General features: G+C 44.7%; 5 protein-coding genes across 6 annotated transcripts; 3 read left to right on the forward strand and 2 right to left on the reverse strand.

The window, feature by feature from the left end:
• Window positions 1–9,143: 9,143 nt before the first annotated feature.
• LOC308143350 (pro-opiomelanocortin-like) lies at window positions 9,144–14,098 on the forward strand (the record flags this gene model as incomplete). Its single annotated transcript, XM_080514099.1, has 3 exons — window positions 9,144–9,214; window positions 12,128–12,305; window positions 13,427–14,098. Exons 2-3 carry the CDS (start codon window positions 12,186–12,188, stop codon window positions 14,096–14,098), a joined length of 792 nt encoding a protein of 263 aa, XP_080370225.1. The 5' UTR covers window positions 9,144–9,214; window positions 12,128–12,185.
• A 2,565-nt stretch (window positions 14,099–16,663) lies between these two features.
• LOC308143519 (protein EFR3 homolog B) lies at window positions 16,664–43,787 on the reverse strand. 2 transcript variants are annotated; one of them, XM_080514354.1, is made up of 24 exons: window positions 43,676–43,787; window positions 43,113–43,256; window positions 32,903–32,979; window positions 30,863–30,990; window positions 30,258–30,408; window positions 27,901–28,022; window positions 27,415–27,564; window positions 24,675–24,809; window positions 23,675–23,753; window positions 23,253–23,388; window positions 23,005–23,166; window positions 22,735–22,846; window positions 22,544–22,595; window positions 21,625–21,797; window positions 21,458–21,533; window positions 21,164–21,325; window positions 20,717–20,848; window positions 20,537–20,604; window positions 20,285–20,412; window positions 20,092–20,183; window positions 19,489–19,537; window positions 19,194–19,300; window positions 19,039–19,088; window positions 16,664–18,949 (listed from the first exon to the last, which is right to left on the reverse strand). In XM_080514354.1, exons 2-24 carry the CDS (start codon window positions 43,117–43,119, stop codon window positions 18,844–18,846), a joined length of 2,454 nt encoding a protein of 817 aa, XP_080370480.1. In that variant the 5' UTR covers window positions 43,120–43,256; window positions 43,676–43,787; the 3' UTR covers window positions 16,664–18,843. The 2 variants fall into 2 exon arrangements, with proteins under 2 accessions (XP_080370480.1, XP_080370481.1); XM_080514355.1 differs by lacking the exons at window positions 43,113–43,256; window positions 43,676–43,787 and adding an exon at window positions 40,028–40,073.
• A 6,049-nt stretch (window positions 43,788–49,836) lies between these two features.
• On the forward strand, window positions 49,837–56,740 carry LOC308142969 (adenylate cyclase type 8; the record flags this gene model as incomplete). The annotated part of the gene is made up of 20 exons (XM_080513600.1): window positions 49,837–49,992; window positions 50,150–50,893; window positions 51,000–51,149; window positions 51,420–51,550; window positions 51,834–51,945; window positions 52,080–52,207; window positions 52,367–52,525; window positions 52,669–52,903; window positions 52,996–53,166; window positions 53,287–53,387; window positions 53,688–53,889; window positions 54,603–54,689; window positions 54,785–54,945; window positions 55,094–55,175; window positions 55,305–55,463; window positions 55,582–55,728; window positions 55,825–55,917; window positions 56,014–56,128; window positions 56,227–56,429; window positions 56,528–56,740. 20 exons carry the CDS (start codon window positions 49,837–49,839, stop codon window positions 56,738–56,740), a joined length of 3,549 nt encoding a protein of 1,182 aa, XP_080369726.1.
• A 2,634-nt stretch (window positions 56,741–59,374) lies between these two features.
• On the forward strand, window positions 59,375–70,288 carry parp1 (poly (ADP-ribose) polymerase 1). Its single transcript, XM_080514542.1, has 23 exons — window positions 59,375–59,549; window positions 60,628–60,790; window positions 61,232–61,350; window positions 61,473–61,687; window positions 63,172–63,262; window positions 63,373–63,489; window positions 63,854–64,030; window positions 64,133–64,295; window positions 65,301–65,441; window positions 65,524–65,763; window positions 65,880–65,945; window positions 66,029–66,161; window positions 66,309–66,504; window positions 66,608–66,736; window positions 66,873–66,956; window positions 67,294–67,416; window positions 67,541–67,669; window positions 67,762–67,860; window positions 67,957–68,109; window positions 68,348–68,475; window positions 68,563–68,624; window positions 68,766–68,880; window positions 69,575–70,288. Exons 1-23 carry the CDS (start codon window positions 59,427–59,429, stop codon window positions 69,654–69,656), a joined length of 3,048 nt encoding a protein of 1,015 aa, XP_080370668.1. The 5' UTR covers window positions 59,375–59,426; the 3' UTR covers window positions 69,657–70,288.
• Window positions 61,737–62,774, reverse strand: adorb1a (adenosine receptor B1a; the record flags this gene model as incomplete). Its single annotated transcript, XM_080513922.1, has 1 exon — window positions 61,737–62,774. One exon carries the CDS (start codon window positions 62,772–62,774, stop codon window positions 61,737–61,739), a length of 1,038 nt encoding a protein of 345 aa, XP_080370048.1.
• Window positions 70,289–70,466: the final 178 nt, after the last annotated feature.

Below are 70,466 nucleotides of genomic sequence, written 5' to 3' on the forward strand. Positions count from 1 at the left end.
GTGCTTGTAGATCATGTGGTGCTCCTTTTATTTATAATCTAAACAATAGAGCAAGTGTTTCTGCATGTGACTTCTGAGATGCTCTTTGCTCTACGTATCCCCGCATCTGCTAAATCATTTCTGTGGCAGAGGCTGATCAATATACTTCTACTGAACAATCAACACCCTTTTCCCTCACATACCAGACCCCAAAATAAAGATATTGTGTAATTATAAAGCGGGCTCCACATGGCCAAGGAAAGCCACTACATTACCTCTGAAGTCAGTCTCCTCACATACCTTGTGTAAAGTTAAACAATAATTTATGGATGCTGCATGCTAGACTTCCATTATTTTCATAATAGAACATGTGGTAACAGCATGCAAGAGGCTTTCAATGTCAAATATATCACCGGAAATTGTGCTGAAAAATATGATGTAACTATAATTTATCTCCATTGAATGTTCATTACATTGATTTAAAAAATTTGTGTTTTTATAATAAATACAACTCATGTTCATCTTGATTTCTTCTAAATAAAAAATTTTAAAAAAAGATGAAATGGAGAGCATCATGGGAAAACATCCTTACTTCTTGTTTTGTAGTAGATGATCTTCTCATTAGTATCAAACTGTGATCAGTCAACTAAACTCCGAGGGGAAGGTTCACGTTGCAAAGATGCATCATGTTTTAGAGCAAAGTACTGGAGATGTTCTTAATATAAACTGTGTGTTGGACAAGATTTATACGCTCAACAGGAATTAACAGGAAAAGGTTGTACAGTAACAATTGAAGGAGGCTGGCTGAATTTAGCTGGGAGTGAGCGGCCGAATGACAAAGACTTAGTCAACTGCAGAAAGTACAACAGTCATTTATGAGTCAAGGCATCATAACAATTTTCTAATGAGTAATTAAGGTGTTAACTTGAGCTGAACATAAAAAAACAAAAACAAGCGGCTCCTCTCTGAGGACTCGGTTCTCAGAGACACCAGATAGCTCTGCGGTACGAACCGAAAACAAACGCACACAATCTCCTGATCTCCCAACAAAGCCTTCGCCTGCTGTGGGATGAACCAGGGTCCATCGGTATACCGGAGGCAGCCTCACGTCTGGCTTCGAGCCAGAGTAGTTTTTTGTAGGTTTTTTTTCGCAAGAGCAAATGTTTGGGGATTGTAAAATAGAAGTTCAAGCCAGGACGCAGGACCTCGTGGGCGTTTTGTTGAGCCTGTATAGCATATATTGGCTTTAGGCTTTATCCTGCGCGCTTTAGTTTGCCCTGACAAGAGCAGGTTATTTGTCTCCCTCCACCAGCAGAGGCCAAGGCTCCTATGAATGGATACTTTGAAAAACACATCTTTTTATTCGTTTAGTGTGTTCCTGCCGCACCGAGTCCATCTTTCCCACCCACAAAGCCAAAATGGGTCTTCCAGGCGACGACCTGAGAGATGCACTCAGAACGGTCAGGGGGAAAAAATGGAGCTTTACAAATAGTGTGACACTTTATAACCTTTTGCAGCACGGAAATACACGTCCTCACTTCCTTTTAATTGAATCACTTCTTTCTAACACCAGCCTTGTCCTCCTACGTTGCAGGGAACGAATCAGAGCAGCTCACATTTGCCAAGCGGGACATCCCTGCTCACTCCGGGGTGACGTCAGCCGAGTCATGACGCACGGCCGCCGACACAACACTGAGCTGTGATGGATGGCCGTGCACAAGAACGATTTAAAAAAAAAAAAAAATTTTAAACAACGCACTGGTTATTAAAAGTTCACAGGTAAAATTAGAGTCTTTTTCCATCTCCACAAGTGTCCTGAATGATCTGCACCTGGTGCATTTCGAAGGTGATAATGTGACCGAGCAATGAGAAAGAAATGAGTCCTCGACTGGAGATTATTACCACTGTTCTTTGATGTGAAAACCATCACGAGGAGATGAAAAGATGTTGATTCCTTTCACTGTTGTCACAGTGATCATCATGCAGCATATATATATATGTATATATATATATATATATGTGTGTGTGTGAAACTGTATCCATCCATAATCCACAGTGATAAATAAAAGCCAAGATGTCTTGGAAGAACTCAAGATGTCTCATTTGTAACTGCATTTGCTTCGTTTAAATTGCATTGATTCATGAATTTGTTTGAAAGGGACAGTGCACATTAATGAACCGACAACCAGTCCTGTAAATATGGCAGATTGAGCTCAGAGCTCATTTCCTTCTGTCGTCCCATGGGCTAAAACCCCCAAGCACAAACATACATATGTACTATACCACTTGTAAGACATGCCACATATTAGAAAACACTTGAATGAGACATCGGTGGGGCTTTCTCCAATGGTCGCTGGTGGAATGTTCCAACTCGAACATTCCTTGATTGAAAGTACATTATTATTCCGAAACTGCATTTCACACCGGATCCAGTACTCGTCACACTGTTCCTTTTGTTTAATGAATTCATTAAGAGGTGGTGGGGCCAGGCCATTCAACACTCTGTACATAAGGCAATGATTTATAAACATTTTTAGATTTTCAAAAATTTTAAAAATAAAAAAAAAAATTCTATCAAGGCACATATTTTTCATACAGCTGTTCAATTGGCTTCAGCGCAGTGACGACCACATTGTGAAGCAGTCGTCCATGTCGGAGAATATCATGCAGTGGAGGGACAACTTTGCTGCCTCTATAAGAAGATTAGAAGTTACATTTAATTGTATTCCTGACTTTTTGAATGTGAGGTTAGCGTCCAGCACGACCCCGAGATATTTGAACTGGGTTACCAACTCCAATTCTTCACTTTCCACTAACAATATGTATTGTAATATTTGTTTTACAGTTTGTTTTGCTGAACATAATGCATCAATACATTGATATGTTAAGCTCATTTATTTTCTAAGTTAATTATTAGCTTTATAGAGATTTTCAATTTGCCTTGGATTCACATTTATAAGCAAAACAACACTTCGAGAGGAAACTCGAGATACAAGAAACTCTGATTTAGGCCCGTCTATAATATACCTGTAAGTCATAAATGTCATTGACTTTAAAGCTTCACACCTCGTCAAACTCATATTTCAGTGCAAGAGACGATCATCATTGGTTTCCCTCCTCTTGGCCAAATGTCTTGTCAATCACACGATCAATACATTCCAGGCAAAGACCAAAAGAAAAATGAAAACTATAACATAAGAATGCAACAGGGGCGCCAAGGTTAAAAAGGCTTTGTGAAGAGACGCGGGTGAAAGCAGGACCTTGAAAGTGAAAGAAAGCTGGCGTGCATTAGTATTGGCCTTGCTGATAATGCGGCGAAACAGAAATAACATGATACACAAGCAGAATGGTTGTCCAACTCGTCTATGAGAGACCCTTTCGGCAACTCACTCCCGCTGATACTTTTCTTTTAGTGAGTATTAGTACAGCACGGCAATAAAATAGATGTTGTACAATACTTATAACTGTACCTCACCCTCAAGGGAAAAAAAACAAGATAATAATAAATCCATCTACCGTCTATTACTGTACCTACTTTAAAAGAACCATTCTGCCTCCCTCCACATTAATACATGTCTTTAAAGTGTTTAACCTTCAAGCTTTTGATCCACTGACATCTTATGAGGGTTCTCTTTTTTGTCATTGTTTTTTTTTTCTTTGCTTTTTAACTCTTTCAGCATTCCTTTTTGTCTCGTTTATCTTCCACATGAGACATACGGGTTTGCTGGGAGGGATTATTTGTCAGTGTGAGTTACAAGTCCATAAAGTATTTATCTTTCAGAAATCTGCAGGAAGTCATTATATTCAGGTGGGCCCCAATGCCCAGCTGCTCAGGTTGCATCAGTCACAGCCAGGATCGTGTTTTATTACCAGGTGTAGTTCAATTTTGCACAATATGAGGATTTTGTTTTGATGAGATTGGTGCAACACAGTAGAACAGTAAACAAGGTAAAACAAAAAGTGTAACAAGAAGAGAAAAAAAAAAACAGTGCAAGAAGATTATGCGGTGTAAACATTGTGTCGGATCAAACATGTGGTTCGCCTCATCCACCGTGGCGAAGTCGGCGGGAGCGAGCAGCAACAGGGAGCCATTACAGTGCCGCCAGCTCCAGATGAACAATTTGCAGATCTCTGGACTGCGATCAGAGGAAGCTGAACTCTTCACACTCCAGCCCGGTTCCAGTCGAGAACACTTAAAATCATCCTGCGTGCTTCATAGATCTCACTTTGCCCACGGTAGATGTCTTATTTTGAAACGCTCCCTATTGTTCGGGGACGTGAATACATTTACTTCCCCCTGGTTTCTCACTCTGAGCAATGTTCAGAGTGAGAAACACAAATCCAGAGGCCTTGATTATGGGTCTTGTTGGCCCATGTGATGTTTGCAAATGTCAAAATCTGGCTTACGAAGTCGTGCCCCTCCTTCATTTGGAAGCAGCGGTTTGTTAGCGACCAGCTGGAAATCCGTGGAGACCGTCCTGCTTTCATAATCAGCAACACGTATCGGTCGGGTGATGCTGAACTAAACATTATCATAAACCATATGAGGTGTTCGGGTAGCCCTATGTATTAATGACAGTGATACTGGAGTGGAAGGTTCATTATCGTCCATGCGACGACACTCCTCATGTCAGACTGGCAGCTGAGGAAAGAAGGAAGGTTTCTGTGTCGTCATCCTACGATTTACTGGAAATACTTCCAAGTGGAATTAGTTATCTGCGACGTTCCGAGCAGCGGAGGAGAGGTGATTTCTTTCGGGCCGTTGTGCTTCCCCTCACTTGTTCGTTGCCGGTCAGTCCTTAGAAGGGTCTTTGTACTGAACTCTGGTCATATGAGTTTCACTCAAAGCGTGGGTGGAGTTTCTCCAACACACAACTCCAAAAGCAATTTCTTCTGTGGACTCTGGACTCGGTGATGTTTTCATATATGAAAGCCGTCCGTTTATCAACCTGATAAATGAAATCCCTTATTCTCTTGGCGCTCAAGTGTCACAGACTCGGTAAATACTTCTGCAGCGACAGTGAGCGCTTTTCTTCACTTTGTGCTCGTGTGAAATTATTGAGACATCTTTCAAATGAGCTTTCCTTTTGTTTTGCTCGGCGTTGTAGTGGTTGGCGCATTCCTTTCATATTTGAATATGGAATATTATGAATGTCTCCTCCGAGAGTTCACAAACATGCGTTTGAGGTGAATTGATGACTTCTTTTTCTTTTTCTTTTTTTAACTTTCTGCAAAAACAGGAAACTGAGGCTACGGTTCACACAGGCTGTTTAGAATTGCACAATCAGGGATTGGAGGAACGTTGGTGGCCTGTTGAGTCTGGATTTCAGCTGCAACCTTTGATTTTAAGGTCAGAATTTGGCTTATACGGTATCTACAGTATCTTCTAATTGGCTCCTTCTAGCAGGACAGCACGCCGTGTTGCAAAGGACAAATAATCTGAAACAGGTTCCTCCAACATGCCTACGAGCTCCAGGCAACAAATCAGCTCCATCTGCATCAAAATAAGACTTGAAGAGTCAAACGGAACCTTCAAGTTGGTTCTAAAAAAAACCTGGGATTCCCAAATGTTTTGTGAAAGTAGGATCATTGCGACGCCCAAAAGCACGGAAGCGGTGAGTTTGTGTATCATTACAGTTTTAAAAGAAGGTTCTTCAAAGGAAACCAATACTATTCCCTGCTGACAACGCTTCTGTACTAACCTGTACCATACGGAATCAAGAGGGCGCCATCATAGACGAGACACTGGGAAGCTGGTTTTCCTTTGGAAGGCACACGGGAAAGAGAAAATGAAATATTGGATATCTGAGCAGTTTTTGGGTTGTTTTTTGGTGTTTGTAGAAGAGCAGAAGGTGTCAGTCATGGTAGTGCAGGTGTCAATCCCCGCGCTCGCTTAAACATCTGGATTAATCAGCTTGAAAAGATGGCACGGTGCCAGGAATGACAACCGGAGCAGATGTGGAAAGTGTTTGCTGTGATAGCAAGCAGCTGCAGGGCATTGGAGAGACGATCCTGCAAGATTCTCACTGTCGCTTGAGAGCTGTCTGTCCAGGAACAGTCGGGGGAAACCCGGCAAGCCGTCCTTTATAGGCGTGTTGTGCTGCAAAACCATTTTTCATGTGGAGAGATAGAAGGCTGTCATTTGCAACTGGAATAAAGCGTCCTATAAGTTTGTAGAATGTCTGCGGACTGGTGAAATTAAAAACAAACAAAAAAACATCTTGTATATGCAATCTGATCACGTTATTATAAGACAGTGATTCACACTGCGGAGGGAGGAGGGAGGAGGGAGGAGGGGGGGGGGAGGGCTGTGTTGTGAAGTCATGGAAATAATCATCAATAGGGAGATTAAATACTCTCCTAAGTCCTGTTAAAATGCATCATCTCTCCTTTGCCCTTATTGTTTTACGGGTCCACATTGATTGAAAGTCACAAGCAGAAGTGGTCCAGAAGAAGAAGAAAAATGAAAACGCCCCCGAGATGTGGACGGCTGCACAGTCTTGGTCAGATTCCAGGAATGTCATACTATACTTTTGTTATCATTATCTCAGAATAGTGTGAAAGGCTGTCTTCCTCACCCTTGATTGATGTGATGACTGCTATTGGTGTTGTAACCAAAGAATGAAAAATGTTCCCACAAAGACCTCATCTAAACTTAATGCACTCGAATGACTAAACTAACCTGCTGCCTGTGGGGACGTACAGACCTCAGGACACTCAAAACTCTCTACATCATTACTACAATACTCTATGCAGTAGGTCACTTTTTACAGGATTGTGTAGAATACTTTATCCAATTTCAGAATATGGAAAAGATGAAACAGCAGGGGTAAGAGGAAAAAAAAACCAAAACCATCAGAAGTAAACAAAACATGAAAGAGTTCACCTGTCATCATGACTTTTGCTTTGAGTTTCTACAGAGGTGCTGAGAAACCCTTTCTGCTTTCTCAGCACCCGACTGAATGCGTCTGTGGGGGGGCGGGGTTTGTGTAGCTCTCTGTAACTGGACCAGCTGATTTTGAAGCACGGATCAGGCCGACAGAAAGTGAGCTCACGATCAAAAGATCAATGCAGCAATCTTGCGCACCCAGGGACAGAAAAGGCGAATTCGAACGTTTTACAATTGGCTAAATAAAGGTTACAAAGACTCCAGCCTGTCATATAGAGCTGGCAAACTATTTCTTATAAAGGTTTGGCATCAATGTGCAGCAGTGGGGAAAAACTGGATGCATGTCGATGTGTGTGTGTGTGTTTTTTTAAACACATCTTTTTGACTAAATCGTGAGGAGAGACAAGGCCCCCTGGCAGGTTTTATTAGAATGTGGTAACACGACGCAGGATCAACAGAGAGTCTGGAGACGTTCCTGAAATATGCAAGTGTAAACATTCCTGACATGATAAGAACCTCTGCAGAGCAGAAAGAATCCACAGTGGAAGACAATATGTAACATTCGTTCAAACACATCCGCAAACTGTCCTCAACTGTGTGTCATCAAACAGAAGAAGTTGCAAAACAAATCCAATTTTTTATTTTTCGCTTTACGGTCATAATTGTAATAAAATGGTTAAGCAGATATTATCATTCGTAATAAAAAATTGAAAAAAAGTGGTCTTAAGACAAGAAGAAATGTGATGAGAAGAAGTGGTTTCACACTTTTAAAGGATACCCACGTTGTTTGTGTTCTATTTTTCCTCACTTTCTGGGAAATTCACATAAAGTCCATCTTTCCTCCTGCAAAAAATGGAAACGCATGCGAATGTCATCACAAAGACATTAAAGCCCTCACAGGGGCATTTGAATGCACATGTATAGGTGTTCAGACTGCAGTTTCATTCATACCACGGTTAATCCTTCCAGGGACAATATAAAAATCACATAGGGACTTATACTGTCCACAGTTGAGCATTGAACTTATTCAACAGTTATTCCTCATGCCACTGCATCAGTTTACAGGTTTGCTAAATTCAACAGGTGGCTTCTGCCTCAACTTTCCAGTAGCTTCTTTTGCTAAGATTCGAGATAAAGGGACAGAAAGAAGTATTTCTGGTTTTAAAGACACGAACATGTGTTCAAAGCAGTGATCGGCGAACAAACCTCGGGGCACACGTATTATGAAAATCGATGGTTCAGTTGTTGTTTCTGACAAGTGGCGTGTGCTCTCCTGTTACACTCCAGCCGCCACGCTCCTGCTTTTCACCGCGTCTCGTCCTTGTGCGGTATTGGAAAATACTGAAGCCTGGAGGAAGCCGCATGTGTACCATACTGACATTGAAGAGGTAAAAGGAAAGAGCTTTTCTTTTCTTTCCCCAGTGTGTGTGTGTGTGTGTGTGTGTGTGTGTGTGTGTGTGTGTGTGTGTGTGTGTGTGTGTGTGTGTGTGTGTGTGTGTGTGTGCTCGACTCGAGGTGCAGCCATGACGTCTAACCAGTGAGTCAGGTCTTCATAATGAAGCTTCCACAGCAGGATACATGCTCACCTTGGAAAACCAGAGGCGCAGAAAAACGATCCAATCAGCCAAATTGATTTGCACACTTCGCCGAGGCTCTCCATCCTCGTTGAAAAGGTGCTGGCGTTTGGGCGACACTCCGTGATCAGGCCTGACCTTTGAGGGATTTGGGGTGAGGATTAACAGACCTGCACCATCAAACACTTTGTTGTTTTATTTATTTATTTTTAAATTCTTTTATAATGTCACCACACACTCAAGGAAGTTATCCACAATCCCCCAAAACTGACCATCGTGTTTAAAAGAGTTGTTGTTTTTTTTTAGCTGCCCCTCAAGCAGTAGAAGATTAAAACAAATTGGACTTAACAAGTCCATTAAGGCTCTTTTCTTATTTAAAGAAGTGAGTTGTACTATTGATTAGGATGTATGTGTGGGTGGGTGGGTGGCCTTTCCACATACCCCCCACACACACACACACACACACACACACGCACACACACACACACACACTCCTCCCCATCCAGAGAAGGAGCAAGAGACCCCTTACCTCAATCACACCCTGAGGCCTTGAGACTCTGTGCTCTTCACTCCACGTCTCTATAAAAAGAGCTTCCCTCCTCGAAGGAAGCAACAGCAGATCCTCTCCTACTGAGCGCTTCATTACAGAGCGGAGAGCAAACGGGAGAGGAGGAGAAGGACCACGGTGGAGGAGTTTGCCAATTTGGGACGATCTGTGGACCAAAAAGGAGTGAGAAACAAACAAGAAGAGAGGAAAAGCATTTTGGAAAAGGTAGAAAACGTTTTGAATTTATATTGCATGTCAAGGGGAAAAAAATACATGTATATGTGTGATTACTTTGTTTGTTTTCTTCTGTTTCTTTTTGAGAATGGAAGAACATTGCTCCATTTATCACACACACTCATCTATACGTTGATGAATTTAACATATTACTGGCTGCACAGATGTAATCCACAATGTGCCCATAGTCATCTTAAGTAAATTTGCTTTCTTTTATTGTGAACCAATGCAAAGACAACTGTAGCTTTCCAAACCTTAAAAGAAAAAAAGAAAAACAACAATAATAATCGATTGACCAATGAAGACATACGATTTCTATCTATTTTAATTGCAGCCCTCGGTTTTCTTTTATCTCGGCATGTCTGTGGAGAGCAAAGCTCAGCTGAGTGACTCATACTGTAGGAAGAGTGGAGAAGGAGTCTCTGCCAGAGTTACAAAGACGATGGCCCACCAAGGAGTCACTCCTTAGAATAATGGGGGAGGTAGAGAGAAATAACAAGCTGTAATTTTCCCAACAAAGTAGAAGGAAATGAACTCTTCTGCCGTTAACAATTTAATGCACTGAGATAAAAAGTTATAAAAAAAAAAAAAAGAAACAGGGTAAAGGGAGGCAGAATTTTATGAATGAGCAAAGGGTTGTCTGTGAAACAGATGTCCAGCCATAAAGCGACATTTACCAAACGCTCGTGAAGATCTTCTAAGGTGTGATTAAACATTAAAAAAAAAATTAAAAATGAAGGCAATTAAAGGAATTCCCCTCTGGAATTATATATATATTTTTATATTTAAAAAAAAGTATTTCCATTCTAGTCTTTTCTAAAGAGCTGTCATTCAGTAACTACGTGCCTTTTCCACAACGTCTGAATGAATAAGCGTACTGTGGCTGGATCTTATGGGACTGATATGAATGCTACTATGTTTGTGTTCACACATACATCCACACCAAAATAAATGACCTTTACATGCCAATTACCCCACAGACAACATCAACATCTTCTTGATTTCTCAACTCCGCTGCCATTTCAGACTTGACAAGAGAATGGAACATTTGTCATAGGCTGTGCAGTTAAATCATCGGCTCGATAAAAAACACAACGTATAGATTTTCCACTTCACCATGAGCACCCATATTCAAACGTGGCGACAATATAACACCTAAGAAAGAGGGGGGGTGGGGGGGGGGGGTGACTAGGTTGAAGATTGCAACCACCTGAACATGTCTGCACTTCAAAGCATAAAAGAGAGTCTCCATGTGGCCGTAGAGGTTGAATTGTCCACTCCAGGCTACTGTAGGAAAGAAACATGGCCAGCTTTCTGAATGGGGGGGCTCGTTTTTTTTACGTGAATGAAAACACAACCCCACTTTGTTTCCGATCATCAACTGCGAGAAAACGAGAGCTGGTGACTCATTCCTGCGACTGGACCTGCTCGAAATGTTCTGCCTGATTTGATGTGACTGGCTTGTGGTTTGATGCAGCAATCAGTCTCGGCATGGTGGCGACTTTACAAACTGGAAACCGAAGAGAGCTTGGGTTGTCCGCTGTAGATTTTTGAAGTCGATTGCTTTCAGCGGAGCCAAATTGTCATCCTATCAGGGAATGCTTTAATCCTACCAAGGCAGATTGATTTTGGATTTTCATCTCCTCACACATACTGTAATTCACATTAAGCAGATATATGAGACTTCGCCGAGCTTAAGGGATGTTTTATAGTCCTTCAAGCTCAGACAGAAAAAAAACAACACACTTTTTTTTTTTTTTGAACTTCCAGTTGAAATATTCTTTCCCTAAAAGCACTACGTGTTGTGCTAGCTGTTTCATAAGACAAAAGGAGCCTGTGTCAAGAAGAGGAAGAAGCTGCAGCAGGACATATTTGGTTGGAAGTGCTGTAACTTAATCCGTTACGACCCGAGGCAACGCTTGCATGTTTCCCTTGGAGAGATCGGTGCGTTTCTCCCCTCCAGAGCTGAATAAGACAGTGATTTCACCCTCTCCCACGCCGCGTGTTTCACAGTGTTTTTCAATGGTCAATGAGCGCCGTCGCGTCACACCGGAGACGAGAAAGGGACGAGTGTGAACGCGTCACTCCAGGTCTCATCGGGTTGATCCTGCTCAGTCACAGGAAACAATGACACTGATAGTGATAAGATTAAATCACACTGGATTACACGTAAGCCATCTTCATGATGACTCCCCCTCTTGTAAACAGAGCGAGAAAGGATGAATCCTTGCTTGATTTTCTGTGACTTTTGAGAAACCAGAATAGGAATAGGCAACATGCCATTCTTATGACACTTGTTTGCTTCGTTTTACATTTCAACTGATCTTCCTGGTGTGATTTTTTGGGGTTTTTTATAAATTAAAATTAATACAGCGTGAAATGAAAACAAGACAAACACAGGGCGCCAGTATGCATGGCCCAACACAAGCAAAATAAACAGGGTGCTTCCCCCTTTCCCCCTTTGTGATTAACTTTTAAACAAACTGTTGGGGGGGGGGGGGGGGGGTAGAGTCACATTTCCCAACATGTACATTATAAAGCGCCTTACAGTTAGATGGATGTGCCTGTGACAAACAAGACCATCTGTAACAATTCATGCACTGATGCCTGATCCAGGAATGTCGACCTGAACAGGCAGTTCATATTGAGCCGTGACACACGCAGCTGCAAATCCCCAACGGTCTCGAAAGATAACATCTGAAACGTGTGACGTCGTCTGCGAGAGGGAGCGGGGTTGCTCAATCACAATCATCGAGAGACGCCTTCTGTTTCTGCCACACGAATAGTGGCGATTCTTTCCGTCAAGGGAGGGCCGTGCGAGCGTTGAGGGTCTGCTGCGACTGTGCTTTTAATGGAGCCTTTCCCGTGCTCTGTAGAGAATTTCTCCTTTGTCGTCCCTCTCAGCTCAAAGCCCTCCCTCCCCACCCCCGCTTGTGTTTGTGACCTCGGCGCCGGGCTGAAGATGGTGTGCCAGTGTTGGCTGTTGGCGGCGGTGATGGCGTACCTGTGTGTCCCCGGCTTCGGCTCAGGGTGCCTGGAAAGCTCCATCTGCAACAACCTGAGAAACCGAGGGAGGCTACTGGTAGGTGGGAGCCGTCTCATCCATCACCGGGGATCTTGTTTAGCTTCTCGCACTCTCACACAGCCGGCAGTTGGGAAAAGGGAGTGCTGTGCGTAACATGTGAACGTAAATAAACAGCGGGAGGAAGACTGTGGCGAAAAGTCCAAGAAATTAAAACAGAACAAAAAGTTATTGTGTTCTTCTCTTGAAAGGAACAGTCAACAAGCAACTTGAACCCAAAGTCCATTTAGTCACAGTGAAAGAAATAATCTTCCCCACAGTCTTTCTTGAACAATTTGCTGCATTATGAGTCAGCCTGACAAAAAAAAATAAAAAAAAAAATAAAAAAAGAGCTCATTGAATATTTAGACCTCTATATTTGAGGGACTATGTCCATCTCTGTTCACGGGGTTAGAGCAGTATGCCAAGAATTAAATGCGTTGCGAGACTTTGCATTGAGGCAACAGCGGAAGACAGATTTGAATTACAGGAGGAAGGGATCAAGCGAAAAGAGCTTCTCATCTCGAACGGCGTTGTTTAACGGTTTGAAACATGGCCATCGTAAATGCCAACGAGCAAACCTTGATAAGTAAGATGTTTGCTTTATGACTGCGTATGAATCGGTCGTGTTACATGATTCTGCACAAGCAGTCATTTGTTTATTTGATGATCAAAGAGCTTCACGATTTCTATAGTCTGCTTATAGACTCAGTGTTTTTAATAGTTAAATTAAGGGACCGCGGGTCAGAGGCCGCGGGCCGGGAGGAGGGCTCCCGTGTGAATTGCACTCATTACTAAAGTTCTGTTTTGTTTCTTTGGATCGTAAATATCTTGGAGTCATAAAGTCAGATGAATCGTTTTCTTCGTCTATGCGACTGTACGCGAGAGCAAAGCTGTACATTACTACGTCTCTAATGTAACTTTTCACTAGAGATTGGGGGGAGCTGCACATTTTTTTTCTACAATTATTACTCTTTTTCATATTCGAGGTAGAAATTGAAGCATACTTTCGCCATATTTGCAGCATATGAATCGATTTCACCGTAAAATACCCTCAATGGCTGATTATTTTGCCGACACCATGTCTTCTGGCTCGATGGAGTAAACGATGTTTTGTTTTCTCTGTCATTTCTCCCGCAAAGGACTGTGTTTATCTCTGCCTGTCTGTGGTCCAGACCGAGGTCCCAGAGCTCCGGACGCTGGACTCCAGTGTGGATGACGACACTGACAGTGACCTCTTGCTCAGCATCATTTTGGCCAACGTGGCTCCCGATGACAGTATAGATCTGCGAGCCCGCAGCGAGGGGCGGCGCGCCTACGCCATGGAGCACTTCCGCTGGGGCAAGCCCTCGGGGGACAAGGCCCAAGAGCCCAAGCTGAGGGGCCACAGCAACGAGAGGCGCTCCTACTCCATGGAGCATTTTCGCTGGGGGAAGCCGCCCGGGCGCAAACGCCGGCCCGTCAAGGTCTTCGCCTCGTCCCTGGAGGAAGGGGGCTCGTCGGAGGTCGCCTTCCCCGTTCAGGTCCGCAGGCAGCTGAGGAGCGACGGCGGCGACGTGAATGAAGACGTGGATGGAGGGGGTCCCCAAGCGGAGGGCTCGCCGAGGTCCAGGGTGAACCCCAAGTCGCAGGTCACGCTGAACCTCCAGCAGAGGAAAGACGGGACCTACCGGATGAATCACTTCAGATGGGGCCGCCCGCCGGCGTCCAAACGGAACGGCGTCTTTATGAAGCCGTGGGAGCAGAAACCTCAGGTGCTTTCCAAGATCATCAGGAACATTATAGTCAAGGACGTACAGAGGATAATGGGCTGAACAGAAGCATGGGTGGAGGAGGAGGAGGAGGAGGAGGAGGAGGATAGGTGAAAGAATCTAACTGCCACTGCATGTTCGTACCCAAATGTCTTAATTTCAAACTGCAGAAACTTGTTGCAATCTTTAGCATGTTGCTGAATTTCTTTTTCTGGGCCAAATGTTTCTCTCATTAAAACAAACAAAAAAAAAAACAACCAAAAAAAAAACTTGAGATAAACGAAAAGGCAGAGTTATGTCAAATAAAAGCACTGATGCACCCACTGACTGCCTTCAACTTCTTGGCCTCAACTTGAAAGTCTTCGTCAGAGTCTTTCTCTCCTGGTGGCAAATGCCACCATCGATACACAGCTTTCAGTCAAAGCAACAGGAAATTAAAGATTATGTTTGATAAAGATTATTCCTGAGTTTTCGAATCGACCTAATTTCGCAAAACATTTGTACGAAGAGGAAGAGGAAAGTGAAGGAGGCTCCACATAACTGCACAAGATCACCTCAAGCAGGCAAGGCTAATAAAATATAGCATGATAACATTTTTGATTAAAAAAAAAAACCTTTTGACAATTCCAAACAATTTCCTCTATTTTAGTACAAAGATGTGTGAACACATGATGAAAAGTTTCACATTCAAAAGCTGAATTTTTTTTTTTACATTTTAAAGAAAAACAAAGGCAAATTCAACATGATGCTATTTTTAAACCATGTCTTCTTTTACAAAATCAAATGTCCTCAAACCATTTCCTCCATTCGTGGTATTTTGCCGCTTCAGGATAAATTCGCGAGTTGGGCTGATCACATCCGCCGAAGGGACACCGTAGCAAAATGTAAATAAAGAATACGTTAATACACGGCGTGTGATCATGAGACCCTGTGAACAACCTAGAATTCCAGAAGCACAATTTGTGTTTTGTCTTCTATTAATAAATTGATTTCAACTCTCGTGTTAAAACACACAAACGTGTATTGTTTCAAGTGGCATTACAGCCAACGACTTCAATCTACAAATACACACAGAAAAGCACCAGACACAAAGAAACCAGTTCATAATCAAGCAAAAACTAAAAAAGTTGCACTGTGATGTCTGCAATTAAGATGCAGAAGACAGAATCTGAGTGTTCGAGCTTTATGTTGGGCGCCGGCGTTTCCCAGTGAACAGCTCGGATCTCTGGCCAGTCCGACTTCCCAAACAACCACCATGTAAGTTTAGACGTCCCGGCTGAGTTGTATTCCCCCCGCAGAGAGGTAGAGCCTCTCGGCCTCCATGTTTTCATCAGCTCGCTCTCACAGTGCAGCCTGGGCGCTAATGCTTCTCTGCGGCCAGCTGGGCTCCCGGCCTCAATGTTGTTTTGTGCCTCGAACTGGAAATATTCCATCGGTGATCTTTACATCCCCGTGGACCCTTGAGCAGGACGTTTAACACTCAACACCCAATTTGATCTTAAGTCAGAGTAGAAAACATTAGCGTTATGATAGATAAATACATCTGGAGCAAAGTATTGATATGTAATTAAGACGTTCGCATTTAGTGAAATATCCTTTTTACAAGACGTGACAAACCTTGAAGTTGAATAAAAGAACTGCAATTTCAACAACACTCTGCCACGGTTCACCGTGTGCTTCACAACTTACGGATCACAGTGGGTTTTTATTACAATATTCACACCTTCAAAGACATAAATGACTTGGCAACATGAAGCTGCAACTCCAATTATAGCAGATTATCAGAATATCTTTTCTAGATCTCTACATCTGTGAAATAGTCCTGATTAATAGAATTGAGTAAATATAAAGGTGGAAAGAAAATGAGTTATACCCCTGTATATTAAACTGCAAACAATTACATAGCAGTGACCGTCTTAAATGTCACAGCGGGTCGGTTCTCGTCCAGAGGCCAAATGTTTGACACCCCTCCCTTTTTGCTGAATTCAATTCCTCTGCGTCCTGATTTAAACTTACTTTCCCGGCAAATCAGATCATAAATAAAAGTGAGTAGAAGAAGAAGACGCCTCCAGCCAGGATGTGAAGGGACACCGGGCCCCAGGACAAGCCACCAGGCCGAGACCGGACCCAAGACCAATGATGGCCATGAAGAGTTTGATCAAAGTGATGGTTTTAACAGACTGAAACACGACCCGAGGTCGAGAGCTTCCCGATCAGAAAAGTTAGTTTTCTATAACAAAAATGCCTCGAGGCCACTCCACTTCTTCTGACATGGTTTTAGGGATCGCTCCCCGTTGAAGAATGCCGTTAAGATAGATGGATAGAACCACCAAGTCAGATGACCGCCACGTCCTGCCTTACACACAATACACGCTCTGTGACGCAAGAAGTGTGCGAAAACAAGGACGCTTCACAGAGTTACCAAGTGCGAGTTTCAGTCAAATATTCCAAGTGTCCAGGTTCTTTCCCCTCACCCCAGTGATGCATAATGATGCACTTGTGCGCCTTGTGAAGACTTAAGACAGCAGCTTTGTTCCTCCGCCGTCCGAAGTCACCGGCAGTCAAAGAAAAGCAGCGACACGCGGGAGCTTTTATGGTTAGAGATGAATTTATTCTACAACACGGCAACATCACTAGCATGCAAAGTCAGGTAATGACACTCGTAAGGCATTTTCTCCAAGTCAAAGCTGCCTTTGTCACTAGGTAATCCAGTTTTTAAAGTGCAAAGTTCACAGAATGAATACATTTGACCTACAGCACTACGATGTAAACAGCTCTATTATCCGGACATGGAATGAAGAAAGTAAGTTTTCGTTTCAGGGGGGGGTGGTTATTCTTACATCGCACAATGCAATGACAACAGGCAGACACAGATTTACTTGGATCCACTTGCCGGGTCGTTGATGCTCCACAGACAACTTTACAAGGTTCAGACAGCTGCACGTTGCTTGTTATTAATTTATAGCTTGTTTGTTAGAAGCTGTGGAAAGAGTACCGGGAAACGAAAGTAGTGAAGTCTGACGAGTTTGGTCTCGGGTGACGTCGATGGAAGACACGCAAATAAGATCAAGCACACACACACTGACGGAAAGGTTGGATACACTGTGCAGACAAAACTACACACACACACACAGAAGACGGTACGCCGTAGATATACCAAAAAAAAAAGATCAACTGCTACGCACATGACGGGGACGAATCAGACGGCGACGTTAAACGTGATGGCAGGAACACAACGCGGCTCATTCACAGACGCGCCGGAGAGGAAGAGAGGAGTCTCTGGAAACGTCACAAAACCAAACCGCCAGCGGCACCACGACGACGACGACGGGAGGCAGCACTCGAAAAACCAAAAAAAAAAAAAGGATCTGCTACCGACAATTACACCGTGTTCGTTATTGCCATTATACTTTGTTTTGTTTTTTGTACCCGCCACGTCCACGTTTGTGTGCACATGCACAAAATGGCTTTCGGGCTCATCGATGTCGAGACGGGTGCGCCGCTCGGGAGCCGCCGCCGCCGCCGCGTTATGGCGTGAAGGCAGAGCGAGGGCTCGGGTTGAGGAGGAGGTCATGGCATTAATACATGTTGGGATGGCAAACTGTTGCTTCTTATGGCAATGCAATTTGTTTTTTTTTGTTTTTTTTTTTTTAAATCGCAAGGACTTCATCAAAAGGTGCCTTTTAATACTCGGTCAAGCTAATTGTAGACGACTGATCTGATTTCATGTGTTGCTGGTTATTTTAACTTCCTGGAGATTTTAATAATAGTGTCTGGATACGTGGATTTCTTCTATACAACCAGTACAGCGTCAGTCAGAATACACACACACACACACACACACACACATACATACACACACACACACACAGAAAACATCCTTACTCTGTACATCGGCGTAAAGTTTTATATATCTCTCTGTATATACACATTTATACGGGGGGGAGGGAGGAGGAGAAAAATAAAGAATTATTCTCATCGGTTTTAATCTGGTAAACGGTTCCGTAAACACTTGAGGGGTTTAGTGTGGTCAGGATAGTGAAGCAGTGCATCTCTGTGATTTTTAACTAGCAGTTACCTCTTAGTAAAACCACAGTGTAAAGAGAAAAAAAAATTATATAAAAAACACAATAATGAATAGGTGCTCGGCATGAAAGAAAAAAAAAAAAAGCACTTCTGGCGAAGTCTAAGAAGGCAAAATAATGTTTGAGAGCTGAGTAACATGGAATATGAGGAGGAATAATGAACATTTACAAAAAAAAAGAGCCATAAATAAGTTAAAATGCTTGTATTTCAAACACTTTTCTTGGTCAATAAAATTAATTAAAAAAAAAAAAGAATGTCATGAAATGTGAGATTTGTTGACTTAGTGGGTGATGAAAGGTAATATGGCACCATGAAAACAATATTCAAGACTGAAAGTGCCATTGAATATTTCAAATTTTAACTAGCGTGGAATGACTTACTTCTTTCGACAGCCAATAAAAATTTAGGGAATTTTGCTTTTCTACACTGATCCGATTGCACATTTCTACACAAAAAGTCCAATCGGCAGTTTTGTTTCTTTCCCCCCCAGACATCCAGGGAAAAGTAGTTGGTTTTACTGTTGCAGTTATTTGACAATAGTTGGCTTGTTTTGGCTGCGATCAAAGGGTTAAAGGAAATCTCAGTCAGCTCATTTCGACAACAAGTGGCTTGCTCTTCGGTTTGCAGTTTGACCCACATGCACCGTGGTCATCTTATTCCTCGTCATTTTACGGCCCGGATCCTCACGGGGATTAGAAGTTGCGCCTCGGGGACACTTTGCTTTAGTACACGCAGAGGTCGGGGAACTTCATCTCGTAAATGGGTACGGATCGGTTCTGGCTTTGGCCGTAACCCGAAGAAATGGTTCCAGACGGGCTGGGCGGGGGTCTGGAACGAAAAGGAAGAAATGGGAGTCGGGTGAGCATCGGTCACGGCCGAGCCCCTCGACCTTAAACCCTCAAGTCTCCATCTCTTACCTGATTGTAATCTCAAAGATCTGGTTCAGTTTACTCTGCAGTAGTGTGGCCTAGAAGGGACACAAGTCATTGAAAACAATTCATTAAAGACCGACTGAATGCAAACAAAGTGAAAAGGTTCAAAAACAATTAAAATGACAGTGTTGTAATTGTACCCTGGCACCGCAGTGGGCAGCTATCTCCTCGAAGGGGGCTTTCTGGAACTTCTCCACCACCTGCCTCCTGCGCTCCCTCTCCTGCTCTTCCATACCAACACTGTCCACTAGAGGGAGACACAAACAACAGAATGTGCAGTGAGCAGCTCCACAAGGCTGTGTGCGGTTAGAACCGGATGGCGCTTTGAACTTAACACTTTGATTTAAAGGTTGTTTACTTGAATGATTTATTCAAAATGGACAGATTTACAGTTACGCCAAGTGAAGCGAGAAAGACAAATGCGAGTTCACATACCGATGGCGTTTTTGAGGGTCTCAAACGTTATCTCCTCCGCTGGGGTCCGCTGCCGAGAAGAGGAGTAAATCATAAGAATGGGTTCTGCTTTGTTACACTGTTGAATTCGCTGAGTGAGACGTACAACGGCAATGGAATCCACCCGTGGCACTGCCACCGCAAAAGTTACAACGGGAATAACTGGCTTGACTTCACTAAACCTTTTGACCGTTAACGGGGAACGTCAGCCGGTTTCAGACCAGCGTTTCCTCTTACTGGGATCCAGCGCTGCAGGCGCTTTGTAAAACACCCCACTGTGGAAGCCAGAGATTTAAAACACGGTCGTCGCTCTTTGTAGAAATGTTGTTGCGTAAACAGGACTTCAGCACAACTTTCACACAAGATTCAATACTTCCTACAGGAACCAGGTTTTTAATCTCTTCCTGTTTGTCCTTTTCCCTCCCATCTCCCAACCCGAGTCTGGTTCTGCAGGTTTTCCTCTGTTAATAGTGTTTCTATTGTAGAATCGTTAATAACTGTTGTATTTGGCGTCACTGAAACAACATTGCAAACTGTAAGTTATTGCAGAAAGACAAATCCTGCTCTGATTAGTTCTTTCTTTACCTCCTCTTTTTCTGGGCTGTTTCGGGACTCGACCTCCACCTGAAGCGAGATGGTCTCTCCTATGCTCTTCCTTTTGGAAAGGCGGTCCTCATCTGGAAGCAAGAGTGATCATTTCCAACAATCAGTTGATTGTTTTGGCAAGTGACGCAACTCTTGTGTTCTTTCGCCCCGGGAGAGTTTCTGAGCTGCGCACCTGTAAACTGTGGAACATAAGGCGTCGCCAGTCTCTCCGTGTTGTAACCGCTTCCTCCCAGCACCTCAGTAATCTTGGACTGCAGGAATAAAATGTCTCCTTCCGCCTTCTCCAGTGACGAAGGCAGCCTGGAATGAACAGACAGTCCTCGTTTATGTCTGCGGCACATGAAAGCCATTCCCTGCTTCGCCTTCTGCAGAGTTGATTGAAACCCGGATGATTTGTGAGAAAGAAAATTGTAAATGTACATACTTGGGATTATCCACAAAAACATCTTCAGGCAAAAGATGAGGGCTTTCTTTCTGTCTCACCTCAATAACCTTCAGGGCAGAGAGAGCGAGGGGGGGGGGGGGGGGGGGAGAAGAAGCAGCTGTCAAGAGTCAGATTTAAAACCAGAGAAAAACAAGTGTGCAGAGAAGCGATTTCCCGCACCTCGTGTATGTGCTGGCAGAAGGCTGGAACGGTGGTGAGCTGACAGATGAGGTTGAGGTAGGCAGCAGCGAGAGCGTGAACAGCACAGCGGTTATAAACCGGCAGACCCTCGTCGGTGGATAGAGCCAGGTCCTGCAAGGGAAATGGACAGACAGCAATGTGTCAGAGGAGTGGGAGCTTTCATCCATCACAGAGAACCCAGAACCAAAGTGAAAGTCAAAAATGATCAATCAAATCTCTTGCAAAGCAGCAGAAAACTGAACAAAGTCAAACGTATTTCACTTTTTTTGTAGGTTTTATCGAGTGTCACTGTCCAACTATTATATAATGTGTCAGTTGCACTGGGATTAGAAGATGTCCTGCTCAGCAAAAGCGGGACCAGCACTACGATGTTTAGGCTATATTAAGAAAATACCACACAAATAACAAACGACTGTGCATCCCCACCTGCAAGGCGAGTGTGAGCCGGATCAGGTCCACCACCACCTCCTCGTTGGCCAGTTCGACGCTGAGGAGACCCAGCAGGGCGAAGAGGCTCTCGTAGTGCTGCCGGCCGCTGCTCTGCTCCTTGCAGCCCAGGTAGATGTGTCTGTACAGCTGCTGGCCGTGCTGCCGGAGGAAGGGTCACAGGTGACGGCCAATCAACGCCGAACTTAAAACGCGAGTGACTTTGTCCAAAACCCGTGATCGGACAACACGCACATAAATACCAATAAGCAGAGATAAGACATGAAGACTTACCTTCTTCATGAATAAGTTGTCCTGTCTGGAGCACTTGTCCACTTTGAGCTTCAGCACAGAGATGCCCGAGATGCTGCTGCAGAGCGGAAACCAACGACGTGTTAAAGAGAGAATAACTCATCAAAGTGAACCTTGAGTGTGCGTCCCTGCACACACAAACCACACACCTTATGTCGGAAAACTTGGGCCTGTTGTCGTGGCGGTCGATGAGACTGAGGAGGATCTGCAGCACCAGGAGGCGAACTTCTGGATCCTCGGTTAAAGAGAGCGACAGCAGCGGCTCCAGGAAGGAGGTGGGCAGCGCCGTCAGCATGTTGGTGGTCTGGTAGCCTGCGGTCACCTGAGAGGTCGATCATCAAATTGAGGTTTTAACTCGTTTGTCATTCTTGTGGTTTCTCCTGTTAGTTCTTAATGACTTTTCAACCCGTCTATTTTTCTTCACATTTCAAGTATTGCCCAGTTGTAGGTCAATCTTGAAGGTTTCAAAAACTGGTACCTAAAATAACTGAGCGCAATCTTTTCCCTTTACGTGACTGAGATACTTTCCACTGTATACACAACGGGTAGAGAAGCTGCCCTCCTAAAATAAAAGGAGTGATTTCAGGATCTTAGCTTGAAATCACTCCTGCTAAGATAAGGGAAGATTAATGTCTTCATGAGCTTTCTGTAAAAATTATATCACTGGGAAATTATGAGCTGCTTAAAAGACAAATAATGGGGTGGGGAAAAAAAGCAGTTTCAGGCCTGCAAAAAACACATGGTGGGCCAATATTCTTAAGTACTCAATTGTGTGTTAAACTGCTGCTGAGAAGAGCGGTTAAGGAGCGAAATGCCAGGCTAAGTGATTGTTCTGATATTACTTCCTTGCAGCTGTAGTATAACAACACTACATTTCCTCCACTGTATTAAATCACCATCTCTGGAAAATAAGACACTGCGGGATGTCGTTCCTCTCTTCTTCCATCTTGTCGACAGTGTGACAAGTCCTGATTATTTTATAATCCGGTTTGGGCTTTTCAAGAAAAACTGAAACGGGCTGTTTTTAACATCACACAAAAAAATAAAATAAAAGACAAGACAGCTTACCTGCACCAAAGACTTGAGCAACATAACTTGAATCATCCTGGTACCCTCAGCTCTGGGGATTAAAGCAGAACATGAATATTTTATTCACAACGCTACGTGACATCAGCTGGTGTGCAGCTGTTTGTGCTGTGGGGGGAAAAGGTTTTCCAAACACACTGTTGTGCATGCTGGGAGACCCGGGAGGAGCATACCCCGAGCTGGTGGAGGGGAGAGCGAGGTGAACCCCGGGGACGGAGATCTTGCCCATGATGAAGAACATGACCTCTGACCTCTGGTAGGTTGGCAGGGTGTTGGCAAATGAACCTAACAGAGAATAAAAACATGCAAACGTATTAAGATCCCTCCTTTAATCTTCGTCAGCACCATTTTATCCAGGCTTGGCTGTGGGTGGCTGGAGAGTACCGCAGTCTTTTTCCTCCCAACGACCAAAAACAAACATGCTACATTGTTCACAGGCTCACCAATAGTCCTGATCACGGCCTCCTGCAGTTGCCTCTCCTCGTGAGCTTTGATGATCTTGGTGCCGATGTTGGTGCTGCCGTCATACGAGCCGGTCAACTCGTAATCCACGCTCAGCCGGAGCTGGCGCAGCAGAGTGTTGAACACCTCCAACACTGTGGGACCTGCAAACGCGACGTTCAGTTTCAGCGCGACGTGACGCGTTGACATTTTCTGTGCGTGTGTGTGTGTGTGTGTGTGTTTAACTGACCGACAGATCCGCTAGCGGCAATGGCAGCTGCCTCCAGCAACACTTCCACAATCCCAGCCCGAACTGTCGCCGAGTTCTTGCTGTTGGCATCCAAGTGGCCAAGAAGTTGCTGGATTACCAGGTGAGAGTGTTGAGACTGGAGAGAGAGAAAGTAGAAATCAATACAAAACTACTCAGAAAAGAAAAAGTTTAATTCACTTGGCTGACTTGAATCATAAACATCTGCACTAAATCGGTGCTGTATGAATACTGGCGTATGTTTCGTGTTTCCTTGACTCGAGGATCCAATCACAAACTCACAGCAAGGAAAGAATGGAGGTGTTTAACCACACAGATTGTGTTGGCATTTCGTTTTGAAGGTCAACAGAAAGTCAGACGAGCAAAAAGGTGGAGGGGCAATATGGAGGCACCGGACTGCTCACCTGGATGGAGTACATGATGATTTTGAAGCAACGCACTGCAAAAGTCTTGCCCTCCCATAGAGAGTGGTTATCCAAGTGCCTGAGGGAAGAGACGGAGAGGAGGCTATTAAATAGGACTGATTAAAAAAAAAAAAAAAAACGAGATACAGTAAGCACCTTTTCAGTCTCTACGGGTTGGAGACATTTTCAAGATAATGGGGGGGAAAAGAAGAAGGGGGATTCTATAACTAAACATGCATGATGCTGCTTTCCTGTGTTTACAGTTCATAATGACTAATCGCTTCAGAGCTTTTAAATAATCTGAAGCTGAAGATGGGAAAAACAAATCTGTGTCCAGGACCCAGACATGATTGATGTGATTTTGACGACTGTCCAGCATTTGCTACGCAGTTAAAAGATGTCAGGGCAGGAGGAGGGTGAATTAGTAAAGCATGAGGTGGATACAAAAGAGTGACGATCCAATAAGGGCTGAGCTCATGGAGAACATGGGACACTCTGTGTAAATACATTGCGTAATTTACGATAAGAAAACGGTAGGAGGGGAGTAAGAAAAGAAAAGAAAAGAAATCCATATAAGAGCTATAGCGGCTAAACAAATCCACATGCTGTGCAAGGAAAAGTCAGAAACTGGGTATTCCTGGAGGATCAGTAAGGCTGAAGTGATTCAGGGGGGGGGGGATTAAAGAGGCAAAACAATGGACACGTTTGGACACAACAGGATTGAAAACACAACCATGAGAGACATGCCTCTCTCACGAAAGAAAAACAACCCCGATAGACGTCCCGAACAGCCATGTACAATTCTCGAATAATTACAATAATGACAACGACATAACCTTGCATTGACCTTGCCATGCCCCGTTCAGTAGGGAAGCAAGAAAGGATGCAAACGAGCTCTTTCATCAAGTCGCGTGTCGAAACGCAACAAGGGCGTCGGGAAACACTTCAAACACCGGGTAAAGCGGTTTTGTGAATAAAGGCGTTTGCGGGGTTGTCTCACATCAGCACGGGCGTGACGGCGTTCTTGATGTTGCCGTAGGCGGCGCGTCCCAGCAGCTCCCTGAAGCAGCGCTCCGTCAGCTCCACCGGGCTTTCCTTCTCCTTCTCCGACGCCTGGAGCGGAGAGGGAGAGCGGCTGGTCGGGAGGAACGAAGGTGAGGAAAGAATAGAGACGAGAGGAGAGAGGAGAGAGGGAGAGGGAGAGAGGGAGACAAATTGGGGAGGGTGCAGACAGAAAGAGCGAGGGAGAAAAACGGAGAGATGAGGCAAAGGATTGAAATCACCTTGATTCCACAACGACTCGGGTTTGTCAGACAGAAAGCATTCAGTGGGTTTTTGCTGTATCACTGCAGCCTTCGTTCCTGAAGAGACTCCGAAATTCATCCGCAGTAAAAAAAATAAATAAATAAAAAAAATCAAGTGACGGCTTCAGCTGCTGGGTGTGTACACATGTAAAAAGCATTGTGTGTCAGTTATGGGGGCACGTCTGTCAAACGTGTGTTGGTAGACGAGTGAGTGCACACTGGGTCTAAGTCTGTCTTTGTCCTCATGCATACTTAACAACATCCGCCATAACTCTGTCTTGGTCATGACTTGCCTCAGGTAGTCCAGCAATGATGGCATTATTTATTAACAGGCCAACTCTTTCATCTGCTGCTGCCGCGGTGGACGAAATGTGAATTTGGGCTTCTCCGTGGCGCTTCACATCTAGCAAATTTTTTTTTCTTTATAAAAACCTTGAATTGACAAACTTGGGTGTAACTTAGAAGTCAAATGTTGAATCATATGATAATTTCTACACAGATAAACCTTTCAAGGAGTTGAAAGTCAAGATTCTTTTTGAAAGGTGCTTTATCTTTGTTAAATTTGAATTCTAACATTTGATTTTTCCATTTGGCTGCCGTCATCTAATCGTAAATCCACATTCATTTGTCATCTCAAAGGCTCCTCCGAGTCTCTGCAAATGTTTAGAATGAAGATTATTTTGCAGAGGAAATAATTGGAAAAGAAATCACTGGAGAACTTTGTAGGACATGATGTCAAAACAACCGCATCGATTCTTTTACTATAACACGCGTTGGTGACGTTGATCGGTGTTGGGAGCAGCTGTCACAAAGTCGACTGAAGCTGGTGTTTAAATGAATTGGTACCTGTGGTATGGGAATTCGTCGTTCGGGTAATTAAAGCGTCTGCACTCACTGCTGAGGGTAATGACGAGCTGCACTCAGCGTGAGGAGGAAATGAGCATGGCACAGCAGGGGCAGGCCTCGCAACGTGCACAGTGGAGAAGCAGAGAGGGAAATTGAACCTCCCTGTTGGATTGTAGCAGCCTGCCTCCGACACTCTCCTTCAATAACGTCTCCATTTCTGGCGCTCTAATTTCTATTATCTGTCCTCCAGCCAATCTGCCGATGTTCTTCTCTCCCCCCCCCCCCCCCCCCCTTTTTTTTTGCTCCCATAACCTTCAGATCTCAGCATTGACGTCAAAGTGAATCTCAGAATATGGAACAGTGCCAGAAGAGGGAGGCTCCAGACTCTGCAGACTCATACTGGCATTCTCCCGTGTTTGCGGGCATTTATTCTCCACCCCGTTGCGCTATTTTTGTTCATGCACCCACTTTTGTTTTGCTCCTTGCTTCGCTCCTGGTTGCTCTGCTTTTGAATGCAGCTCGTGCTGGATTCCCATATGTCGAACAGAGCCGTCAGCAGGTTGGCCCCGGGGATGACGATGATGACGGGTGACAGTTGTGGTGGGTGAGAATGCCGGGACAAGTAGCACGGGCGGGCCACAACAGAAGGGGAATCTGCGCCGTGTGATCCCAGAAGTGGGTCAAACACTGAACCAGTTCACACAAACATTAGCATGAGACTTTTAAGTCACAGCAAATGAGTGTATAGTATATATCTGAAATAAAATGTATCTTTAATCCAAACAAAGATCTAAAGCAGGAGGGAGCACGTGTGAAAAACGACCTGCAGCGATGCAATTTCTATGAAGCAATATCTTTGATGCAACAGTTTCTGCTCTGAATCAGATAAGTTGTTCCATTTCTTTGCGAGTGTCGTCTAATAATAGTGATTGAAACTGTCGACTTTCAAACACAGTGAAGATATGTAAAAAGTACATCCATAGCTACGAACTCGGAAGTGAAGGTGGAAGTGAAAAGAATAAAAGAAAGATTTTTATTTCTTTTTTTTTTATCACAAGAAATAGCAGGATACATTGGATTTGTAATGTTGGTCAGAATGAGGAACTATGAGAAAGCTTGAAGAACTATGTACCTGCATTTAAGACTTTTTTTTTAAAGTTTGGAGGTCACTGCTCAAATTATTGTAATTTGACAATAAAAGGAAAACAATATTTGAAAACCATGGGATTTCTATGCAGCATAAGGAAGAAATGCCATATGTGGAAGGAAATTAATCCAAATTCAGAGCTTCTTTAACAAAATGATGTAAAACCAACCTGAAGTGGATGAAGATCCAAACGTAATTGTTCTGAAGTGGGTCTAAATCTGATCAAACGTCAATAAAAATAATAAAATCTCACATCTGGGAGGGAGTTCTCACCCAGCAAAGCTGAGAAACCAAAGCACACTGTGGCAAGAAAACGGAAATAGCACCACAACTGAAAACGAACAAAGACAACAACCCAACTCACCGTTCTTTCGTCAAAAAACCAGTCGGTTCTACTAAATTTCTAACCGGGTACGGTTCTGATGGTTCATGGCAGCTCTCACCTCTCTGTACGCTCTCCACTCTGCAGGTTGAAGAGTAGCGAGGGGACAATTTTGTCCATGTGCTGAGGGTCCCAGATGTTAGCCTGCAGCTCGTCGTTGACGGTCTTCCTGACGACCCCTTGCAGACCTTTAATACCCGCCATGCGGATTCTGGATGGGGGGGGGGGGGGATCAAAACACAGAAAGACGCGTCACATGCATTGACTATATTTAGAAAGTTATATTTTTATCTGGCTTTTAAATGTCTCGTCCTGTCATCAAGGCTGCATTTCAAAGACGCAACTTCTATTTGCAGCACATCAGATTATAAAAAGCCTCAAGATGACAAGATTTTTTTTTTTTTTAAAGGGGATTTGAAAGATTATATAATGATCAAGTGGAATACAAAAACAAACAAAAAAAAAACACCCAGTGCTCTAAACCATCTAAAATCGGCAGCTTTTCGGTAATTCTGTCTGCAGTGCAATCAAGCATCTGTCCACTCACTTTGTGCGGATGTCCGGGTCCTCGTAGCTCGAGTGGCACATCTCACTGAAGCGCGACACAAAGAAGTCATAACTGCGATGGTAGGACGCCGTGTCCTCCTCTATGTTGGCAAACTTCACGAACTGGAAGGGGAGACAGAAGACGAGAGATAAATTCATTTTCGCGTCAAACAGAAACTCCTCGGCTCAAGAGATTTGGGGTTAATCAGCCTGTTCCTCTAAAAGCCCAAGCTTATTAAAAGTTTGTTTTCTTCTGATTACACAGACCGTTATGAAATGACTGCTTTCAAAGTTAAAGTCAGGTTGCATCTCGAGGGGGGAGGGGGGCTGGTCGCCCACTGAGCCTGAAAATGTCGCCATGCTAACTGGCTGACATTCAGCTTCACTCCACTCTCCAATTAACCCGGCGTCATCGTTCCACTACCTGAAGCAGAAATTGGACCAGCGGGAGTCGGAGGAAGCACAGACGATCCCAGCAAACAAAGTCCAGTGCAAATCTAAAGGCTGCGATAAACCCGTGCCACAAAAAAAATTTACGTTTATGCTGAAAACTAATCAAATGAAACCCTCAACCCCCCCCCCCCTCCAGTGCAAAATTACCGCTTGTAGTGATTATGAAATTAAATGGAGCACCATTGAGCAAATAAATGAATCGAGAGTGTTACGGCTTCGGCGACGCTGTCAAATGCAGCAGCGGCAGCTATTTAATGCCACGGTTGATAACTGGAGGCTGTCCAACATCACTACCGGTAATTCTGAGCCGTATTGATGCATCAACCCCGAGTCTGCTGAACCCGCCTCTATATCTGATTGAAAGCTTTAGGAATCCTCTCAAAAACTGCTGGTGATGGAGAGCAGAGGTTATGCAGAATGTTGATGAGACCACAGGCTCCCACAGGAGTCGTAAGCTGGGCTCGGTTCTCCTCCATCACGGGAGTGGCAGAAGTGAGTGTGTAAGACAATTCAAGAAACCCTTATCAAGGGTAAGTCCTGATGAGAAGAAATAAGGGGATTAAAGAGTTTAAGCACTGGGTGTGGGGAGTCAGATTGTGGAGTGACTTAAGGAATAACTCAGACAAGGAAGAAAGTGCTCGGGACAAGTTCACAGTTAGATTTAATCCTTGACTGGTTGGAACCAATTTCCCTGGAAGTAAGCCTTCACTTCACTACTAATCCAAAATTTGTGCCATTGTGAGAAGTAATAAATATTTATTGCTGAACGGCATGTTTGAAAACATAGAATCTGCCTTTTTGCAGCCAGTGAAACTGATACTAGTGTCTTTAAGATCGAGTTTCGCCTCCGCTGTATGTATGGAATGAAGGACTGAAAAAATAGGCGCGCACTCTCAACGCAGAGATTTCAATGAGCAATAATATTGAAGTGCTTCAGCCTTGCGTTTGTCCTCGACACACATTCAGAAGTGAGAGACTGGCCAGAATAAGCCCGTGAGCGAGATGCTGGCACGTCTCGTCGGCCTCTACAGAAGACTGCAGAGCTCTGCGTGAAGAGTCGGCTGCTAATCTGATTTCTCTTTATGCGCCCTCTGCTAACCTGCCAGCCAATGCCGGGAGCCGCTCTCCACACCAGGAGATATCCATCACCCTCGCCCACAGCTTTATTGCTGGGCTCTGATCTTTCGGAAACACCAACACGCCGTTCCTCTCAAGGTTAACGTCTTTTACTTTGCGCCGTCTGGAAAGTAAATGTAGCCTGTCGACTTCTGATTTGATAATCCTCCCGACTCCGTCACATGGGCGACATCCGGGCATCAGTCAAGCGTCCGCGGATCACATCGCATGTTGCTCCTGATTCAGAGTCTGCTGTGCGGCAGGAGCTTAATATTACACAACGAACAGAAGACGACACCACTTTTTCAGACCCATTTCCAAGGAGAAATCCTCTTGTATTCAGAACAATATGCATTCGATCCTTCCTTGTTATTGGTAGAATATGTACACGTATCGGAAAGCTTGTGCTTCGAGTGACTGCAGAGCAGCGGGGACTTATGGGTCACAGTTGTAATCCCTCGCCGCTGAGATGTGAACCATAGACCCTTCTGGTCAAAAGCCCACTTCTCCAACCTCTATTGAATTGTCCTTACAGTGCAAAGCAAGTTGTTTAACTATGACAGACGCCCATTGTGAAGACAGATCGACCCGTTTGTTTACGTTGTCGTTGTTTGGTTAGAACCACAGTGCTCATTTTAAAATGGTTAAATAGTTCTTTCACGCAACAATTCGCAGCTAAACAATATAGAGAAAAAGAAACCATGTATGCTGTACAACTTTGCTTGTAAGATTTTCAGATTTCTTCTTTTTTTTTTCTTCCCCCACATCCACATAAAATCAGAAACTCACCGAGTTGGTTCCGAGGATCTGCAGGCTGGGTTTGTCCGATTCCAGCAGCTTTCGCACCATCTTTAAAAAGCTCTCCACGAACAGGTTGATACTCTGGCAGTGACAGGCCATCAGAAGCTGGTCCAGGGCCTCCATAGCTATACACACATACCTAAATTGGAAATGAGGGGCAGAGGCGCATAATCAACCTCGATCTGAATCTGGAGATTAAAAAAACGATGAGAATTCCATTTAACAATGGAAAAGATATCTGTACCGACTGTTTGCATTAGTGCAAACTGTAAAGACGCATTAAAGTTACCGACGCCAAAACACTGAAGCAGTTTCTAATAAAAGGATAAAATCGTGTTCATTTAATTATTCATACTGGAGTTAAAGACAATGAATAGGTTGTTTTCTTGAGATCAGTGCATTTCCTTCTAATAAAACATCAAGTTAACACTTCTTGACATTTAATAGACCACAGACTTTCTTTCCCCCCCCCCCCAGTGCTTTTGCACAGCGGAATTAAAATATCCAAAACGTGCTTGAGGCAAGTGTCATGACCGAAACAATCCGATGTTTCCAGACAGTTTGACGTTGAGCGGCGGCGGTCTGCGGCTCACCCATATCTATGCCGCGCAACGTCCCTCGACAGCCTCTCCGACAGGTAGCCTCCGATACGGTCCAGCTTCTCCGGAGCCGACAGGGCGTAGAATGTCAGCTTCTCCATGTTGGCTTTGACCAGTCCATCCTAGGTAAGTGACAAGACAGCCGGGAAACAAGAAATGTGTGGGTGTCAATCACATGCATGTTCCAAAATTTAAAAAAAAAACTTTTGCGGTTCCGAGGCACACACACCCTTGAGATCAGCATGTTTACTGATACAAGTAGTGCATCTTGGCTACAAGTACTGAGAATGTCTCCATGATTCATTAATGGCGCGTTAAAAGATTAATCTCCTATTCAATTTTTGAGATAATCCAATTACAAGTATGTTTGTTTGCACTCCTTGCCAACCCCAAGAAGTAAAAATAAAAACTAGATCATCTCCTACTTTCCCCCTTAGCCTACTTCTCGGACCTCCTGTTTCGTCAGCGAGGGGCTAAAAACAGTATCCAGTCCATGCGGAAGCCATTTACACAGAGAGAGAGAGGGAGAGAAGCGGTCAATTGAGCGTCGCTCGCACAAATGGATTTCACTTACATAACACTTTTGTCACTGCTTCAGTAGTCCTGAAGCATTTTATGTTGTCGATCACGTTCCCCCCCGTTCACACACACACCAATACATCATTCCACCAATGGTGACGACTGCCACCCAAGGTGCTCAGCCCTTATTGGAAGTACTTTGGGTTCGGTGTGTCGCTCAGCAACAGACACATTGGGCAGAAGTGGAACAAACTTTAACGGTTATATTACACATGGGGAAGTCAGCCCTCGGTACAAGGGTTTGGTCATGCTGTATGGCCATAATGGGAACATACAGACTGATTTAATTGGTTATACACACCAAGTATGATATACTATGTGTGATGCATGGGCAGTGTCTCATTCATAATTTACAGGAAAAAACCCAGCACCACACAATGTTTAATATCTATTTAAAAAAAAACACAGAAGTGAAGAAAAAACATGCTACAACCAAACACCGTGTTCTTCGTCTGCTTTAAATTGTAATGGGAGAGGATTCATTTGCTTTTAGAAACCATATTCAATTATTTCCAGCTACTCTCACCTCTGGTTTTTAGATTAGCTGCAGTGTATTCCCAGCTAATTCCAGTAACAGTCTCATGTCATACATGTGAATTCCATCCTCACAAAAACAAATTCCTACTGTTCCAATGCGACGGATCGCAATAAAAAACAATAAACCGTGGCTCAAATGCACATGATCGATCAGCCAGAATATTCAAACCACTATTCTCTCCTGTGAAAATATTCTGTGTCCTGGAGACAACGGGCAGAAAAAGCAACCCATATGTATCCATCTTCCCAGCTATTTGGAAGAAATAAGAGTAAACGTGTCCACATGCCCCCCGTGCTCACACAATTTTCATCAATGTTATCGGGGAGCGCCGTTATTCCAGAGCTCCTTTCGGGCCATTTGTTAAAGACTTGGTCATGGCAGCTCAGAAACCATTCCTCCGAGCTCAGTGTACAGGTAAATGTGAACACACACACACACACACACACACACACACACACACACACACACACACACACACACACACACACACACACACACACACACACACACACACACACACACACACACACACACACACACACACACACACACACACACACACACACACACACACACACACACACACACCAGGTTAAGAAGTGTGCCTGGATTAGCATGTCCCTGTATTGCAGATTTGGCAGCATATCTGACAGGTAAATTTGGTTACTGCAGGAATATGAAAACACTAATGAAAGGTTTTCTTCTTTCAAAAAAACAAAAACAAAATCCTCTTCTTTATCTCCATCCAAATGAATTCTCTTTATGAGTCATAGATAGCACATTTATGGAAGAGAATCAGTGCTTTAGTTCAAATTCACACTTCGTGAGCAAGCAGGCAAAATTGTGCATCGCTCTACGACACGGAACGCTGCATGACAAGGCATTACTAATGCACCGACATTGACAAATCTACTCACCTCTGGATCTTCTGGGAAGATGTTGTCCACAAGTCTCTTGTACCGAGGCCTGAGAGCCCCGCAACAACCACAAACCCCTGAGGAAAGAGGGGGAAAATAAGATGGTAATTAGGACTGTACAGCATGGCAGACAAAAGGAGAAACGTCGTCCTCCCTCTTTCTTTTTTTTTTTTTTCTGTTGCACATCTTGTGAGTCCTGCAAATAAAACAAAAACAACAAAATGCATTTTTGTAAGGCAGGACATTGGAGGACTTCCAATAAGGCTGCATACAGCTAGAAATGTTTTAAGAAAAGTCATGGCAGAGAATAAACACCCCCCCTTAACCCATAAGGCAAATTATAATAATAATAAAAAAAATAACCATGATTGGAAATGTGATTCACACCCAATACATGATCAGGGAGGGACAAACTTAACCATCAACATACACATCATTAATTGTGTAGAGTGAAACTTATTAGGCTATGAGTGACGAGGAACACATTCTAGTTTTCTATCCTTTCTTATACGAAAGATTTCAGACTTGCTTTTACATGATCAACATTAAAAAATATATAAATTCCCCCCCTCCCACTAAAAGTGAAATATCCACCAGTGTCAATACTGGCATTAAAGCCATAAAGTGCAATTATTTTCCATCAAAGCTCTCAGTTGTCATACAGCAGTGTCCCTGCACGGCTATAAAATAGCATTTGTCAAGTGCATGCTTGGGCCGAGTCCTTTTCATGTCGGCACATTTTTTGAAAAGCAAGATTTGTGCGGAATGTGATCACATGACGGTCACAGTCACGACGGCGGCCAACAGACGAGCTCAGAGGCAAACGCGCTCCCGAGTCGACGCGCAGTACGGGGAGTGATTTCTCCGCTCTGCGCTGAGGGGGAAAGCAGGCAGCCGGAGACAGCTGGAATCTGATTGGCGAAGGGGAATTCAGCAGTGATGAGTCATAAGAAGAAAACATGAAGATGAATAACACCCCCCCCCAAAAAAAAAAACAAACAAGTATTGCTATAACCCCTTGTGCAGCTGTTTGTTCCTGGTTTCAGGAAAGCTCGCCATGTAAGATCCAGACTCCCTAAAGCCGATGTAAAAAGTAGGTCGCTACGTCGTCGGCAGCACAGCTAAGTCATGACACTTCAAACGGAGCGAGACGAAATGTGATGTAGAAGAAATGAAAGCAAATTAATCTACACATAAACAGCTTTCCTTCCTCTCGGATTGCCTTCTTTGTATTTTTCTCAATGGAGGGAAAAAAATGGCGCATTATTATCCGAGCTGCTTTTTTTTTTTTCCCCACACTGACCGTGCAAACCAAGCTGCTGTGACCCGTCTAACAGGGGGGTGCAAACGCCAAATTGTTATATTGTCCAACAATGCAGCGTGACCAAACTTATAGGACACACACACACACACACACACACACACACACACACACACACACACACACACACACACACACACACACACACACACACACACACACACACACACACACACACACACACACACACACACACACACACACACACACACACACACACACACACACACACACACACACACACACACACAAAGTTTAGCTTTTTTTAATCCAGTACCAAATGTATAAGTTTCTAACCAAGGCAGCCTGCCAGTCTTTGGCGTCTTGTGATCAGCACTGCTCAGATTTGGAGACACTCCTCCAGAGACAAGACTGCCCAAACCAGCTGTCAACAAGCACGACTTGTCCCACAAAAAAAAAAAATCCTAAATCTGACTTCATATGCTAGGAGTGAAAACAAAGAGACAACAGCACATTTCCACACAGATCTTTGAGATATTCTTCATTTAACCGAATGATTTACATGAAGGCTTTCAGTAAAATTTGCCTTTCAGTAAACAATGGGAAACAGAGCTACACTTTTGAAGGCTGCACGACAAAGACCACAAATGAATACAGTTTTTCTCCAAAAGAAAGTGAGCTTTAATTGGGCTAAACAAACCCCTGACGTGAGATGGGTCACAAACTCCTATCCGCAACATAAATGTGTTAATGTGACCGAGACACTAGTTTGGAAAGATGACTTTGATGGATACATTTGCATAAAAATAAATATTTCAAACTGTATGAAGACGACCAACCACGACCTGTGAGGGAAGCTATGGTTTAGAGACAGCGACACGCCAATTAAGGCTGCGGGCATGCGAGGCACTGCCCAGGGACACCTCGGCATGTAGACAGGTGGAGATGGGGAATCCAACCTACAACTGTCTGATTGGTGGGAAAAGGAGCGACACAAGGTTGAGATGGTTTGGTATATTTTCCACCCTTTCCTGCGTGCCTCCTCCAGAAAGCCTGCCAACCACGCATATGGATAGAAACACACACAAAGCCGTCACACGGGAGTTAGCCAGAGGTGGCCGACGACAACAAGCTCAACATGGTAGCCCTACAGTATTTGACAAACGCGTGTTGGGAGTTCCGGGGGTTTTAATAAGTGGGTGAGGAGTTGGACGACACCAGTTTGCCAAAAAACAATGAGAACGACCTCCCTCTGACCTTTGCCTGCGTTCCCCTTTTACATTTTGAGAGAGTTGCAGTGTTACATTGACATCGGGTGTTGCGTTGTGACTCTGCTCTGTGCTCGTCAGGGCGAGTGATATGGACAGTTGCACATTGGTGAATAAAAAATAAAAGTTAACTTTGCCCGTATTGATAGCTGGAGAGTGTCCCAGTGGCTATAGAATGATGGGTGGCAGCTGTAGCGAGGTGGGCAGGCGTTATCGTTTATATAATCCTATTCCCCCAAAAAAAGCTTCCCGCAATCTCAGACCGTCTAAATAAATAGTTCTTCCTGACACACCGCTGGTGGAGGGTGGATCTGCCAGGTCAGAGGAGAAGAGGAAGGTTGACGTGACATGCAAGGGATGGTGAGGAGGATAGATACAGGAGATGTGGTCTTGATAGAATAGGACGGAGAAGCCTGATACATTTTGCCATATGACCTTTTGCAAGCAAAGATCCAACTTCGAGAGTCACTGCCCTTTAAGGATGCCATCAGTGACCTCCACTTGGCGGGAGACAGCTGGTGTAGGCGGGGGGGCGTCCTTGAAAAGCCATTTATAAAGAGCAAAAGCATGTTTAGCGTGGTCGCTACTTAAAGGCCTCTCAGTTTCCCTGCGACGGTCTGCGCTGTAGAAGTCCATTTGAAGTCCACAGCAGGAGTTGGGTCGCCGCTTATCTCCGAGAGCAAGTGTGCCTATTCATAGTGCCTCTCCTCTTTCGTCCATCACTTCAAACTCTAATGAGGCCTCGGCACTCCTTCGCTCTCCCCCGCCCCGCCATCATCCGCCAGCCCTCCCCTCGTCCTCACAGCACTGGCCCACAGCCGGAGAGTAGGAGTCGCCAATGAATTAGTGAAAATACAGCAGGTCCCCAGTGTAAAAAAGAAAAGGGTAGCGGACGTCGAAACAGTGACAGAGAGAGGGAGGAAAAAGGAGGCGGCAGATGGAACTGTGATCAAGGAGGTGGATTGAGATGCGCCGAGTGAGTCACAGATTAGCACTACTTATTGCATCTTCTCTGTCGAGCACAAATCTCTCCTGTCCTCTCAGTCCACAGTGGCGTGAATAGAATAGAATAGAATAGAATAGAATGGAATGAGGATATGGGGAATGTTTCCGGGATAACTTCATTAGACTCTCTTTTCTACCCCCCCTGTTAAACATACAACTCATGAGCCAATTGATTGTGTCATTGTACATGTGAATGGATGAAAGTGATTAATGATGCGAAGTGCTTTGGAGACTGTTGAATAAGTGGGAAAATGCCAAGTAAGGGAAATTCATTTAACCATCTTCCTTCCAACTTTAAAACTGGAAAGAATGAACAATGCTCAAGTAGGATTAAGATGAAATAATGCTGTAAATATCAGTGATGCAGTTTTGAAAACGAGATACTTTATTGCTTACTCAGGCACATGCAACTAAATATTTTAGATATCGTCTAAAAAAAAAAAAAGGACTATAGTACATATTTTTCTGAAGAATTTTCAGGGTGTGCACAAAGAAAAGGAACATTTGGAACATTCTTGTTGTATAAATGTTATTGTGCCAAAACTTTATTGATCCGGAAAACCGAAGAATAAACTTGGCTGCATGTTGCTTCTGAACTGAATTGAGTTTGGATCCCTGGTTTACAAACCCTGTCAAACTCACATGATGAACTGAAAGCAGGAACATTTCAAGCTGCTTTAGGTTCGAAACAAAGTCTATCAAGGATTTATTTTCTCCTTTTTAATACTTGTTTTTGGACAGCTCCTGGATAAAGTGCATCACACAGAAAATGTCAAAAAAAAACAAAGCTTGATTCGTTTCACGACACCAATAGAATATTATAAATACACCTGCCACTGCTTCAGACGACAACATATTCTCAGCTGGAAGCTACTCCATCTGACTCAATGCCAGGCAAAAGAAAGAAAAAAAACCAAAAAACAACGAAGCGTTTCATTCCGAGCAAGTTGTTTTTTCTGCGTTTCTGATAATGATGGGTTGGTGTTTGGGAGGGGGGGGGGGGGCGAAGAGAATGCAACAAGGTGGGTGGACAAGGATCTGGATGAAAGGCAGGCACGGCGGGAGGTCTCACGACATCCGCCCACTCCGCATGGCATGCCGACAACACATTTCAGTGGCTGGACCTACAGATCACCGCACATCCAGGAGAAACCCACGTACCATGGTCGGAGGCAACACGCGCTAAAAGGGGCACGCAGAGCAACAATGACTCACTGGAGTCTTGTGGTATAAACATCTCTGCAACTCGGTGCAACTCAGCTGAGGGACTGCAGATTCACCGATTGGATGTTCGGCAACACATTCGTCCAGGATGAGTTTATGGGGGTGGGTGGGTGGGGGTCTCCATCCTCACAAAAATCTGCACAGCAAGGAGCCAGCCAATCACTAATCTATTTTTATCCTGCTAACAATGGACGAGTACATTAACAGATTACACTCTCCATTTCCCCCTGGATGTCAGCTTAACATTTCCACATTAGGGCCGAGTGAGACTCGGAAAGAGAAAGGGGGGGGGGGGTAAATAAATAAATAAATAAAACTAACTACACACTCAAAAACGCATGACTTTTGGAGACATATTGGTGCATCATAATGGTGTGCATTACGTTATTTATACATCACGTTATTGGTAATGTGTCCTTAAAATTGATTTAAAAAATTCGATTCACGCTGGTAAAAACACTTGTACATGAAAAAAATAAACTACGTTAAATAAAATTCTGCTTCACTGAAAATGAGAAACGCCAGCGTACCAACACGACCCGTTACCGGAACTTTGCAGCGACTCCATCGAGGTAAAAAAACTTGTTGCCTACACGAGCCATCGGAGCAGAAGGATTGCCAGATATCCCAATAACGGAATCGCTTCCCAAAACAACTGGGACAAACATTCACATGCACACACACAACAGTCTGTGACTGGCGTAGCCCGTCACATGTTGCAGTGTCATATCAGCACCTGCTGTGCCAAAGCTGTTCGGTTGTGTTCAAAGTCACATGGCGGACAGACGAGTAAATATAGTCCCGACACCCTGCAGGGCCAAAATATTAAACCCAATGGGGGGGTGTATATTGATGAGGGAGACAAATGTGACACAGAGGAGAGTAAATGTCGACACTTCTCCTTCATGCGGGGGGGGGGGGGTCATTGAAATTATTTGCTTGTTAGGCCAGATGAACACTGCAGCAGTGTCCGCCGCCGTCAAACCAGAACCACCTGTCCAATGATGTCGGTGAACCACTTCTCATGATGGTTACAGTGCCTGATGCCCTTCAGGGGCGTCATTACGTAAGAGGGAAGGAGGTGAGAGACTACATCCTGCTATTTTTACATCAGCAAACGTCTTTAAAACGACGGACTCCTGCGGTAAAACTCGAACACTCGACAGGCCGTACCGACAGAGAGGACGGGGCAAAGAGACAAAAAAAAAAGAAATACTAATAAGCAACAACTAATATGCACGTAAGCTCTTCTCGTATTGGGGAGGCTGTGCAGCATTATTCAAAATCACGACACAGAGGAGGAAATGGAATGTTTTGCTGCTAATCTAAGCAAAGAACGTGAACTCGTCACACACTCTGCATAGAAGCACAACAATCTATTATCTGGCATGCGATCAAGCGGCTGTGTATTTAGTCAATGAGTAGGTGCGCGGTGTAATTCAAAACACGCATGTATGGTATTATATGGGCAACACACTGATTATCCAGACCCAGGAGCCAACAAATCCTCATGGCACAAGACCGAACCGGCACAGTATGAATCACTGTCAAACAGCTACTGAAACTGGGTTATGAGAGACTCCTGCTCAGAGCTCCATTTCTATACGCTGAAGTCGGCGCACACTGGAGAGGCGGGCTCAGCTTGCGCACACACACACCAAAGTCTTTTCCCCATCAATACTCTGCAAAGCAACCTACATTTGTAATTAGCATTGATCAATAGGTTATATTCCAACATGACCCAGTAACCCCTAAAATACAGGAAATCATGACATTCAAAAAAAGGTATTTTACATACTGGGAGGACGCGTTCTCATTTTGGGCCAGCAGTTACTAAATTCACAGTTTTAAAGAAAGCAAGAGTTCAACATACTATCGATAAATAATAGCGCATAATGAAAATCATTCAAGTGTGACCAGAGAAAACAAAGTGCTATGATGGCGAGACGGTGTTGATCACCCAAGTTAGTAAAAGCCAATAAAACCCCATTACGGTCTCCAGTAAAAGCACAAAGAGTTCAAAGAGATCAATGCATGTTACCGAAAATAAACATCTTCAGAGCAGAATCTTGTTCTAATCTAAAAGTGCAGCGCAGTTAGCGTATATCCACAAAGGGGTCTGGGTTAACGCGGCGTACTTTCACGAGATTTGACACTCTGACGACGTCAGCAATCTATGGCCACAAACCCATGAAAAACAAACAACAAAAAAAAACCAACGCGTGCTTGTAGAATGTTGGAAAACTGGCTGAACGCTGCATGCCTTGCATTACTCGCATGCTTACACAGCCTAAACACACACACACACACACACACACACAAGGATAAAATGACTGTTATCCTTACCGTACATCGATCGTGATGTAGGAGTCTCTCACTACAGACGCTGATATTTCCTTATTGCAGCTTCAGCTCCTCTTACAGACACACTGTCGTGTCTAGAGGCACTGGAAATGCACACCAGCACCCACTCGCACACACACACACACGCGCACACACTGCCCACTCCGGGATAAATGCCTGCACGTGTGCTTGAAGCAAAAAACGCATATGGATGTGCACCGTGATTGGTGCAGAGCCTCGCTCGATGCTATGATTTACGCACGCTCGCACGCACCGACACGGCAGTCTGTTCTTGTGACGCGGAAACACACGCGCGCACGCGAGCATTTACACACCCGGGCACAAAAGGAGGCTGAAAGTCACTGTGAGAAGAAAAGCGTGCCGTGATGACCTTGGATTTTTCCCTTTTTTCCCCCCCTCCCTGCAACAGCGCTCCTTCTCAGAGGGGGCGGTGCAGCCGTCACACGCAGACGCGCATACAAACACACCCACCTCGCTTCTAATCAATCTCTCAGTTGGAGAGAGCACGGGGAAAAAGGGAAAACAAAGGGGCAATGAGAGAAATGTGCAGAGAAAAGGGAGAAGACCTTCCTCCCACGCAACCCCCCCCCACCTCCCACCACCGCAAGCATCACTCTCCCTTCTCGCCATCGCTAATCTCCCCCATCTCTCCTGCTTCACTTGCGTTTGGTTTTTTTCCTTCCACCATCACGCAACTTTAAGCCAAACAATCTTCTATTTTCTGATTTATGATCTAAGTGACTTTTTTTTTTTTAATCTTCAAAAGATTAGAAATCAAATTTCCCGCCAAGAGCTACAGTGACTTCCCGATGGAAATTTCTATAGTGCAACTTCCAATTCATCCAGACATATTTTGTGGAAACTAGACAGAGCTGATCGCGCTTTTCCATATTCTTGAAACGGAGATCCATAAATGCAACACTGCGCCGGAAAGGGCTTAAGGTTTCTCGCGTCGTACTTGCAAATCATCAACACCCCCCCAAAGTAGCACGACTTTCAAATCAATCCATGCTTTTATCCGCTTTCCACCACAAAGCCACGGGCATGTCAAACGCAGAGACAGACATCTGATCATAATTGTCTCTCATGTGCAAATTTGCTCTGGGACTCACGATGCTGCTGTGCTCTTGTGAAAGCTTGAAAAATATTTCACTTCACGCATTCAGAATTTCTCCAATTATTACTCGGCGCTTAATACATTAAACACTTCTTCAAACCTGACAAAACAAAACAAAAAACAATTGAGTGTACTAATTGAGTGTACTTTTTTTCGCATTAACAGTGTGTAGAACAACCGTCGACCATTTTAATAGAGTGTGAGAAAAATGAGACTTCTTATAAAGCTCGTTTTATTCAATTACAAGAAGCGCCCATCTGTCACGGATTGTACAGGGAAAAGGCAGCGGGGCTGCATCAGGACTGATCAATGGCCTGAAGATGAAGGCAGATTGATCTCAGTTGAGCCACTTATAAAAACTGACTCAGACGTGGGGTTTTCATTCCACCTTGGCAGCAATGTGCAGTCACAAGATTTCCATCCTTCTTGTTGCATGCCAACTATTCTAATCCACAGCAGTGGTGGAGCGCATGTTATCGATTCATAACAGACATCGATTCAAGTGTTGCCAATTTCAACACATGGATTGTCCAACAAAGGGTTAATCTTCCATTATTGGCACGATACACGTCGTCGTATGTCGTGTCAAACAAGCAAACCGCAACGGAATTAATGCCGTTATCATGTGTGTGTAATTAGTTTTAAGATTGGGGAAAGAATGTTGCAAATATGAACCACTTGGCCAATAAAGGTATATTTTCGGTCTACTAATATTAAAGCTCATGAACAAAATTCAACAGGTCGTACTGAAAATGATCACCTTCGATTGCGCAATACCAGTCATAGCCAGCGTTCTTTTAGGTATTGGCTCATTCATGCGCTATATAATACAAACCGACTTTCCCAGTTTTTTTCCCCAATACAGAAAATGAATGGAAGGAACTTTGTAAGATAACGAGGCAGTCCATGTCCACTAAAATCCAAATCAGCACGATATGGAGCCATGGTACGACTTTTCCGTGAAATAACTCCCAGTGTGATGCGAAGACAGAGAGGGCCCAGAGGGAGAACAGAGGAGGCAGTGTTGTCACTCACCCTTGCCAACGCGATGGTCCAAGAGGGTACGGCAGTCCAGTGCCAACCTCTGAGGGGCCGGGACATCAGGCGCAGGCAAGGGCATGGCAAGCAACAAGCACGCACACACTCAAGCAAACACTACCCCTTTTATAGACTGAATCCCCTTCCTGATCAGAGCCAAAATCAAACCGGTTGTCCCGAATGAAACTGAAAAAATATATCTTCGGATCCCACAATAATCACACACATCCACACGAAAGCGCTTTCTTCAAAGCTGAGCCAGTGGATGACGAAAAACAAAAAGTGAAACTCTTCGTTGTGAAGTTTTGTAATCAAGACGAACTTCCAAATTCCCCACCGGTCTTCAGGAAACACCGTCCAGTCGGTTTCAATCTCGGGGAGGGTTTGAAATTCATGTCAGCGCATAGGAGGCAAGTCGTCCGCATTAACCAAGAGATTAGCGATTAGTCCCTCAAGTCGCAGCTCTGCAGCTCTGTGTGCATCTCACTCATTAATAAACATCTCACTGACACAATGGACCTCACTATCCACCCCGGGTCCCTCTCTGGGCCTGGGACAGAGGGAGGGAGGAGACAGAGATGGAGGGTGGAGGGAAGAAGCGAACAAGGGGCACCGACAGTCAGTCAGTCAGTGGGCTCGGGTTTGAAGGAATGTGGACGTCAGGAGATACCACCCCAAAACAAACTGTCAACTGCATCATTTCAGAGTAAGTTCACGCATCACACGTGATTATCTTAACCTACGAGCATGTCATTGTATTTGGACATTGTTACTGTGAAATCCAAGCATCTTCTATGTTTTCAGGTCACTTTTTTTTGCTGAGTCGTCAGTTTTGTTCAAATTGTAGAGGGAGTGGAAGATTTCTCTGGGTAGTTTGGGAGCAGGTGTAACACAGTTTTGCTTTTAGCTCACCTGTCATGTTGGATGTTAGTCACAAGGAGGCGTTTCTCCTCCAGCTTCAGACAGACACGGCGATGGGTGGCACCCCAGCCCCAGGACAGAGTCTCCACCGGCGGTTCGAAAAATCAGGAAAGCCGCCGGATTGTCTTTGGCCTGCTGAAGTTAAATATCCCAGATTAGCCAAAGCGATCTGGGATTCGTTTGACAACTGTGTGTGTTGAAACCAATGGAGGGAAAAGGCGCTGTTGCTTACGACAAATGTGCCAAAGAGATCGTAAAATTAATCAATCGCTGGTTGGGCGGAAATGTTGAATCACAACTGACAGTTAATGAATTGGACATTATCACTGCGAGCTAGTGGACGTTTACATCTGCTACACTCTATTACGACATGATTCTGACATTACAAGTTCAAACAACAGTTTCCAACAAAGGTTCAGCCATTAATTAATAGTAGACACAACTGTATTTACAGTATTCGTAGTGGCAGCTAAGTGTGCTAACGTTAGCTTCAACTAACCTGCGGCTTCCCTCGTAGCAAGAATGTTATTTAGACAGCGATTGCCATCGCTTACCATGAACTGCACTAAATAAAAGTCCTCGAAATGTTGGGCATCCGGGTTGTTGATGCGGGACGGGTTTAATGGATGAAACGCCACACAAGTTGTGCCAGCATTGGCGTGTCCTTGTATCGAATTAATTTGTTTCCACGCTAACTGGTGACATGTGTCAGAGCCCCGCCCCCTCAGTGACGCATCAGGTAACTCTAACGTGAGCGTGTGCAGTTGCCGCTGAGTGACTGTCACGATCTGACAAACGCGCGTTAAACAAGGATAGACTCACAAAAGGTACGACGCATTCAATTTCGTTGTAAATACGATTAAACGGAGTTCACCGGGACGGCTACGGATTCCTGCCGAGTTCTTCACATCTGCTGTTACTCGCAGCAACATGCGACGCTAAAAAAGTTAATCACTAGTTAGCACGGAAACCAGTCAATCCGAAACACCCTCTTCCCAGCTGTTGTGACAGCCAACCACCACAGTGCATCACTCTCAGCATGTTTGGACCTGTATACTTCACTTTGTTTTCATGAAATAGTAAACTTTATACACAGATAATGATACATATCACCACAGCTTTAGGAAATCCCAAATATTACACCAAATCTGATAAAAGACTTACAGGTATTCTCTAGTTATTTAACTAAATACTAGAAAAAAGACACATTGTTTTGAGACAACATCCTGTTGTCTTCTAAAAGATACCCATTTTGGCTACAAAGCTTGTAAAATGTTGTGTGAGAACATGTTTCAGTATCGTAAAGTGAATGTACAAAATTCAAGTTTTGTACAGAAGAATTGTAACCAAAACTAAAGAATCCCAGAGGACGCTTTTATTCGGATTTATTCGGATAGGGTGAGCCGAATCGTTAACAAAAGTCATGGCAACATATTCCCAAATGTTCTGCACGTTTGAATGGATAATGATAATAATAATAATAATAATAATAATAATAATAATAATAATAATAATAATAATAATAATAATAATAATAATAATATGATAACATAATATAAAAACAGCCATCTTGGACAATAATCTTTGCAAAATAACTGATATACGTTTATCATCAAACGTAGAAGCGTGCTGCAATATATTGCATTGCAGTCATTTCACTTTGCTGAATCATAGCGGATGGTGCTGATATTTCCCACACAGTTGCTTTCATTCTGCAAAGGAACTCAGTGTTTCAATTTCAAGATTCACTCATGCAATATGCTTCGATGTTGTTTTGTGACTTTGTTGAATATTAATTAAACTTCACCTTTTCTACACATCTGTGCAAGGTTTTTATTTTTCAGGAGTTGAATTAGAAATATAAACAACCGAGGCATATGAAACTGCCCTCGTCTCGCTAGTTAAATCCATGCAAAAGTTTTAACAAGTTGACTGCAGACAGTTTGTGCAGAGGAACATAGGAGTTCCTCCAAGTCTTTAGTTCGACCAGTTGGTGGAGGCAGTGAGTGAGAATCTGTTTTCTGAACCTTCCAAGACTAGATCATCTCCTTAGAAAGCAGCTCATAGTAGGTTGAGCATAATCTTAACATGTTTGCATAAATATTGTATGTGACCTTCATTCCTTTAACCCTTATCAGTGATTCACTGGGCGTACGAACGTGTTAACTTCCGAGGTCTCCGACGTCACTCTCATTGTACTTCTTCCCCCTCTGCTGACACGGGTTCATCTGTTCTGACCTCTCGGTCCACTGTTGTTCTGTCGCTCTATCCTGAGGCGGATAATATAATTTAGCAGACTTAGGGACCGTACAGTATAGCTCAAACATCTTGATGGATTACCACGGAGGTCTAATGTGGATCAGGCCGCAAGTCCCGGATCGGCATGGGGCCACATGCTGCATGTGATTATTTCTGAACTTTGTTGTTGGGGAGAAGTCATTTTAAATATGTCCTAAAATGTCACTTTCACTGCTATGATCTAGCAGTTTTAATTCATTATGTTTGATAGGTTTCTTTAAAGAAACTTTTGAAGTAACAGGGTTTTTATTTTGTTGTGGGAAATGGCTTGAGTGTCATTATTCCACTTTACCAGTAGTTTTTGTGTCACTCTCACCGTCACTGACCTGTGTACACCTTCGCTTTTGTGCAACAGCCAACAAACCCCAGCTCTGTCCAAGTAAAGTGTTACGCCTCTCACACGTGCTGACGCAGCATGTTTGTGACATACACAAATAGATCTCTGGGTCCTGCGATGCGTGAGATATTTGGCAAGCACGTAACACCTTGGAGTTGGTTTTGTTTTCTGGCTTGGCACACGGTTGGGAGTCAGTTGACTCGCGGACAGCCAAAAGAATTAGCCTTAACACTAAATAGATTGAAGGGTTTTGTCCGTTGCGCACTAACTCCTCACTCAGATGGACTCAAGTTAACACATGAGGCAGTCAGTGCCAAGAAATAACATTACGCGTGGATGTCAACAATCGGCAGACGGTAAACATTAAACATTAAACAATAACTAAAACTGAGACAGTGTTAATCAAGTTTTGGCTCAAGAGGTGATTTTACTCCTCCTAGCTCGTATGAGTAACTTCTAGTTGAGCCTTTTTTTTTTTTTCAAAGTGCCTGTTTAAACTGCATTTTGACGTGTCAGAGAGGTTTGTTGATGTTAGAATTAATTGCCTTAGTCCCGGCACTTATTTTTAGATGTACAGTAATTAGCAAGAGAGGTCTGAGCCACGCAGTCACGGGTGGACAGATGGAAACTCATTAGATCGGTCTTAGAGGCTTTGCGTGTTTCCTGGACACAATTAGCAAGGCAAGTCTGAAAAACTTTAACCGGCTTAACAACCAGTGGATTCACGAGCCTTGCTGAAGTCATCGGCTGAAACGGCAATAGAATTCTGAGGTCAGTTGCTGGTAGAGATTCGTAGATTTGTTTCTTCCTTTCATACTTCACAGTGGTGGAATTGTCAGCAACGTTGCCTCTCAGTAGAAACGTGTTGCTCCTTCCCGCGTGGGCTCTGTATGTTTTCACTGTGCCATGCCTCATGATGTGTTGATGGGAGAGGCAACGGCCTCCTGGCACCTCATCCCCTGGGAAGTGCGTATGAAAGTTGAATTGATGAAGAGGCTTAAGGGACAGTCGAGCACTCAAATCCAAACTTTAGCTTATTAATTAGTCAGTGAATGTGTTGTTTCTCACCCATGTCTTTAGTTTGATTTTTTTTTTTTAATATTGCTGTTGCTATTATCCCTATAGTCCAGCTGGACTAAATAACAACTAAATAACTCCATACATGAGAGTAATCAAGGCCAGAAGCTAAAACAGACAATCCTGAATGATCTCAAACTTTTAATCACTCTACTTGTACTTACGTGTGTGTGTGTAATAAATAGCTTGTGCAAATCCCCAAGAGAAGTAGTCTGATTCCACGTCATCAAGCTGTTACATTATTCTTCTTGTTTTCAAAAAAATGTTGAATAGACATGCATCCCCGATAGTCTGTTACACCTACATCTCCTTCAAAAAGGCAGGTAAGGGCACATGCATTGGCTTGTGGTTGCTGCTGAATGGCCTCCAGGTCTCGTCGTTCAGGTGCGGGATGATTCAGCGGCCCCGTTTTCAGCACCTCTGCCTGGTTTTGTGAGCCCGTGTTGGTGATGTTTATGTCATGTGCACAGCCTGAGAGGATCTTGTCAGTACGATGCCTCCGTTTGCACAGACACGTGCTGAAGTAGGAGCACAACAAAGATGCATCACCTCTACAGCACTGCCGTTGTGTCTATGATACCAGAGGAGAAGAGTTGATGGGAAAATATGTAGCATGTGTCTAATAACAATGCCATTATATCGAAGTGTCAGTTTTGCTTTAGAAAGACGTGGCTGGGTTGGCCAAAAGGTGTGTAATTGTACTTTGTCTTGGCATCATCTAGGTTCAGTGACCTCAGCTTTGCAGGCCAGGGAGAATGGCTGCTGACTAATTAATCCTCTTTTGCACTCTCCACTCTTGCAGCTCTGCTTTGTGGCGTTCCTTGACTTCATTGCATCGAGGCTCAGGTGGTGACCTACAACTCCGCCGCTACAACTCCACACGGCGTCAGCGTCGGATGCCTCTTCCCATTGGGGACGACTTCATGTTTCATTTCAGGCCTTTTGGATGGTTGTGCCTTCATTTTCTCACGTTTCTAATTTCGCTGCGCAACGGAATCAGCAGATATGGATTATGACCAGCTGGATGGATATAATAGATGGAAAAAGCCTGATCTGAAGAATGGACACACATCATGTGAAAATACTGCAGGTCAGTTTTCTTTATTTGTACCATTTTTTTTCTTTTTCTTCCCTAAGACTAACCCTAAATTTAAAAAGGCAGCGCTGTCTCGGTGCAAGCACATGACGACGGATCTCTGCTGATTCCTGCAAAAGCCGCTGACATAACACACTCGCAGTGAATATTGTTTTCAGCTTTCCTCATTAAGAATGCAGCTCCTCTGATACAAAGTGTTTTGTCAAAAGCATGGCGCTGTGCAAAATGCACCATCTTGGTGAGACCGGAGACGGTGGGCTGTGAGTGGGTGAGACAGCAGCACTTGGAGCCAGAAGGACTTGGAGGAGTTAAACGCCGAGCACTAACCAGCTCAAGTCTAAATCTGGCCACCAGATAATTCGTAGGGAAAGCTGCCTTGCCTCTGACACATGCTTGCATCAGCACGTGGAGCTGACCAGGCAGGCTGAACGTGATGCGCAGCATTCTCAATTCCGACTGATCCAACAAAAAAAACAAAAAAAAAACCACAACAAAAGAGCCACATTACTTAAACAGATGTCTTTTGTTGATTTGTGTACAATATTAGCAGTTCAAATGATCAGCGTGACATTATGTTCTCACTCTCACTACATTAATAATGACTCCAGTTGAGAAATCAGTTTGTAAAACTTTTTTTATCATGTTTGCATAATTCTCTTCAAGTTTTGCTGTTGTAGTTTATCAACATCCTTAAGTTTAAAGAGTAAATTAGAATTCAATGTACAATTGCATTAAAGTGGGCTTAATTTATGTCCAGTGTGGTTTTCACACCATCTGAGGTGTGAAACAACACGCACATTTCTCATTTAAGGAAAGAACAGATACTTATGAGAAAGTGATGTAAGTAATAGTACTTACATAAGAACAAGTAAAGCAGTAAAGTTTCAGACATGTTTGAAGGACTAAAGTGGCAACTGAAATCATTTCTAAAGTGGAAAACAGTATTTGAATCTGGTTCAATTTCATCCATGAAGCTTTTTTTTTTTTTTTACTACTCATTGACAAGCCTGTCTCTTTTTTGCATTTGTGTTTACGTCTGTGCATGAAATGCGCTGATACCCAAAAGGATTGTCGCGTCTTTGTCTTGTTCAGGCTACGTCATACAAGCCAACATCTGATTTGATGATGGGGTGGCAAAGAATATGCAAATTGTCACAGATTTAGCAGATTTTTCATATTTTCTTGCAAGTGCAGGTTGGTTAAATGTAATCGCCTATGGAATGCAATGTTCAATATCTCATTTCGCCCCGTCAATATGTCCTTTAGCACGACAGTGAACATTAAATTGCTTCCAATGTAGGGTCAGTGTCTTGCATAGCAGGTGTATAGGTGAATGTGACTAACATTGTGCACTTAGCAGGTAAACAGTACACATAAAAGTGAACTTAAGTTTTCACTAGAGTGAAAGTAACAAATCTGTTTCGAATAAGAAGAGAGAAAAAAACGATTGATAATGACGTTACGCTATAGGAGGGAAAATGCTGTTATAAAAAGCATTCATGCAATGCCACCGCTTTTTTGTTAATTGGTGTTACAGAATGTCAGGAAATATCAAATGACTCCATCACAAGATTCACACCCCAAAGTTTGATCCAACAGAAAGTGTGAAGTTTTCGTTTCGTTATGATAAAGATATATGATCTGGCCAAAACTGAAATCTTTTTTTTTAACTAATCATTTTGCCCCGACTCAAAGCATATAACGGCACAGCTTGGTTTAATCTCCACCCAGAAAACAGCTGCAGGCGGTAAAAATCATGTTCACTTGTCCTTTTCACTTGTGCCGACACAATATCCTCTGAAAACGTCGGAAGCAATCTTGACTGCCACCTTTTCGGTCTTCACATTCCAGGCTGTTGACTTCTCCGGATCTGAGACCTACGGCCGAGGTCAGCAAAGGTCATCGCCATGGTGACATTTGCTGAGACGACACAGGTCTCTCCGATGGAGCTGCGTGAGCCTCCCTGTCTGACCGCCACCCTGTCCCCCGGGCTCCGGCGGAAAAAGATGCTGTGGCAGAACGCAGTCAAACACATCATGATTCAGCAGGAGCTCAGTGCCCAGGTGATTAATCTGTCCGGTCCTGATTAGATTAATTGTTTTGGTTTGTTTTTTTTGGTCATTATTGTATGAATACTACAACTGAGACCACGACCTGAAAAATCCACAAGAATTCATGTATCTCCAGGGGAAAAAAAACTTTTCTGCACTGTTTTGGCAGGTTGGCGTGGAACCGGCACGCAAAATCTTTGTGACAGACGCGTACATAGATGAGATCAACAGGCAAATCCGCCACAAGGCCTCTCGCGGGGTCACCAAGCGCCGCTCCTCCTCATTCCGAGTCCAGCCGGCCATTCCCCGCGGTTCCACCTGCACGCAGACCAGCGTCGCCGGCTCCTCGACCGACTACTCCAGCGACGCCGACTTCTTCGTGCACCGGAGCCACACCACCCGTGGCGTCTACATACCGAGGCTGAGGCACACGTTCAAGTCCCGCGACCTGGAGAAGCTGTACCAGCAGCACTCCTCCCACCAGAGACGCAACTCTCTCGCCATCACCAACGTCATCGATGCCATAGCCAAGCTGCACGTGTTGGTCCTATACCTTGCCCTGGCCCAAGAGACTGACGTCGATACCCTGCGAGGCTGCTTTACGGGCATTTTCATGCTGTTCGCCATCGCGCTCTGCATTGTAGTGTTAACCTGCAAGGACTCCATGTCCCCTCAGTGGCTTCACTGTGCTGGCCTCGCGAGCTGGCTTTCACAGACCACGCAGGTGCTTGGGGGACTAGTATACGGACTGGAAAAAGACCCATCGTGGTATGTTTTGTTCACATTATTCGCAACGTACACACTACTGCCATTACCTTTGCTGTGGGCCATGTGTGCGGGCTCCCTCACCTCAATACTGCATCTTCTGGTGGAGATAGGGCACTACTACAATGATGCTTTGCTTATGAAAAAGGTGAGAATTGTCTCGAACGTGGCTTTAAACGCTAACGCAAGCTCACATGGCGTTGCCGCTCATGGTTGATATAAAGCGATTTAACATGCCGTTTGAACTCTGGCAGGTGTTTGCCAAAGCCCTCCTGTACCTGGGTATGAACACAGCCGGACTGTTCATCCACTACCTGACCGACCACGCTCAGCGGCAGGTCTTTCTGGAGACTCGGCGCTGCATCGAGGGTCGCCTCAAACTCGAGCAGGAAAACCAGAGACAGGTGCAGTGAAAGTGGCCGCAGTCCTGCAGTTCAGAATGGAGGTAGTTTGTTTAACATTTGAATAAAACAGCCAAGAGAACCTCAGGGGTGAATCTAGAGGAACGGGAGGTATAGAGAAACAGAATACCACCATCAGAGCCAGTGGAGAAACCAATTCCATTTGTCCTCTTCCTTTTCAAGTGTAAAAAAATTAAAAATGTCTATGATTTCTTCATAAATTCTGAGTCCGGGCACACTGTTTATTGATCGTCTCATTGTGCTGCCTCACAGGAGCGCCTGGTGCTGTCGATCCTTCCTCGCTTTGTTGCCTTGGAGATGATTGCTGACATGAGCTCTCTGGAAGATGAACTAAACCCTCAGGAATTCCACAAGATCTATATTCACCAGTACAGAGATGTCAGGTACCGACACACACACACACGTTATATACTGTGACATATGTGACCTGTGTGGTTACAAACCACTGAATCATCATTGCAACTTTCAAATTTCCGAAATGTGGAGAGAACCAGATTGAGAGTGGAGTCTTTCTCTGCGCGGCTGCAATATTTGATGAACTTTTTCCCCCATCTCTGTCCTCTTTTCCAAATGGAAAGCCATTTCATTAATAATTTATAGCTTTGCCTCTCATGCCTGTGTGCACTGGAGCATTTTCCTTCACACCTGTTTCTCTCCTTCCTGCAGCATCCTTTTCGCAGACATCAAGGGATTCACCCTGCTGTCTATGAACCTGTCAGCTCAGGATCTGGTTCAGACTCTCAATGAGCTCTTCGGACGCTTTGACCGACTTGCAGATGTGAGAATCTCAGCAGTCAGCACTGTTTTGGATTGAACTACACCAGAAGCTCAATTTTTCAATACAGATTCTGCAATAATAGGACCCTTTTTTTTTTTATTTAAAGTTTTAAATGATGTGTTTTGTCATCCCAGGAGTACCACTGCTTACGGATAAAGATACTTGGAGATTGCTACTATTGTGTGTCAGGGGTCCCCGAGCCACAACGTGCCCACGCCCGCTACTGTGTGGAGATGGGTCTGGCTATGATCAACACGATACGGTCAGTCTCGACTCTGCAGAGAAAGACAAAACAGAAATAAATCAAAGCTTAACAAGACTCAAAAAATATGTTCGAATAAGGCAAATTGACCCTCACTGTGAAAGAGATATTATTCTAACAAGATCATCCAACCACTGACCCCCACCCCCACCCACCCAGATGTGTACGGAAGCAGCTGAACTTTGACATGGACATGAGGATCGGGATCCACTCCGGCTCCGTCCTGTGTGGCGTGCTGGGTCTCCAAAAATGGCAGTTTGACGTGTGGTCCTGGGATGTCGGCATCGCCAACATGCTGGAAGCTGGGGGAATACCGGGGTGAGTGTCACGTGTGCATGTGAGCTGAGGGGCACAAAGATTCGTGCACTTGATCCAGACTCGACGCTCACAAAAATGAACAACTGGATAAAATTTGCTTTAATTAAATAAACCTTTTTGTTTTATTTGTCTTTGTCTTTCAGGCGCATTCACATCTCAAGGGCGACTCTGGATTGTTTGGAAGGGACTTATAAGATAGAAGAAGGTCATGGGCGCGACAGAAATGAGTTTCTACGAAAGCACAATATCGACACTTTCCTCATCATCTCCGAGGAGGACAGGAAGAAAGCTGACCCCGCCCAGCCCCCCAAAGTCCATAAAATCATTCGCACGTGGATTCCAGAGGTGCCTTGCAGGAATAGCATTGACATGAATAGCGTGAGTCTCGAGAATACAATCGGAACGACACTCGAGTTTGTTCTCGGGGGATGAGCTGTGAAAGATTCACCATATCACCGTTCATATTATAGATCCTGGCTTCCTTTACAAACGGCTCGATGCCCAACATATGGAACTCCACCTCCAAGGAGATCAACAAGCGCATTAAACACGCCATCGAAGTCCGTAGCAGCGAGCGCATGCACATGGAGCACATCACCCCGTTGACCCTGGTGTTCAAAGACACACACATTGAGGAGAAGGTACGTTGCACTGGTTAAAGGCAAGACAGGGCTGAAAATAAGTTCCATAATCTAATAAGAAAAACAGATGATTCCTCTTCTAAACAACGCATCTTCCCCAATTACTTCTGCTTTGTACAGTTTTCCCAGCTGCGAGACGAAATGTTCAACTCCAACCTCGTGTGCTCCTTCATCATGTTTCTGTTTCTAATGGCGGCACAAACACTCATCCCTGCCCCCAGGTAAAACTCAGTAATCAGAGCTCACAGAAATGTATTATATTTTGCTGTTTTAAGAGATAAATAAGATTATCCTCTTTTCCTACAACCAGGTAAACTAAAATCCCAGCCATTATGATTCTCTTGTCGTTTTTCCAGGTTGTTTTAGTTTGGCGCTCTCTGCTGTTAATAACAACAATAAAATGCTCCATTCAAGAGCTTCCTGGCCATTCATTTTGAAAGCCTATTTTCAAACATTCCACAGCCTCCTAAATCAAGCTCACTTCCCGCCTGCTCTTTCTCCACTTCATTCCCCACCTGCAGGCTCTTCCCAGTCGTCCTCCAGTTTTCAGTCTTCCTGATTGCCTACATGGTGCTCCTGCTCTTTGCTCTCGCCGAAGAGTTCAAGTGGTGCCCTGCTCCGCTGCAGCAGTTCTGCTGCTGGATCCATGAGAACAACAGTGCCCGAAACCTCCTCACCCTCACAGCTATTATCATTAACTTTGGCTTGGCCTCGAACAACATGGTGAGATTTTTAAACCAGGAGTCTTTGAACCTCTATGACCAAAAAGAGCAGTTTTCCTCATTCTTCCACCAAATCAAAGTTAACTTGAAGCCATAAAACACATTTAATCTTTAGAATCATCTGACACAGCTCGTACAAATGCCACATGTCGTTTGGAAATATAAACATAAACTGTGTCTTATGTTGCATTTATGAAGTTTCATTTAGGATTTTAAACATTTCATTACATTTCTGCCATTTTCGTACTTTAACAAGTTTCTTTTTCAGCATTTTTTTTACACAATTTAGACATTTTAGCTGTTTTAACCTTCCATTTTTAAAGCTATTTTCTTTTAGAAATCCTAGTCATTGTAACAAGGGCCAACAGATTGCAGAGCCCAAACACTATTTTGTACAAGCGACATTCCTCAATTCCAAATGATTTCTGAAACACGGGAGTGACGGAATATCTATAATGGATTTGTGATTCTGTAAAACTAATGGCTCACTGATTTCTGGAGACTTACCAATGACAATCCATACAGTACTTCATACAATCCTCACAACTGATTTCTGCTGCCATCGAGTGGCCAAACATATGTAATCATGAGAATCTCTGGCTGCTCAGTTGTTGGTTCCTGGATTGAAGAATCATTCGTTTATTCATAAAAAAAAAGAGAAACCCAATGCAGAAGATGAAAGCATGTGATGTGTGTTTTGTGTTTTGTGCATAGGTGTGGTGTGTTCTCACGAGCACAGACGAGGCTGACATAGTGGATAAAATCAACTCTCATCAGCTCACTGTCTGCACTTACCCTGAGGTGAGACGGCGCTTTAAGCCTGATGCCGAACCGCCGCCTTGCCGGTTCCTGCTGAATGACGATCTGTCCTCTGTGCCTCGCCCGCTGGCTGTCAGATCTTTGCGCTCGGTGGTGTGATCGCCATGGTGACTTGTGCCGTGTTCCTGCGTCTGAACTCCCTGCTGAAGCTGGCCGTGCTGCTGCTGGCCGCGGCCGCCTACTCCTACCTCATCCACCTGGCCTTCCTCACACTCATACGCCACGATGTGCTGCACAGGTCAGCCCGCACTGCCAAGTACACAAACCCCACTTTGGTTGACTTGATTATAAGTGGGGTTTTTTTTTTAAACATTTTGTAATTAATATCTCAACTTTTCATTTCAATTGTTTGTTCGGTAGTAAAACATATCATTTCATCACTCCAGGTCTCAGTATATCAGAAGAAAGGGAATTTCAATCATTCTCATGGCCATGTTTATCGTGGCGGTCTTCTACAATGGACGGCAGGTACTGATCTGATTATCTTACTCACATTATCAAGTCGCCCCTCGTGGCAACATGCTTGTTAATTTGCACTCCTGAGACCAAAGGTGTCGCAGGCAGGTGATGTTGTTGTTGTCCCTTACTGCGTCCCAGTGGGAGGCCACGGCCAGGCTGGACTTCCTGTGGCGTCTGCAGGCCCAGCGGGAGGTGGAGGACATGAGGGAGCTGAGGGAACACAACGAGTGTCTGCTGCACAACATCCTGCCCATGCATGTCGCACGGCATTTCCTGGACCGGAGCAAGAACGACCAGGTACCGAAATCTTTGACTCTCTTTCACGCAGACCTCTAAGTACTTCTGGTAAACCAGTACATATGTGAGATGAGGGTTTGACAAAGGACTAAAGCATCAGACGTGGTTGTGACTTCAGGAGGTCTACTCCCAGTCCTACGACGAAGTGGGTGTTATGTTTGCGTCGATCGCCGGGTTCAACGAGTACTTTGAGCAGAAGGAGATCAAACACGAGGGAGTGGACTGCCTCCGCCTTCTGAACGAGATCATCGCAGGCTTCGACGAGGTGAGAATCGGACTCCCGAATTCAGGTCGCGACTTCTCCGGTAGAATATCGCAATGCGGCTGCCGCATTGACATTTCCCCTGTGTTTTCTCCCAAGCTGCTGGAGGAGTCGTATTTCCACTATGTGGAGAAAATCAAGACGATCGGGAGCTGCTACATGGCGGCTTCAGGTCTCGCGCCGGACGGAGAGGTGCTTTTGCATAATAGGTCACGTTACGCTTTGCCGAGATTTAGTTACTCTTCGATTTCCCATTTCTGTATCTCCGTTTGTCTTTTCCTCTCCTAGGCTTCAATGGATGAGTGGAATCACCTCAGTGAGCTGGTTTTGTTTGCGTTGGCAATGCAGGAGACCTTGAAGGAGATTAACAGGGACTCTGCCAAAAACTTTGCGCTGCGTGTGGGTGAGTGTTAAGCTGAACCAACAGGCGCACGGCAACACACTCTTAACATGTGAGTCCTCAATAAACGAGTTGATCAATCCATGTCGGCACGCCTCCAGGTATTGCTCACGGGCCCGTGGTGGCAGGGGTGATCGGCACCACCAAACCGCAATACGACATCTGGGGGTCGACGGTGAACCTGGCCAGCCGCATGGACAGCACAGGGGTGAGCGGGCGCATCCAGGTACCCGAGGCCACTCGCAGGATCCTGGCCGAGTGGGGTTTCGTCCTGGACCTGCGTGGCGAGATCTTTGTCAAAGGGGTGAGTGGAAACCGCAGTGTCCAAAACGCAGGACAAAAAGCCCGGCGGGCTTTGTAGAGGATCGTCACGCTCTTTTATGGCCACCGTTGTCTCTGCAGGTAAGCGAGCGCCAGGGGAAAGTCCGGACCTACTTCATCAGCACCATGCGCAGTAAGCGGGCCAACGGAGGGACAGACGGCCGCCTGGGGGTGCGCACGGGACGCATGACGCTGGCAGGAGTGGTGTTCGGTCTGGTCCAGGCCAGACACAAGGAAAAGACACGAGATCTGAACGGAGGCTACAGCCTGGCTCCCTGTAAACTGCAGTGTTAAAGAGCGCCGCGTGTGGAGGCGAACGCAGCGCAGACATATTGCCCCTGCTGATTTTCGCTGGTGATAAATCCCCTTCAAACCTTTGCCATATGTGATTTTGCTGCACAAACACATTTGCGGGTGTAGCTGTGGTACCAAAAGCCTTTTTTAATTGTTCCTTCTTACAAGTATGTCTTCGTCTTCGTCTTTCACTTTCACTTGAACAGTTACTTGAGCATTTTGAGAGCACATCTCCTTTCTGGTTTTATTGCCATATCTACACACCATAAACAGTGATTTCAGCTTTTTAGTGAGTTGGGTTTTTTCTTTTCTTTTTTTTTTATAAACAAAAAGAAAAGTTCAAACCTCTGAGCTAAAAGACAGGATAACACAAAATAAACAGACTGACCTCATTTAGATGACTTGAAGGCCTAAGCAGTACCGAACAGAGATGATTTTGTTTCAGGTTTTATTATTTTTATGTCTTGCTTCATGTTTACATTTATGTTTTGGTACTTTTTATCTCGTGAGCTCAAATACTGTTTTTAGGCCATTTTATTGTGAATGATTCATTATGAGAGATTGAGTTGCAGTAGAATTATGGATTACACTGCTTACAACCCTGGTACTGAGAACCTACAGACTTAGAATGACACTAAATCCTTTTTGATTGGTATTTATAAGGGAATTATCTCTCTCTCTATTGGGCTGTATACATTTCAAACATGTACCAAATCATCAAATAAGGATGTTCCTCTGCTTTCAGTTCTCTTTTCATGTTACTCTGAGTTTTTACTTGATACATCTGAATGTGTCAAAATGCAACGTAGCCAATTCTGTTTTGCCTCAGTTATTGAACTTCAGTTATTTTAGGTGCTAAATCAATCTCAATGCCAAAACACACCCACTACTACTTCGTTTCACGTATGGTTAAAACAGAGTACCAAGGGGGTTCACTTTTTGAACTTATTTTGTGAATCTAATGTAAAAAGGGTGAAACTTTCTGCAGACATCGTGTAGATCAAACCTTTCAAACGCATGCTGAACTATTGATCTGTGATCACGAAATAAATAACCATCATTTAATCACCGTGTAAAATACCTCAGATTCATGTGATGAAACTAATGTTTGGCCTTTAGAATGAAAAGTTTGGAATTCTGCAAATATTTACTGAATGTATTCCTATGTGAAATACTTTTTACTGAACCACTGGTGTTGTGCACAGTTCATGTAAATAAAAACCGGTTATTTATGAGAAAATGTGCTTTATTGACTTTTACTTCGGACACAAGCTCATCTGGACGATTCATCGTCACTCTGTTGGTTCTGTCTGACGCTCGCGCGGGTATTCTGCGGATGGCTCAGTCATCATCTATGAAGAAGATGTCTCACTCTGTAGTGAAATAACCAACTTCTGTTTGAAGCGGTGGTTTTCTCCGTTTAGCAGGGGTTCTGAAACCCTGATGGTGAAAATGTAGCTGGTTTATGAAGATGAAGAGATCGCAGGTTCAGGAATATAAAGTAAAGCTACAGTTTAAAATCTTTTGAATGGTTGTTTCCAACATGTGGCTCAGTGGGCAACCTTTGGATTTCAGGTAATTTTTAATTGGTTATATGCATTTAGATATATTAAATATACACACATGTTTCTTAATGCATCTGCACATATTTACACTATATCAGGGGTCTGCAACCATTCCCATCAAAAGTTTGTATCACCTTCCATCAAATAAAATTCCTCTGGAGCCACAAAACACGTTTAATAATAAAATATCACACATATATAGTCATGCATGTAGTTTTTTCACGTGTTTTTTTTTTTTTACACACATTGTTTCATGGCCATAATTTGGAATAAATTTTTCTGCTGTATCGGTAGTAGCTGTTTTTAGAAGTACGAACCTTTTTAGCCTATTTTAATCAATTCACCTAGTTTGGTTGTTTTGGCCATTTTGACTGTTTTTGTTCCATCCTTGGTAGTTTCAAACATTTTGGCTACTTTTATTTTCTATTGTGTTTTTTTTCTCTCCAATCCTCCTTTTTAAATATCTGTTCCTTGTTCTGGTACAGTTTGTAGCATTTTTCATTTTAATCGCAATGTCTGTTTAACCATTTAGGCCATTTTAACTGTTTGACCTACATTTACAATTTGTTTTAAACATTGTGGCTACTTTCGTTGTTGTTGTTGTTGTTTTAGTCTATACACCTTTTAAAAAATATTTTTTTGCCAAACACTTTTTACTGGGTTTGTTTTAAAAAGTTAAAAATAAAAAAAAAAATAAAAAAACAGTTTTGACTTTATTTTAAATCCATTTTAACAGTTTGACCTGTTTTTGCTCAATTTGTATGAAACATTTTGGCGACCTTTTTTTTACCATTTTAACTATTTTAGACAGGAAAGTTTTCATGAAAATAAGTCAGATGTTCAAATAAAGCTTAAAGATTAAACAAAACGTTAATAATATGATGAAATAAGCTCGACATTTAATTTCGGAGATCCCCCTCCCTCCCAGACAGCCGGCGCTCTCTCGCGTCTGCCGGCGCGAGGGAAACGACGTCAGAGTGAGACGTCGTCACGCGCTCCTTCCTCTCCGCTCTTGGCTTGCTTCCCTTTGCCTGAGTGCTGCTGATTGTTGTGGCTCGGAAGGAAAAGTTCACGACGCTTCTCGGTCCGCGTCGTTTTGCACCCCGCTCGAGAGCAAAGCCATGGCAGATTCGCAGGAGGACAAACTCTACAAGGCGGAGTACGCGAAGAGCGGCCGCGCGTCGTGCAAGAAATGCAAAGAGAACATCGCCCAGAGCTCCCTGAGGATGGCCATCATGGTGCAGGTACGGCGTGCGGGACGGAGGCTCCCTCGCTCCCTTTAGATCGCGCAATAACACGCCGCTCGTCTCGTTCCTGGGGGGGTTCTCCCACTTTGAGACGGGAGTGTCTGCGGCCGGCTGCGCGTTAAATCAGCGCATCTCACGCTGCGGACTCTTTTATCTGGCGAATAAGGCCCCCGATCGAGGCTTGGCATTGTCTGTTGGTCTCCACAAAGAGCCCGTCGGGCTTTGCTTTGAACGCGGTCCATTCATTAAAGTGGCTCCTCCACGCGTTCCTCTCCATGCGGAGCGGATGCGTGCGATCAGGGGGGGGGGGGGGGGGGGGGGGTCTGAACAATCGCTGCAAGCTGCTCAATAAAGTCAAGAGAAATCTGCTTATTTGTGGAGCCGCTCCAGATTGGCTGGATTTTCTTGGCCCTGTCTCCTCCAATCAATGTGTCTTCAAGAAACTAGCAGCATGCAGAGAATAAACATTTTATGGTTGACCATCTAAAGAAACCCGTGATTACGCTTCAACCATGGTGTTTAATCTGATTATTTAAATGGTTTTAATATGAAACCCCTCGATAATAAACTTGAACACATATTAGATATTATAAAGCATGCCCTGTTTGATTAAAAATCTACAATACTTATGGGATTGTCTAACTTAAATGTTTTTTTTTTAGTTTCTTTTTCTAAGTTGTACATATTTGAAGTTAATCCATAGAATATTTTCAGATAAGTATAAATGAGCTTCAGCCTTTTCCTTTTCTTGGTTCGTCAATATGATCAGAATGTATTTTCTATGTGTGGAGCTGCAACGTGGAGTAAACAACTCATTGAATTGTAATGTAGGTTACATATATATTTCATATTGGAGATCCTGCTGAAAAAAAAATAATAAAAGACACCCAGTAAAAGCACAACTTCTTCCTCACAAATTGTCCTTCATGCTGTAACTCATGGTTTTCTGCCTGTTCCTGACACGCAGGTAGTTTCTTCCGGTCGTAAAGTTATGCAATGTTTAATTAAATAAGCGCAGCAGTCCTTGTTGCAGCATGTTGAGCATCTCTCTCATTTGCTCCGTTTGTTTTTCCAGTCGCCCATGTTTGACGGGAAGGTTCCTCACTGGCACCACTTCTCCTGCTTCTGGCAGCGAGCGGCCGTCCAGTCCAGCGCTGACATCGCCGGCTTCTCCACTCTGCGCTGGGAGGACCAGCAGAAGGTCAAAAAGGCCATCGAGGGCGACGGCGTGACGGCGGGTCGGTGCTCAGCGTCACATTCTGCTACTGTCTGGTGGAAAGGGTTCATCATTACGAGCCTCCCGATTGTTGATTCATATCCGAGTAAACACGATGTGTAATATTGTGCAATCGTTGAATGATTGCCTGCTCGCTTTATTGGTGGAAAAGCAAACTTTAATTTTGTGCACTCTTTATGAACGGCTTTCTTCACATTCAGGATGAGTTCATTTAGGATCACAAATCACTCTCAAAAAGAAGGAAACCAGAGGGAGAACATGCAAAGTCCACACAAGTGAATTTAATCTCGATCGGGACCTTCTTGCTGTAAAGCACGAGAATAAAAAGGGATTATTTTCTCATTTCAATTCTCGGTTGTTCTAATTATTTTCCTTTTTATGGTGTTTTATTAATGGTCGCAGGATTTAATCGGGCGGAACGTTGAATTATTCTCTGTTGTAGGAAAAGCTGAGCAGAAGAGCGGCGGCGCAGGAGGCGAGAAGACGAGGAACGACTTTGCGGTGGAATACGCCAAGTCGAACCGCAGCACGTGCAAAGGCTGCGATCAGAAAATCGAAAAGGTTCGGTGCGACTTCTTTGACCGTTTTTATTTATTTAAATTTTTGAAATTTCAAAAAATCCCCGTTGAGGGCAACCGGTTAACTGGGTCGTCTCACTTTTCTACCCCCCTCCCCCCCCCCAGGATCAGATCCGCGTGTCCAAGAAATCGGTGGACCCCGAGAAGCCTCAGCTGGGCCTGATCGACCGCTGGTACCACACGGCGTGTTTCGTGAGCCGCCGGGAGGAGCTGCTCTTCAAGCCCGAGTACAACGGCGCCCAGCTGAAGGGCTTCAACGCGCTGCGAGCGGAAGACAAGGAAGAGCTGAAGAAACGGCTCCCCGCCGTCAAATCTGAAGGGTGAGGAGAGCGGTTTACTGCGTCGGTTCTAATTTCCAGGGGGGGGGGGTCAGGTCGCCACCTCCCCGCCTCTCACGGCCCTGCCGCACAGGAAAATGGCCTTGAACGTGTCCCTGTAAGCCGCCATCGTGTACGCGTACAAGAACGGGTTGACGGCGGAGTTGGCGTGCGACAGGATGATGGCGGCGAGCAGCAGCTCCAGCGGCACGTGGCACCGCGGGCAGAGCAGCAGGAAGCAGTTGAGGATGTGCAGCGGGATCCAGCAGGCGGCGAAGAGGAAGAGAACCAGAAAGAGCGACGTGGCCGTCTTCAGCTCCCGCCGCATGCCGGCCGCGGCCCCCGCCGCCCGCTCCCCTCGGCCGCCCGGCCCCGGCGCGACGCGCCTCACCTGCCGCCTCACCGCCGCGAAGATCTGGGCGTAGATGAGGAACATGGCCGCCAGCGGCGCGAGCACGCAGGCGAAGAAGTTGAAGTAAACCATGTAGGTCATGTCCACCACCAGCACGAAGAAGCAGTGGCCGGAATCGGGCGGCGTCTTGTGCCACCCCATCAGAGGCACCAGGCCGATGAGGAAGGCGAGGAGCCACGTGGCGAGGATCGCCAGCGCAGCGTTGCGCGGCGTCATCAGGGCCCGGTAGCGGAAGGGCATGAAGATGGCGACGTAGCGCTCCACGGCGACCGCCAGCAGGCTGAAGATGGAGCTCTGCGTGAGCGTCATCAGCACGCTGAGCATCAGCAGGCACAGGTAGAAGTTGTGGCGCGGCGACCCGAGGTCGGTCAGGATGGCGCAGGGGATGGCCACGGCGCCCACGCAGACGTCGGCGGCTGCCAGCGACACCAGGAAGTAGTTGGTGACATTACCGCGCAGCCTGCGGTTGACGCCCACCGCGGCGCAGACCAGCGAGTTTCCGCCGGCGGAGAGGAGCGCGATGACGAGCTCCGCCGTCACGTAGGCCGCGTTGAGGGAAACGACCACGTCCGGTGAGACAGGAGGAGGAGGGGAGGAGGCGCCGGCAAGCGCGGAGAGGTTTCGCGTCGAACGTGTGAAGATGGGAAACGGGTGAGAGGAGGCGCTGGTGTCCTCCATCGCCGGCTGATGGAAAGAAGCGACGCCGCAGTCGGGCTGCAGATCCCGTCACGTTGTAGCTGACGCTTATAAAGCCCTCGTCTTTCCCACTTGTCATTGGATAAGAGATTTTGTCTCTAAAAAAACAACAACAAAACGGTCCGAGATGGTCATTAAGTGAAATGTGTGCGCTCTCCCGGGAACCCTTCAGTTACTGTGTGGACGTGTCTCAGCCTGTTGGTGTGTTTATTGTCTAATTAGTGAATGAAGGCGTCGCATACAGGATAGTTGTTTATTTAATTATTTAACTCATCCTGTGTCCCTCGGTGCGTCATTTAGGGAATTGATTTGGGTGTTCTGTCACCTTCTGGGTTCCGGCTGAATCGTCCCAGAATCCAACCATGTTTTCTCTCGCCAGCAAGCGGAAACCTGACGACGTGGACGGACCGTCGAAGAAGCCCAAGAAAGAGGAAGACGAAGAAACAAAAAAGCTTGAAGAACAGTTGAAGGTACTCCATCGTCTCTTTGAGTTTTTAGGCGTTGGGTGGGGGGGGGTTTGTGTAAACATTCCAAATCCTTGCTACTGCTGCTCTTAACGGTTCCGGTGCCGTCTGTGCAGGTCCAGAGCCAGCTGATTTGGGGAATAAAAGACAAGCTGAAGAAGTTTTGCTCCGTCAATGACATGAAGGAGCTGCTGATTGCCAACATGCAGGAGGTTCCTTCCGGGGAGTCCAATGTACGGTGGCTCTTTTCTTCTTTTCTGCAAATTCTAGCGAACGCTGCTATTGATTAGACGTATTACACTTGTTTATTAGCCGTTGCGTCGTCACTTCTAGTTTCATGAGTTTGGAGGTGCAGTTGTGTAGATGCAAGATTTCAGCCACCTAATCTACCAGATGTTATTTAAAAGCTGCATCTCAAGCACTTTGGGTGGCAGCTCGGATAAAAGCCTCCGGGAGGAATCGCATGGATAGGAGCAACGATATCTTTATAAGAAATAGGCCGAAGACAATGGAGACTGTATGAAACGGTATATAACTAGAATTCAGATTTTTGCACTGAGACGTTTGACCCTTGTGTTTGCGCCGTCTGGTCGTCAGGTGGTGGACAGCCTGGCAGACGGCATGGCCTTCGGTGCTCTGGAGCCCTGTAAGGTGTGCACGGGCCAGCTGCTGTTTAAAGGCGACGCCTATTACTGCACAGGCGATATTTCAGCCTGGACAAAGTGCGTGTTCAAGATCGACACGCCGCTACGCAAAGACTGGGTCGTCCCCAAGGTCGGTCTCTCCCGCGTCTTTATGTCTGCGCTACGGAAACCGTGATATCGTACGTCAACGCGCGAGCTGAACGTTTTTCCATTCGTGTCTTTGCCATTCAAGGAATTCCACGAAATTCCTTTCCTGAAAAAGTTTAAGTTCAAGCGTCAGAACAGACTCTACCCCAGAGACGCTCCCACTCAGACCTCGGCTGAGGCCAAAGCCGAAGCGCTGGCGAGTGCGTCCACGGCCCCGACGGAGCGACTGCCAGAGGGAGCCCCTTCAGGTGAGCGAGACCCGGCGGAGCGCGTTAAAACGGTGGCTTGTGAAAGTATTCATACCCCCTTTGAGCTTTAGCGCATTTTGTCACATTGCAACCACAAATGTAAACGTGTTAGATTTGGATTTTATGCAGCATGCATGTTCGGAAGTGGAAGAAAAACGATGCGTGGCTTTTAAGTCTTTTCACAAATGAAAAGCTGAAAACTGTGAAGGCCTCAGGCGTTCATCAGAGAGCGCCATGAAGACGTCTGCAGCTCGGCGAGAAGGTTGCGGAGGCTTTTAAAGCAGGGGTTAAGTTATTAAAAGGATATATTCCATGGAGCGCCGTGCAGCCACATCATTCGGAAATGGGAAAGAGACACGGCAAACGTGTGGAGGAAGGTTCTCTGGCCAGATGAGACCCAAGTTGCACGTCACAATGAAGACACCATCGCCACTGTGAAGCACGGTGGCGGCAGCATCATGCTGTGGGGATGCTTTTCTTTATGACGGGGAGGCTGGCCAGAGATGATTGGAGCCAAATCGGAGAAGAAAATCTGTTACAGTCATGACAAAGACTTGAGACTGGATTGGAAGTCCAACAACTCTAAACATGCAGCCAGAGACACGATGGAATGAAATGAAATGTACCCCGAAAGACTGGGGAGGTGGGATTTCAGATAAAGGTGGCTCTGCAGGGTAATGACTCAAGGCGCTTAATACATGTCAAGATATTTGTTAAAAAAAACCTTTAAAACCACGCATCATTTTCCTTTTGTTTGACAATTATACGGCACGTTGTGTTGCTCTATTACATAAAATCCAAATTAACACATTTTACATATGTGGTTGTAATGTAACAAACTGTTAAAAAAGGGTACGAATGCATGATTTTACTGAGCCCATAGTTGATTTGAATTCTTGGTATAACTATACAGTTGTATGAACTCGGTCCCAACTTGCATTGATACTGGTAACTGTTTTATTCCAAACAAAACTTACCTCCGGTGCTTTGATTTTTGTCCTCCAGGTAAACCTCTCACCGGTATGAAGCTGCTGTCTGTGGGCAAACTGTCCAAGAACAAAGACGAGCTGAAGACTGCGGTCGAGGAGCTCGGTGGGAAGATGACCACTGCGGCCAACAAAGCCTCGTTGTGCCTCAGCACCAAAAGTGAGAAACGACCCAATAAGAGCAACTTCGCCTCGTGTGTTGAGACGGCCGTGTGACGTTTCCCCCCTCCGTGCTTTCGCAGAGGAGGTGGAGAAGCTCAGTAAGAAGATGGAGGAAGTGAGGGATGCCGGCGTGCGTGTGGTGTCGGAGGACTTCCTGACGGACGCCAAGTCGTCAGGCAAGCCCCTACAAGAGCTGGTCTCGCTGCACGCTATCTCCCCCTGGGGCGCGGAGGTCAAAGCCGAGCCTCCGGCTCCGACCCCGGCGTCCAAATCTGGAGCGCTGGCAGCCAAAAGCACTGGACGGGTGAAGGAGGAGGAAGGTAACCGATGGACGGGGCAAAAAAAAAACTTGATACTAAACGTTGCTGCCAGCCAAGCATCGAAATGGGATTGTTGTTCAATGTAACGCTCAGAAATGTCATCTGCCTCATCACAGGCGGGAGCAAAGCCAAGAAAATGAAGCTGACTGTAAAAGGTGGAGCGGCTGTGGATCCGGACTCAGGTATTCATGAGTGGCTTGACATGGAAAGTCCTGTTTTTTGTTTTGTTTTTCCCCATCTCACGTTGGCCGTTTTGATTGTGTAGGTCTGGAGAACAGCGCCCACGTCCTGGAGCAGCATGGGAAGATGTACAGCGCCACCCTGGGTCTGGTGGACATCGTGAGAGGAACGAACTCCTACTATAAACTTCAGCTGCTGGAGGACGACGTGCAGAAACAGTGCGTCCCCCTTCTCTTTAGGATTCTGAACATGAGCTTGTTTAAAGTGTGGATTTTGTAATTTGCTATATTTGTGTGTTCCCTCTGTCGTTTTTTCCTTTTTCCTCTTTAATTCCTTCATGTTTTTTCCCTCTCGCCTACTCGCAGGTACTGGGTATTCAGGTCCTGGGGTAGAGTGGGCACCACAATCGGGGGCAACAAGTTGGTCAAGTTCTACGACAAGAAGTTTGCCCTGGATAATTTCCTTGGTCTTTACAAGGAGAAGACGGGCAACGACTGGGGCGACTCCAACTTCACCAAATATCCCAACAAATTCTACCCACTGGAGATTGACTATGGACAGGTAGGCACACGTCGGCACTGGACAAAATGCTTTTCCTTTTCTTCAGGTGTCTTGACGGAGGTTCGGCTTTTGATGGTCACACTCGTGTGTTTTTTCTGTACAGGACGAGGAGGCGGTGAAGAACCTGACGGCCTCTGCCGGCACCAACTCCAAGCTCGAAAAACCCGTCCAGGAACTTATCAAGATGATCTTCGACGTGGAGAGCATGAAGAAGGCCATGGTGGAGTTTGAGGTAAGAAAGGCCACAGTTGGCAGATCTGAATAGGTTCTTTTCTGGTTCATCATGTGTCTTATTTATGGGGGAAATTGTGATAACAAGAGAACACGATGAGCTAATTTCCTTTTTTTTTTTTTTTTTCCACCTTCAGATTGACCTCCAGAAGATGCCCCTTGGCAAGCTGAGCAAGAGGCAAATCCAGAGCGCTTACTCTCTGCTCACTGAAGTCCAGCAGGTTTGTTACCAGCGACAGGCAATTTGATTTAATGTTTGTGTTTACCTCTAATTTATTACAGAACATGCATAACCATTTCAACCTTCTCACCATTCTGCCTGTGGTGGATTGATGAATTTCAACCTTTTATTGAACAAAGTTCATGTTAATTCTCAAATATCTATATTAAATGACTTCTTTACGTTCTTTACAACTTATTTACTTACTAGTAAATGGAAGTTTCAAGAATCTAGATCATTTTAATATCAAATAGATTTTTGTGCCTTTGATTTCAGTGGCACACTGCACCGTCCTTGAATTTGCAGTGATCTGTGATTAATCGTGTGTTTGTTTATAGGCCGTGTCGGCTTGTGTGCCCGAAGCACAGATCCTGGATCTCTCCAATCGCTTCTACACTCTGATACCGCACGACTTTGGCATGAAGAAGCCTCCACTACTCAACAGCCTGGACTACATCCAGGTAAGGACGCCCATGTTCTGCCCTCCCGCGCATCTCCCCCTCGCTCTGTGTAATGTTAATAATCCCGCTTCAGAATTTTAATTGAAACGGTTTGACAATATATCACACATGTGCCGTCTTTCAGGCTAAAGTCCAGATGTTGGACAACTTGTTGGACATTGAAGTGGCGTACAGCCTGCTGAGGGGAGGAGCCCTTGACGACAAGAACGACCCCATCGACATCAACTATGAGAAACTCAAAACTAAAATCGAGGTAAGCGCTGCAGCGTCCTCACAACTGCAGGCGATTGTGACTGGGAGTTGCATTTAAAAAGGAGCATTTTGATGTATTTGTTGTTTTAACAGGTTGTTGACAAGACTTCCCGCGAGGCCGAGGTCATTGAACAATACGTCAAGAACACCCACGCTGCTACACACAACACGTACACACTGGAAGTACAAGAAGTGAGTCACGTCTTCAGTTTCATAAAAATCTAATTCTGAAAAATGATTTTTTTTTCCGTCTCACAGTGTTTGCCGAATCTTTTGCGCCCTTTTCAGATCTTTAAGATCGTCCGGGAGGGAGAACATCAGCGGTTCCGCCCGTTCGAGGAGCTCCACAATCGCCAGTTGTTGTGGCACGGCTCTCGCACCACAAACTACGCCGGTATTCTGTCTCAGGGTCTTCGTATTGCCCCGCCAGAGGCCCCAGTGGTGAGTCGGATTAGTGGCCGCGTCAAGATAAACATTCACAGTTGTATTCTGGGTACGACTTCCTGGTAGGAATGAGGGTGATGGTGTTTATGGGTGACAGACGCTATAGTAGGCGTCCACCACTCATTAGTGCATATTTAGATTTTTCCAGACGTTAAGTTTTGTGATAATAAAACTGTATTATTTATTTTTTTGTTTTTCTACATATTGCCCTCTTTAACCTTCCTTTTATCTGCAGACGGGTTACATGTTCGGTAAAGGTGTGTACTTTGCTGACATGGTGTCGAAGAGTGCCAACTACTGTCACACCTCCCAGTCAGACCCGGTTGGTCTTTTACTTCTGGCTGAAGTCGCCCTGGGCAACATGTGAGTAACAGTCGGGAGATCTTCTATTAGATATGAAACCGTCCCCATTGTGTGAACGAATTTATTTCTCCGTTTGTCAAAATGCAGGCACGAGCTGAAGAAGGCTTCTCATATTTCAAAACTACCGAAAGGCAAACACAGCGTTAAAGGTGAGACACTTGTCAAATGTTTTGCGTTACGGAGCCATTTTTATCTTAGAGTTTTTAAGATGTCGAACATTTGCGTTTATTTTGCCGTGTTTGGGCCCTTTCACTCCGTAACCAGTTGTATTTTCTCTCTCTTCTGTTTAGGTTTGGGTCGAACGGCCCCGGATCCAAGTGCCACAGTTGCTTTAGACGGGGTGCAGGTGCCCCTGGGAAAAGGAGCCCACACCAACATTGACGACACTAGTCTACTCTACAACGAGTATCCTTTAACGGAGATATTTTTGTTTGAGAGTTTAATAAAATTCTATTAATTCGAATGTTCCAGAAAAAGTTTCAAGAAAATCAGAAGTTAATTGCATATTATAGTTGTCGTTATTCCAAAAAAGGAAAAACATGCAGGTCCTTCGGGGAAAACGGTTGGTAGCCATTGCAATAACGGATCCAGTGTTATGGGTGGCAGCTTTTAGCTTGCAAGTGAGAACAGTGGAGATTTTAAGACCGTAAAAGACAGGAGAGCAACAATCCAACAAGTTGACATTGGATTGCAGATTTGATGAGAGGCAGAAAGCACAGATCACAAGCTTAAACAGAAAGTACAGACATTATAATTGTATGTATCCAAAGGGGACATTGGATATGGTCTCTCAGCCGTCTTAAACCAATAGCACCTTCACCAGAGAAACACTCCAGCCCGGATTCTGAGCTTCATCAAATAGAAATGCATTACACCTGATCTTCTAGAATGTTTTCGCCTCCTGGACAGTTCCTGGGAGCTGGTTCTACAAAGGGAGGAGCTTGATTGATGACACCAAACCCGTTTCACAACTGAATTGGATAAACTTGTACGGTTGGTTGGTGGCTGTAGGTTCGTTTTGGCAAGTGAATCCTCTTAACATTTTTTTTTTTTTTGTGTATAATCTTTCATCTGATTTCCTTAACCACTGCTCCTTCAGGTACATTGTGTATGATGTGGCACAGATAAATATGAAGTACCTCTTGAAGATCAAGTTCAACTACCAGACATCCCTGTGGTGAGAGGGACTGTCTGAACCAGCTTCAGTGAACTAAGACAAGAAAAGACCTCTGTTGCCTCCAATGCCTGGGCTTAAATTCCTTGAAAAAATAAAGGCTTGGTGAAGTAGTGATGTTGTACCACTCTTTGCCATGGACATTGGAAATCTGAAGTCACTTTATCGTATTGTTAATCAGGTTTAGTAGTAGGAGCTAGTTTCCCTTGCTTAATACATTTGGTTGGCAATTCAAAAGAAACAAAACACGTCTGACTCATTCAGATGCCTGAAAGTTACAGCTCTCAATACAGTACTTGCCCACTTCATACTACTATATCTAATCAAGGTCTGGGGATAAACTCCAGAAAAATATTAGTAGCTTTATATCTCTTTGTGTTCTTTATACTGTAGGTCATAAGGCATAGTACTTCAAGTTTAGAATGTGCAAGTGTTTCTATCCTGCCAGGTCCCACTGAAATTCTGGTGTGATCACACTGTAAACAGTTTGACATGTACATATTTGTTATGTTGTTTCTATTCACACGGTCTTCCTTGCATAAATAATAAACGTGTTTGTGCAGAGTATTCTGTCAAGGACACAATTGCATTGAAATGCTATGTTGACACTTTCTAGTCTTTCTGGCTTACCTCAGACGAAATAAAACATGGACCGGGTTGAATAATGTCTCCATACTGAGTTGTTTTATTTTATAGATTGGACTATTCATCCTTCTTCTATACTGTTTTATTTTGTACAGGGGCATTGGAGCCGATCCAAGCTAACAATGGGCACGTCACTAGTTCATCATAGGACACAGACAACCACACACACACA

The sequence above is a fragment of the Blennius ocellaris genome (genome assembly GCF_963422515.1).
Source record: "Blennius ocellaris genome assembly, chromosome: 18".
Classification (NCBI taxonomy): domain Eukaryota; kingdom Metazoa; phylum Chordata; class Actinopteri; order Blenniiformes; family Blenniidae; genus Blennius; species Blennius ocellaris.

What these genes read in the sequence shown, in the direction of transcription:
- LOC308143519 (XM_080514354.1), bottom strand. An exon ending in GTTTTTGTGGATAATCCCAA is followed by an intron (nt 20,413 to 20,536) that starts GTATGTACATTT and finishes TGTTCATTCCAG; the next exon opens with GCTGCCTTCGTCACTGGAGA. An exon ending in GACCCTCAAAAACGCCATCG is followed by an intron (nt 19,301 to 19,488) that starts GTATGTGAACTC and finishes GTCTCCCTCTAG; the next exon opens with TGGACAGTGTTGGTATGGAA.
- parp1 (XM_080514542.1), top strand. Translation starts at nt 59,427, where the DNA reads ATGGCAGATTCGCAGGAGGACAAACTCTACAAGGCGGAGTACGCGAAG. An exon ending in GGATGGCCATCATGGTGCAG is followed by an intron (nt 59,550 to 60,627) that starts GTACGGCGTGCG and finishes TTGTTTTTCCAG; the next exon opens with TCGCCCATGTTTGACGGGAA. An exon ending in TGCTCACTGAAGTCCAGCAG is followed by an intron (nt 66,957 to 67,293) that starts GTTTGTTACCAG and finishes GTTTGTTTATAG; the next exon opens with GCCGTGTCGGCTTGTGTGCC.